This window comes from Oncorhynchus masou, chromosome 28 (genome assembly GCF_036934945.1).
Source record: "Oncorhynchus masou masou isolate Uvic2021 chromosome 28, UVic_Omas_1.1, whole genome shotgun sequence".
Lineage (NCBI taxonomy): Eukaryota > Metazoa > Chordata > Actinopteri > Salmoniformes > Salmonidae > Oncorhynchus > Oncorhynchus masou.
The window spans coordinates 80,067,966-80,140,054 of record NC_088239.1 but is presented as its reverse complement, the minus strand read 5'-3'; the positions used below and the strand labels follow the sequence as shown (position 1 = coordinate 80,140,054).

Sequence of the window (72,089 nt, the reverse complement as noted above, 5' to 3'; positions counted from 1 at the left end):
ATTGTTCCCCTTCCAGCATTGCTCCCCTTCCAGCATAGCTCCCCTTCCAGCATAGCTCCCCTTCCAGCATTGCTCCCCTTCCAGCAATGCTCCCCTTCCCAGCATTGCCCCCTTCCAGCATTGTTCCCCTTCCAGCATTGCCCCCTTCCAGCATAGCTCCCCTTCCAGCATTGCTCCCCTTCCAGCATTGCTCCCCTTCCAGCATTGTCTCCCTTCCAGCATTGTTCCCCTTCCAGCATTGCTCCCCTTCCAGCATTGCTCCCCTTCCAGCATTGTTCCCCTTCCAGCATTGCCCCCTTCTTCCAGCATTGCTCCCCTTCCAGCATTGCCCCCTTCCAGCATTGCTCCCCTTCCAGCATTGCCCCCCTTCCAGCATTGCTCCCCTTCCAGCATTGTTCCCCTTCCGGCATAGCTCCCCTTCCAGCATTGTTCCCCTTCCAGCATTGCTCCCCTTCCAGCATTGCTCCCCTTCCAGCATTGCTCCCCTTCCAGCATTGTTCCCCTTCCAGCATTGTCCCCCTACCAGCATTGCTCCCCTTCCAGCATAGCTCCCCTTCCAGCATTGTTCCCCTTCCAGCATTGCCCCCCTTCCAGCATTGCTCCCCTTCCAGCATTGTTCCCCTTCCAGCATTGTTCCCCTTCCAGCATTGCCCCCTTCCAGCATTGTGAAACATCCCGCGCTCCCCCTATGCGCCCCTGCACATGCCACATCTATTTCTATGGGCACAAGCATTGTTCATGACACAAACGGTTCACACCCCTCTTGTTGCAGGTTTCAAGCATATTTCCTTAAATTCTACACATTCTGTCATGGGGTGCAGAGAACATTTTGCACATTTAAAGCTCCAATTCTATACATTATGCCTAACGTGTGTAATGTGTATTCCCTACCGTTTGGGAATCACTGGACTAGTCCACTGTTCTGCAGCTGAACGATGATGATGATGATGATGATGATGATGATGATATTCAACTGGCAGATTTCGTTTGGCGGCAGATGGCAGTCCGCTAACACAATGTTAACTTTTAAGCCTTTCTCTAACCCTAACCTTACTGAAACTAAACCTAACCTTAATCTTAACCTAACTCTTGTCCCGAAACCTAATCTTAATCTTAACCTTAATTCATTTAGACCCCTATGCTTAAACTTCATTTTTTGTTTGTCCTGCCAGTGTAATATACTCTTTAAATGTTTCATAGCTAAGGGTTAATCAATTCTGTTGAGATTCAGAGTGACATTAAATAACACACAACCCATGATTTAGCATATATTTGACCTGTGAAGTCACAGCAGAATAAACCGATCGTATCGATGTAGATTATTGGACCAAAAACGCCTGTGTGCTAAAGGAACCTACAAGAACCTACAGGAGCCCACAGGAACCTAAAGGAACCTACAATAACCTACAGGAGTCCACAGGAACCTAAAGGAACCTACAATAACCTACAGGAGTCCACAGGAACCTAAAGGAACCTACAATAACCTACAGGAGTCCACAGGAACATAAAGGAACCTACATGAACCTACATGAACCTACAGGAACCTAAAGGAACCTACAATAACCCAGGAGTCCAGGAACCTGAAAGGAACCTAAAGGAACCTACAGGAGTCCACAGGAACCTAAAGGAACCTACAGGAGCCCACATGAACCTAAAGGAACCTACATGAACCTACAGGAGCCCACAGGAACCTAAAGGAACCTATATGATCCTAAAGGAACCTAAAGGAAGTAATAAGATATTGCTTTAGATATAAAACACAATTCTGGTCTTGGGGACAGACAGGGTGTGCAGGCATTTGTTCCAGCCCTGCCCTAACACACCTGATTCACCCCAGGCTTTATGATGATTTGATTCGTTTAGTTAGATTGTGGTTCCCCAGGATCAGGCTCAAAGATCCCTGCTTTACAGACCAGAAAGGACAACCAAATATGATTCAAAGTAAGTTCCATGTTCTCTATAGAAAGCACAAAATATTTTAACCTTTTCAAAGATATGTTTTTGATAGCAAAATACAAAAAAAATGTGAATTGGTTGATACATTTGGCAATTTCTGACTAAATATAACTTAATTTCAGATTTGTATACCTTTATACAATATGTTCCATCACACGTCAATGCTTTTCATCCACTTTCATGTGATTTTTATAGAATTTCACAGTTGTCTTAGCACAAAAGTTTCTAACCATTTATTTTACTAGGCAAGTCAGTTAAGAACAAATTCTTATATTCAATGACGGCCTAGGAACAGTGGGTTTAACTGCTTGTTTAGGGGCAGAACAACAGATTTGTACCTTGTCAGCTCGGGGGTTTGAACCTTCTGGTTACTAGTCCAACGCTCTAACCACTAGGCTACCCTGCCGCCCCATTGAAGCCCAACGTAGCATATTTCCCGATTTTAATTTGTTATTTTTTTATAAACAGAGGCCTATTACAAGTATTTCTGAGGAGTAGTGAGCATGTTTCCTCATTTGGATCTATTCTTGGGGTCTCACAGGGTTGTTAAGGATTCTACACATCTATCCAACTTTGGTCACAGGGTTAAGGATTCTACACATCTATCCAACTTTAGTCACAGGGTTGTTAAGGATTCTACACATCTATCCAACTTTAGTCACAGGGTTGTTAAGGATTCTACACATCTATCCAACTTTAGTCACAGGGTTGTTAAGGATTCTACACATCTATCCAACTTTAGTCACAGGGTTGTTAAGGATTCTACACATCTATCCAACTTTAGTCACAGGGTTGTTAAGGATTCTACACATCTATCCAACTTTAGTCACAGGGTTGTTAAGGATTCTACACATCTATCCAACTTTAGTCACAGGGTTGTTAAGGATTCTACACATCTATCCAACTTTAGTCACAGGGTTGTTAAGGATTCTACACATCTATCCAACTTTAGTCACAGGGTTGTTAAGGATTCTACACATCTATCCAACTTTAGTCACAGGGTTGTTAAGGATTCTACACATCTATCCAACTTTAGTCACAGGGTTGTTAAGGATTCTACACATCTATCCAACTTTAGTCACAGGGTTGTTAAGGATTCTACACATCTATCCAACTTTAGTCACAGGGTTGTTAAGGATTCTACACATCTATCCAACTTTGGTCACAGGGTTGTTAAGGATTCTACACATCTATCCAACTTTAGTCACAGGGTTGTTAAGGATTCTACACATCTATCCAACTTTAGTCACAGGGTTGTTAAGGATTCTACACACCTCTCCAGCTATAGCCAACCCAACCACCTATGGACAGTTGTTGAAAGAATCTGCTCGGTGTGTAGTCCGTTGATCTGCTAGTTTGCCGTAGTTAGATAGCCTCTGGGCATTAGCTTAGCATTAGCTCCCAGCTAGTGGCTCTGCAATTCAGTTACTGGCAAAGGTCTACCACAGGTCAACCACACAGGACCCAGGGAAGATTCAGTCTGACTGTATAGACTTCTAATGGATATCCGGTGGTTTGAAACTGGCAGCCGCTTCCACTGCACACAGTGTAATAAATTAAACTTCACACCACATAGGACCTTTATCACTGTCTCCTCATACGGGGGTTATTCAATACTGTAGTTGAGCACTTAGTAATTACACGTCAGTATGACATGCAAGTGACTGTTGGGATTAGAGATATTGTTGGTCGACTGTGATTATATTTGTTTAGTTCACTCTTCGTTGACTTTAGAGAGGGCACTGTTTTATTTACAAAATATGTACACTGAGCTCCAAAAGTATTGGGACAGTGACACATTCTTTGTTCTTTTGGCTCTGTAATCCAACACTTTGGATATGAAATTATACAATGACCATGAGGTTAAAGTGGAGACTGACAGCTTTAATTTGAGGGTACTTTCATCCATGTTGGGTGAACCGTTTAGAAATTACAGCACTTGTTGTACATAGTCCCCCCATTTTACTGTGTATTAAAGTAGTAAAACGTGTTTGGTCCCATATTCTTAGCACTCAATGACTACATCAAGCTCGTGACTCTACAAATTTGTTGGATGCATTTGCTGTTCGTTTTGGTTGTGTTTCAGATCATTTTATGGCCAATAGAAATAAATGGTCAAATCCAAAGTGCTGGAATACAGAGCCAAAACAGCAACATAAAATGTACTATATCCCAATGCTTTTGGAGGTCACTGGAGGTGTAATACGTATGTAGATGGAAGGGGTTAGGAGCACCGTCGCAGAAGTTCACAAATGCTGTGAAGGAATGGATGTAGTCCTTTGACAATATGCCAGCTATTTACTTTTTTACTACGCTAGTAGTTTGCGGATGCTTGACTTTCTAAGATATTTTTTGTTACTTGGTGTTAACCAGGACACAGACACTTGGCGATAATCAAAGCAGGCCTTTTTTTCAGTTGATGTAAACACTAATTTTCTTCCCTTGTGGCAAGGAAGAATTGATTTCAGTCCTGCTTTGCTCTTTGAATTTAACTAATTGCGCTGTTGTAGAATAATATAGAGTAGAAAATATATATATCTGCACACTGTTATGCTGCTCCCAAAGTGTTTAAGAAGTACAACTAGGTCTTTGTCAGGACCTGACGTGATATTATTGTAGAACAATAACAGGTGAAAATGAACAGGGAGCATAGAGGTGAATTTAGCGCAGAGTTCTGCAAGTCCGCTTGCGCTTAGAAGTGCAAACTGTGCCTTTAACTCAAATTGACAGTTGAACCGCTCCAAAGACCAAAATACCTCAGAACCAGGAGTAACAGGTGCCACTTTCCACTAGAACCCAGTCTACCACAAGCAGACACAATGCCCCTCAGAACTATTCTTAATTTTGTCAGAAATAATATCTGGTTTACCAGCCCAGTGTTTCTCATGTCAGTGTGTGTGTGTGTGTGTGTGTGTGTGTGTGTGTGTGTGTGTGTGTGTGTGTGTGTGTGTGTGTGTGTGTGTGTGTGTGTGTGTGTGTGTGTGTGTGTGTGTGTGTGTGTGTGTGTGTGTGTGTGTGTGTGTGTATAGAAGTCTTCAGGGGGCCTCTGGCTATCTATCACACCCTTGCAGACAGGCAGACAGACTGTTAGGGCCCTGACCAGAGCTGCTGTTTCAGGCCTGTGAAGCCTGAGACAAGGCTGCATGCACATCCCCACTGTGGCTGCCCTGTTTCCGGCAGATGCCCCAGCACTGAGCCGAGGGGGATCCCACCACAAAGTGAAGGTTGTGTAAAAAAAACTATAAAATCATTTTAAAAAAAGAAAAAGAGAGGCTCCCTCCTTCAACCTGAGGGCCGACTCTTTCCGCTGGCCGGGCTCGTGGGAGACATCCTAGGTGCACTGTGGTCGACATCCACTCCGAGCAGATGTTTGAGAAAGTCAACCTTTTTTTGTTGAGTTGTCACCGCAGCCCAACCAGCGTAACGGATTTGTCTTCCTCCTCATTTCGAGTAACCGTTTCTCTTCTACTGTACGTCTAAACAAAGCTGGAGAATGTGATTCATCTGGAGCATTCTTCATTAACACACCATTTCAATATATATATTGTACCATTAGCAAATTGTTTAGGAGATAAGTGTCTCAGTTGTTTATTCATAGTGTAAAACATGTACTCCACGTCACAGTCATGTCGGTATTATATCAATAGACTGAATTAACTTATATGTACTGTATGTGCATGTGGATGGCTGGTCGTGTGTCCTAGTTCTGTCTGACTCCTAGTTCTGTCTGACTCCTAGTTCTGTCAGACTCCTAGTTCTGTCTGACTCCTAGTTCTGTCAGACTCCTAGTTCTGTCTGACTCCTAGTTCTGTCTGACTCCTAGTTCTGTCAGACTCCTAGTTCTGTCTGACTCCTAGTTCTGTCTGACTCCTAGTTCTGTCTGACTCCTAGTTCTAGACTCCTAGTTCTGTCTGACTCCTAGTTCTGTCTGACTCCTAGTTCTGTCTGACTCCTAGTTCTGTCAGACTCCTAGTTCTGTCTGACTCCTAGTTCTGTCTGACTCCTAGTTCTGTCTGACTCCTAGTTCTGTCTGACTCCTAGTTCTGTCTGACTCCTAGTTCTGTCTGACTCCTCTGTCTGACTCCTAGTTCTGTCTGACTCTAGTTCTGACTCTAGTTCTGTCTGACTCCTAGTTCTGTCTGACTCCTAGTTCTGTCTGACTCCTAGTTCTGTCTGACTCCTAGTTCTGTCAGACTCCTAGTTCTGTTCCTAGTTCTGTCTGACTCCTAGTTCTGTCTGACTCCTAGTTCTGTCTGACTCCTAGTTCTGTCTGACTCCTAGTTCTGTCTGACTCCTAGTTCTGTCTGACTCCTAGTTCTGTCTGACTCCTAGTTCTGTCTGTTCTAGTTCTGTCTGACTCCTAGTTCTGTCTGATTCCTAGTTCTGTCTGACTCCTAGTTCTGTCTGACTCCTAGTTCTGTCTGACTCCTAGTTCTGTCTGACTCCTAGTTCTGTCTGACTCCTAGTTCTGTCAGACTCCTAGTTCTGTCTGACTCCTAGTTCTGTCTGATTCCTAGTTTCTAGTTCTGTCTGACTCCTAGTTCTGTCTGAGTTCTGTCCTAGTTCTGTCTGACTCCTAGTTCTGTCTGACTCCTAGTTCTGTCTGACTCCTAGTTCTGTCTGATTCCTAGTTCTGTCTGACTCCTAGTTCTGTCTGACTCCTAGTTCTGTTCTGTCTGACTCCTAGTTCTGTCTGACTCCTAGTTCTGTCTGACTCCTAGTTCTGTCTGACTCCTAGTTCTGTCTGAGTTCTGTCTGACTCTAGTTCTGACTCCTAGTTCTGTCAGACTCCTAGTTCTGTCTGACTCCTAGTTCTGTCTGATTCCTAGTTCTGTCAGACTCCTAGTTCTGTCTGACTCCTAGTTCTGTCTGACTCCTAGTTCTGTCTGACTCCTAGTTCTGTCTGACTCCTAGTTCTGTCAGACTCCTAGTTCTGTCTGACTCCTAGTTCTGTCTGATTCCTAGTTCTGTCTGACTCCTAGTTCTGTCTGACTCCTAGTTCTGTCTGACTCCTAGTTCTGTCTGACTCCTAGTTCTGTCTGACTCCTAGTTCTGTCTGACTCCTAGTTCTGTCTGACTCCTAGTTCTGTCTGACTCCTAGTTCTGTCTGACTCCTAGTTCTGTCTGACTGACTCCTAGTTCTGTCTGACTCCTGACTCCTAGTTCTGTCTGACTCCTAGTTCTGTCTGACTCCTAGTTCTGTCTGACTCCTAGTTCTGTCAGACTCCTAGTTCTGTCTGACTCTAGTTCTGTCTGACTCCTAGTTCTGTCTGACTCCTAGTTCTGTCAGACTCCTAGTTCTGTCTGTTCTGTCTGACTCCTAGTTCTGTCTGACTCCTAGTTCTGTCTGACTCCTAGTTCTGTCTGACTCCTAGTTAGTTCTAGTTCTGTCAGACTCCTAGTTCTGTCTAGACTCCTAGTTCTGTCTGACTCCTAGTTCTGTTCTAGTTCTGTCTGACTCCTAGTTCTGTCAGACTCCTAGTTCTGTCTGACTCCTCAGACTCCTAGTTCTGTCTGACTCCTAGTTCTGTCTGACTCCTAGTTCTGTCTGACTCCTAGTTCTGTCTGACTCCTAGTTCTTCTGACTCCTAGTTCTGTCTGACTCCTAGTTCTGTCTGACTCCTAGTTCTGTCTGACTCCTAGTTCTGTCTGACTCCTAGTTCTGTCTGACTCCTAGTTCTGTCTGACTCCTAGTTCTGTCTGACTCCTAGTTCTGTCTAGTTCTGTCTGACTCCTAGTTCTGTCTGACTCCTAGTTCTGTCTGAGTTCCTAGTTCTGTCTGACTCCTAGTTCTGTCTGACTCCTAGTTCTGTCTGACTCCTAGTTCTGTCTGACTCCTAGTTCTGTCTGACTCCTAGTTCTGTCTGACTCCTAGTTCTGTCTGACTCCTAGTTCTGTCAGACTCTCCTAGTTCTGATTCCTAGTTCTGTGACTCCTAGTTCTGTCTGAGTTCTGTCTCCTAGTTCTGTCTAGTTCTGTCTGACTCCTAGTTCTGTCTGACTCCTAGTTCTGTCTGACTCCTAGTTCTGTCTGACTCCTAGTTCTAGTTCTGTCTGACTCCTAGTTCTGTCTGACTCCTAGTTCTGTCTGACTCCTAGTTCTGTCTGACTCCTAGTTCTGTCTGAGTTCTGTCTGACTCCTAGTTCTGTCTCCTAGTTCTGTCTGACTCCTAGTTCTGTCTGACTCCTAGTTCTGTAGTTCTGTTCTGTGACTCCTAGTTCTGTCTGACTCCTAGTTCTGTCAGACTCCTAGTTCTGTCTGACTCCTAGTTCTGTTCTGTTCTGTGAGTTCTGTTCCTAGTTCTGTCAGACTCTGTTCTGTCTGACTCCTAGTTCTGTCTGACTCCTAGTTCTGTCTGACTCCTAGTTCTGTCTGACTCCTAGTTCTGTCCTAGTTCTGTGACTCCTAGTTCTGTCTGACTCCTAGTTCTGTCAGACTCCTAGTTCTGTCTCCTAGTTCTGTCTGACTCCTAGTTCTGTCTGACTCCTAGTTCTGTTCTGTCTGACTCCTAGTTCTGTCTGACTCCTAGTTCTGTCTGTCTGATTCCTAGTTCTGTCTGACTCCTAGTTCTGTCTGACTCCTAGTTCTGTCTGTCTAGTTCTGTCAGACTCTAGTTCTGTCTGACTCCTAGTTCTGTCAGACTCCTAGTCAGACTCCTTCTGTCCTAGTTCTGTCAGACTCCTAGTTCTGTCTGACTCCTAGTTCTGTCAGACTCCTAGTTCTGTCTGACTCCTAGTTCTGTCAGACTCCTAGTTCTGTCTGACTCCTAGTTCTGTCAGACTCCTAGTTCTGTCTGACTCCTAGTTCTGTCAGACTCCTAGTTCTGTCTGACTCCTAGTTCTGTCTGACTCCTAGTTCTGTCTGACTCCTAGTTCTGTCAGACTCCTAGTTCTGTAGTTCTGTCTGACTCCTAGTTCTGTCAGACTCCTAGTTCTGTCAGACTCCTAGTTCTGTCAGACTCCTAGTTCTGTCTGACTCCTAGTTCTGTCTGACTCCTAGTTCTGTCAGACTCCTAGTTTTGTCTGATTCCTAGTTCTGTCAGACTCCTAGTTCTGTCAGACTCCTAGTTCTGTCAGACTCCTAGTTCTGTCAGACTCCTAGTTCTGTCTGACTCCTAGTTCTGTCTGACTCCTAGTTTTGTTCCTAGTTCTGTCAGACTCCTAGTTCTGTCAGACTCCTAGTTCTAGTTCTGTCAGACTCTAGTTCTGTCAGACTCCTAGTTCTGTCAGACTCCTAGTTCTGTCTGACTCCTAGTTCTGTCTGACTCCTAGTTCTGTCAGACTCCTAGTTCTGTCTGACTCCTAGTTCTGTCTGACTCCTAGTTCTGTCTGACTCCTAGTTCTGTCAGACTCCTAGTTCTGTCTGACTCCTAGTTCTGTCTGATTCCTAGTTCTGTCAGACTCCTAGTTCTGTCTGCCTCCTAGTTCTGTCAGACTCCTAGTTCTGTCTGACTCCTAGTTCTGTCTGACTCCTAGTTCTGTCTGACTCCTAGTTTTGTCAGACTCCTAGTTTTGTCAACTCAAGGGCCTGTATCAACTAAGGGTCAAGAGTTTGTCATTCACCAGCTCAGATGCCTCTAGTGCACAGTACACCACTTCCACTGTATTAATAAAATACAACAATCTTATGTCATGTGAGGTTGACAGTTAATGCACGAGGTGAAACTGCGTCCACCACTGGTCTCCCCGGGCACATTTTGTTATTGTTTGGTTTATGACATGGAGCAGAGGATCATTCCGCACTGTGGTAAAACCTAAATATGTACTACTGCTGTTCTATCATACTGGCAATGATGTCAGAGGGTATAAAACTGTATTTGTTGTTTCAATTAACGTCTTTGTTGTTGTAGTATCGCAAACGGACGAGGCACTTTCACCTCTACGGATTACGGCTTTAAAAGGAAACTCAAATTTAACCGTTATGTTAGTTAGTAACTGATTCTCATCTCCATGATTTTAAACAGTTAAAGCAGTGGAATATTAACCTGAAATTTAAAATGTATTAAAGACTACGCCTATTCTTAAAGGGCATGTAGTGTGGCAATACCAAATGTACAAATTACTGGAGTAGTTTGAGGTAGATGTGTACATGTAGGCAGGGATTAGGGATTAGGAGAAAGTGACTGGTAGCAGGAAATTATAGTTATTATATGAGGAGTAATATATAATTTAATAAAACAAATAAAACTAAACCTTATGGAACAGCAGAGACTGTGAAGAGACACACAGGCACAGACACATGTATACACACACACACACACACATGATAATACGGGGGGGCAGGGTAGCCAAGTGGTTGGAGCGTTGGACTAGTAACCGAAAGGTTGCAAGTTTAAATCCCCGAGCTGACAAGGTAAAAACCTGTCGTTCTGCCCTCTGAACAGGCAGTTAACCCACTGTTCCTAGGCTGTCATTGAAAATAAGAATTTGTTCTTAACTGACTTGCCTAGTTAAATAAAGATAGAAAAATACACACTGTACACATTCATTTTGTGTTGTAGAGTAGTGGCATGAGGGAACACAATGAGTTTTGAAATCTGTTGTGAAATGTATTGTAATGTTTAAAAAAAGATAATTTTTGCTGGACCCCAGGAAGAGGAGCTGCTGCCTTGGCAGGAACTAATGGGAATCCTTAAGGCCAGGCACCACAGGCTAATGTGGATTTATTTTTTCTTCTTTACTCTCATCAGACTGAAACTTTACCAGTTGAAAGTATACATAAATTCAATATATTATTGTATTACAAGTTTTATTTATTTGTAAATTAAAATATGCAAATTAGGCAACCTAACCTTAAATATGCGCTAATTTGCATATTACAATAATCTGTTTTTCAACACATTGCTTCAATACAGAATGTTACATTTTTTTGTTTGGTTACAGATCAGTTCATCAAAATATTGTAATTTCATGGAATTATTTAAAAAACACTAATCACATGTATGACGGATGCATATTTAGCATATATTTACACATAAAATGACACTTAAAATCAAAATGACACAAGATATTTAAAAAAAGCCTCTGTAAAAGTCTGACTATAAGACCTAAGAACCTGTGTGTGGAATAAAGGGAATGTGTGTCGTTTGAAGACTGAGAAACATGAATTGGCCACCAGGAACATGTCATTTTCAGAAAATGGCCGATAAAGATAGGCTAATGCAATTAAATTGTACTTTCCATTAATATGACCATTTATGTCACATTAATTAAACTCTTATTCATATATCACTTCTAAACTGACAAATTAACATCAAATATACATTTTACACATACATTAGCGCATTGAATATGTTTGTTTCAAGCAGTAGAGCATATGCTTTTGAATACTGGTCTGTTGGGCAAATATGCAGTTTTGGGCAAATTCTCATATCACTTTGCTCAATTTGTCACATATAAGGATTTTGTATGGCTGTTGAAATGTGCAGAACATTAATCAGCTATGCCTGCCCCATATGTAAGGCCCTGTTTGAGTTGTTGCTGTTGACGATTTACTTTCTTGACTGTACCTATGCTTGGCACACTCCATTGAAGAAGCATCAACTCTCACAACTCCTCTCTGATTGCTCCAGTGTCACCAAAGTGCTGTCAAGCCATCATTTGTTCATCACATTTGCTATAGCAGTGGCTCCCTCATTGAACGTGGCTACTGCCATACTGGATGCTCCGTCAATGTGGCTTTTTCCCACGAAGACAGTTTTGTGGCATCGCGACTATATTACAGAGTTCAGACAGTCATTTGCATTCTGGGTACCTACGTGATACATTCTTCGGAGGACGTTGTCATTTGACATCCTATGCTATACAGCTACCATTTTCTGTGCAACCTCTCTATTAAAAATGTATGGCCTCTTAAGGATTTTGTGACAGGTTGAATCTTCCCCATTTTCTATGGCTCGCTGGTACCAGAAGCAATGCACACACCTATCCCGTAGTTGGAAGTGAATCCTCTCTTGTGCCATTGAAGGATACATTCATGTCTAACAGGGCTCCGGGCAGCCGAGCGGAAATGGAGGAAAACTCACCTCCCTGCGGACCTGGCATCCTTTCACTCCCTCCTCTCTACATTTTCCTCCTCTGTCTCTGCTGCTAAAGCCACTTTCTACCACTCTAAATTCCAAGCATCTGCCTCTAACACTAGGAAGCTCTTTGCCACCTTCTCCTCCCTCCTGAATCCTCCTCCCCCTCCCCCCCCCTCCTCCCTCTCTGCAGATGACTTCGTCAACCATTTTGAAAAGAAGGTCGACGACATCCGATCCTCGTTTGCTAAGTCAAACGACACCGCTGGTTCTGCTCACACTGCCCTACCCTGTGCTCTGACCTCTTTCTCCCTCTCTCTCCAGATGAAATCTCGCTTCTTGTGACGGCCGGCCGCCCAACAACCTGCCCGCTTGACCCTATCCCCTCCTCTCTTCTCCAGACCATTTCCGGAGACCTTCTCCCTTACCTCACCTCGCTCATCAACTCATCCCTGACCGCTGGCTACGTCCCTTCCGTCTTCAAGAGAGCGAGAGTTGCATCCCTTCTGAAAAAACCTACACTCGATCCCTCCGATGTCAACAACTACAGACCAGTATCCCTTCTTTCTTTTCTCTCCAAAACTCTTGAACGTGCCGTCCTTGGCCAGCTCTCCCGCTATCTCTCTCAGAATGACCTTCTTGATCCAAATCAGTCAGGTTTCAAGACTAGTCATTCAACTGAGACTGCTCTTCTCTGTATCACGGAGGCGCTCCGCACTGCTAAAGCTAACTCTCTCTCCTCTGCTCTCATCCTTCTAGACCTATCGGCTGCCTTCGATACTGTGAACCATCAGATCCTCCTCTCCACCCTCTCCGAGTTGGGCATCTCCGGCGCGGCCCACGCTTGGATTGCGTCCTACCTGACAGGTCGCTCCTACCAGGTGGCGTGGCGAGAATCTGTCTCCTCACCACGCGCTCTCACCACTGGTGTCCCCCAGGGCTCTGTTCTAGGCCCTCTCCTATTCTCGCTATACACCAAGTCACTTGGCTCTGTCATAACCTCACATGGTCTCTCCTATCATTGCTATGCAGACGACACACAATTAATCTTCTCCTTTCCCCCTTCTGATGACCAGGTGGCGAATCGCATCTCTGCATGTCTGGCAGACATATCAGTGTGGATGACGGATCACCACCTCAAGCTGAACCTCGGCAAGACGGAGCTGCTCTTCCTCCCGGGGAAGGACTGCCCGTTCCATGATCTCGCCATCACGGTTGACAACTCCATTGTGTCCTCCTCCCAGAGCGCTAAGAACCTTGGCGTGATCCTGGACAACACCCTGTCGTTCTCAACTAACATCAAGGCGGGGGCCCGTTCCTGTAGGTTCATGCTCTACAACATCCGCAGAGTACGACCCTGCCTCACACAGGAATCCAGGCACTTGTCATCTCCCGTCTGGATTACTGCAACTCGCTGTTGGCTGGGCTCCCTGCCTGTGCCATTAAACCCCTACAACTCATCCAGAACGCCGCAGCCCGTCTGGTGTTCAACCTTCCCAAGTTCTCTCACGTCACCCCGCTCCTCTGCTCTCTCCACTGGCTTCCAGTTGAAGCTCACATCCGCTACAAGACCATGGTGCTTGCCTACGGAGCTGTGAGGGGAACGGCACCGCAGTACCTCCAGGCTCTGATCAGGCCCTACACCCAAACAAGGGCACTGCATTCATCCACCTCTGGCCTGCTCGCCTCCCTACCACTGAGGAAGTACAGTTCCCGCTCAGCCCAGTCAAAACTGTTCGCTGCTCTGGCCCCCCAATGGTGGAACAAACTCCCTCACGACGCCAGGACAGCGGAGTCAATCACCACCTTCCGGAGACACCTGAAACCCCACCTCTTTAAGGAATACCTAGGATAGGATAAAGTAATCCTTCTCACCCCCCCCTTAAATGATTTAGATGCACTATTGTAAAGTGGCTGTTCCACTGGATGTCATAAGGTGAATTCACCAATTTGTAAGTCGCTCTGGATAAGAGCGTCTGCCAAATGACTTAAATGTAATGTAAATGTAATGATGTCATCCTCATCCTCCTTCAGCATCTCTGCTATGTCTGGGTCTATATCTGCTCTTCTAATTGTCTTTGCAGTGCTCTACACTGACTGTAGCCCTCTCTGAATCTCTGTGGGGGGAAAAAGTACTTATTACAGCGCCTTGAAAAAGTATTCATCCCCCTTGGCGTTTTTCCTATTTTGTTGCGTTTCAACCTGTAATTCAAATCGATTTTTCTTTGGATTTCATGTAATGGACATACACAAAATAGTCCAAATTGGTGAATGGAATTTTTTTTAAATGACTTGTTTCAAAAAATTCAAAAATATTAATAATGGAAAAGTGGTGCGTGCATATGTATTCACCCCCTTTGCTATGAAGCGCCCAAATAAGATCTGGTGCAACCAATTACCTTCAGAAGTGACATAGTTAGTTAAATAAAGTTCACTGTGTGCAATCTAAGTGTCACATGATCTGTCACATGAACAGGTGTATATCTACACCTGTTCTGAAAGGCCTCAGAGTCTGCAACACCACCAAGCAAGCGGCACCACCAAGCAAGCGGCACCATGAAGACCAAAGAGCTCGCAAAACAGGTCAGGGACCTTAAAAAATATCCTAAACTTTGAACATCCCATTATTAAAGAATGGAAAGAATATGGCACCACAACAAACCTGCCAAGAGAGGGCCGCCCACCAAAAGTCACGGACCAGGCAAGGAGGGCATTAATCAGAGAGGCAACAAAGAGACCAAAGATAACCCTGAAGGTGCTGCAAAGCTCCACAGCGGAGATTAGAGTATCTGTCCATAGGACCACTTTAAGCAGTACACTCCACAGAGCTGGGCTTTACGGAAGAGTGTCCAGAAAAAAAGCCATTGCTTAAAGAAATGAATAAGCAAACATGTTTGGTGTTCGCCAAAAGGCATGAGGGAGACACCCCAAACATATGGAAGGTACTCTGGTCAGATGAGACTAAAACTGAGCTTTTTGGCCATCAGGAAAACGCTATGTCTGGCACAAACCCAACACCTCTCATCACCCTGAGAACAACATCATGCTGTGTTTTTCATTGGCAGGGACTGGGAAACTGGTCAGAATTGAAGGAATGATGGATGGGGCTAAATACAGGGAAATTCTTGAGGGAAACCTGTTTCAGTCTTCCAGACATTTGAGACTGGGAAGGAGGTTCACCTTCCAGCAGGACAATGAACCTAAGGATACTGCTAAAGCAACATTCAAGTTGTTTAAGGGGAAACATTTAAATGTCTTGGAATGGCCTAGTCAAAGCCCAGACCTCATTCCAATTGAGAATCTGTGGTATGACTTGAAGAATGGGCAAAAATCCCAGTGGCAAGATGTGCCAAGTTTATAGAGACATACCCCAAGGGACTTGCAGCTGTAATTACTGCAAAAGGTGGCTCTACAAAGTATTGTCTTAAGGGGGGTGAATAGTTATGCACGTGTAACAGTATAGACCTGGGCTCGTACCAGCGACGCTCTGCACACGTCAACAGTCACCCTCGAAGCATCGTTACCCATCGCTCCACAAAAGCCGCGGCCCTTGCTGAGCTAGGGGAACCACTACTTCAAGGTCTCAGAGCGAGTGACGTCACCGATTGAAACACTACCAGCACGCAACACGCTAACTAGCTAGCCATTTCGCATTGGCGACACAACGCTCAAGTTTTCTGTTTTTTTTGTGTGTCTTATTTCTTGTTTGTTTCACAATAAAAATGATTTAGCATCTTCAAAGTGGTAGGAATGTTGTGTAAATCAAATGATCCAAACCCCCAAAATATCAATTTTAATTCCAGGTTGTAAAGGCAACAAAATAGGAAAAATGCCAAGGGGTGTGAATACTTTTGCAAGCCACTGTATGTCTGTCGACATTACAGCCATAACTGCAGGACGAAATAGCATCAGCATGTTACCCTATGTAAATATTAGCATATCAGCATGTTACCCTATGTAAATATTAGCATATCAGCATGTTACCCTATGTACATATTAGCATATCAGCATGTTACCCTATGTACATATTAGCATATCAGCATGTTACCCTATGTACATATTAGCATATCAGCATGTTACCCTATGTACATATTAGCATATCAGCATGTTACCCTATGTAAATATTAGCATATCAGCATGTTACCCTATGTAAATATTAGCATATCAGCATGTTACCCTATGTAAATATTAGCATATCAGCATGTTACCCTATGTAAATATTAGCATATCAGCATGTTACCCTATGTACATATTAGCATATCAGCATGTTACCCTATGTACATATTAGCATATCAGCATGCATTTCCGTTATGTAAAGCTAATTTCTCACTAATCACATGAGGCTACAGCTCTATGACACTGTAGGCCTATGTGACAGTCTCATTGTATACTTGTGTTCGTGTCACTCTGTTAACGTTGACATTGAATGCATTTGCTGGAGCAAGGAAATAAATATTATTTATCCACAGCAAGTCACCTGACAATAATGGGCTACTCTCCCTTTTCATTTACCTGTCATGTCTCTGATATGAGCTGAGAAGCAAGGAAGGAATCCCTAAGACTGACTGCATAAACAAGTCCAAGTTCATGGGCTAGAAGAATAATCAAATGCCACATCTCCCCTGGAGTTGTCCTGCAGCATGGCGGTAGTGTAAACACTCATCTTCAATGCATCATGATCACCTTCACAGTCTGCGCATTCTATCATGACAGAATTACGGAATCATTGGTTGGTGAAGTCTATGGTGATTTTCAGTCCAGTGTTTAGACAATTAGGGCAAATCAAATCATGTACCGTTTGGTTTATTTGAGACATGTGGAATAAAAGCCACTGTTGGCTGGCTACTGTCTGCTTGATCGCTGCTTGTTGTCATCTTCATTTCAACTAATTTGTGTCTCAACGCGCTGCAGCGGGCTCCCTCCTTTTCCTCTACCTGTGGTGCCACTGCCTCGATCGGCGGATCAGGAAAATGTTTTCTTTCATTCACTGCTTTTCTCGCATTGGCTAACTGAGATCGCCTATTTTTATTCACATACCGTAGGTATATTCTTTGACATTTTCTCATTTGGTCTCTCTTTACATTTGATTTTTCGCGGGAGATATTTTCAAACAAGGAAGCGCTTTGCCGGAAAGGGCCTTTAAATGCCAGTAACCAATCGGATGTCAGGAAATGACTAATCTTTCAGCACGAGGCAGTACGTCTACAAAGGATATAGCCATGTATGGACAAGCTAACGATATGCTCCGGAAAACAAGCTTTTGAATGATATATGATTCAACATATGATTCTATATATGATTCTATTGTAAAATAGTGGTTGAAGTTCTACATGAAACATGCTATCAAGAACGGCATTTATGTTAGGTGTAGTTGACGGAGTTGGGATAGAATCATACAAATAAAGTATTTATATACGTTATTGCCGATATATTTTTGTACATTTTATAAAAGTGTTAGTTGCAAAATATCCCAAAATCTGAAAATGGACAGATGGAAGCAAAATCGCAATTTTTGCCTGTGGTGCCTGGCCTTAATACATACAAATGTCTCTGTTTTACTCGTGTCAATATAGTGGACTGCATGCTTAACACTATCCGGTTCGATCTAAAAATACATTTTTGTGAAATTAGCAAGCCTAGTGGTGGTCTTTAATTCAATTCAATTCAAGGGGCTTTATTGGCATGGGAAACGTGTGTTAACATTGCCAAAGCAAGTGAGGTAGATAATATACAAAAGTGAAATAAACCATAAAAATTAACAGGAAACATTACACATACAGAAGTTTCAAAACAATAAAGACATTACAAATGTCAAATGTCATATTATGTATATATACAGTGTTGTATATATAAATAATTAAGCATAAATACGGGTTGTATTTACAATGGTGTTTGTTCGTCACTGGTTGCCCTTTTCTTGTGGCAACAGGTCACAAATCTTGCTGCTGTGATGGCACACTGTGGTATTTCACCCAGTAGATATGAGAGTTTATCAAAATTGGATTTGTTTTCGAATTCTTTGTGGATCTGTGTAATCTGAGGGAAATATGTCTCTCTAATATGGTCATACATCTTTATCAGAAGTGGGTCACTTGAGAAATGCCGGTCTGTCTGTCTTGAGCCGACATCGAAATGAATCAATACTGCCATCTAGTGTTAATGGGTAATATAATCACACATATTTTTAAAATATTTTTTAAATTAGTGGATGGATGGACAGGTTTGAAGTCTATTCTAGTTGGTTTAGGACTATAATGGAGTTCAATGTCTAGACGGTCTAGGTCTCGATTACAGATCGAGTTGTAATCGAGTTGGATGTCAAGTCTATGAAATTAGTTCTATAGTGGAGTACAATATCTAGTCTGTCTAGTCTGTCTAGGTCTATAGTGGAGTTGGAGGTGTTGGATGTCTAATCTAGTTCTGGTCCATCTATATTTATAGAGTTGAATATCTAGGCTGAGTAAACGCTGCAGTTGTAGGCTCAAGCTGAAATTACATTTAAATGTAAAGCACTGTGCTTTTGTAGACAACAAGCCTTTGATTGAATCCTGGCCCTATACTCTAGATAAGGGGCGTCACACTCAATCAGTACAAAAAGCCATATTGAAACAACACAAGGGATTCCCGGGCCATATTGAAAAAAACACAAGGGATTTGCGGGCCTTATTGAAAGAACACAAAGGATTGGCATGTCATATTAAAAAAAAGCACAAGGGATTCGTTGGCCATATTGAAAAAACACAAGGGATTCGTTGGCCATATTGAAAAGACACAAGGGATTCGCAGGCCATATTGAAAAAACAAGGAATTCACGGGCCATATTGAAAAGACACAAGGGATTCGCAGGCCATATTGAAAAAAACAAGGGATTTGCGGGCCTTATTGAAAAGACACAAGGGATTACCGGGCCATACACAGACTGTTATGGTATAATTGTTTTACATATGATAAAATATGTCCCTTTATAATGCATATAAAGCCGTATTAACATATTGAAACAAAAGAAGATATCAATATTTGTCCTGCCTTTGCTGCTATTCTGGCAGATGTGCATAATATGCTGCGATACTAATCAAAAGGTATTTCACTCCAAATACCAAAAATGAACCAGCCCTGTCTCCCCATACTCCTGAACCAGCCCTGTCTCCCCATCCCCATACTCCTGAACCAGCCCTGTCTCCCCATCCCCCTGAACCAGCCCTGTCTCCCCATCCCCCTGAACCAGCCCTGTCTCCCCATACTCCTGAACCAGCCCTGTCTCCCCATCCCCATACTCCTGAACCAGCCCTGTCTCCCCATCCCCATACTCCTGAACCAGCCCTGTCTCCCCATCCCCATCCCCCTGAACCAGCCCTGTCTCCCCATCCCCATCCCCCTGAACCAGCCCTGTCTCCCCATCCCCATACTCCTGAACCAGCCCTGTCTCCCCATCCCCCTGAACCAGCCCTGTCTCCCCATCCCCATACTCCTGAACCAGCCCTGTCTCCCCATCCCCATCCCCCTGAACCAGCCCTGTCTCCCCATCCCCATCCCCCTGAACCAGCCCTGTCTCCCCATCCCCCTGAACCAGCCCTGTCTCCCCATCTCCCTGAACCAGCCCTGTCTCCCCATCCCCATACCCCTGAACCAGCCCTGTCTCCCCATCCCCATACTCCTGAACCAGCCCTGTCTCCCCATCCCCATACTCCTGAACCAGCCCTGTCTCCCCATCCCCATACTCCTGAACCAGCCCTGTCTCCCCATCCCCATACTCCTGAACCAGCCCTGTCTCCCCATCCCCATACTCCTGAACCAGCCCTGTCTCCCCATCCCCCTGAACCAGCCCTGTCTCCCCATCCCCACACCCCTGAACCAGCCGTGTCTCCCCATCCCCCTGAACCAGCCCTGTCTCCCCATCCCCATCCCCCTGAACCAGCCCTGTCTCCCCATCCCCCTGAACCAGCCCTGTCTCCCCATCCCCATACCCCTGAACCAGCCCTGTCTCCCCATCCCCATACCCCTGAACCAGCCCTACTTCCACCTGAAGGAGGTGAGCAGCATTGTGTCGAATGACATGTCTGTTGGCATAATTGCAGGTACAGTAATGCATTGACGACAGGAATGTGATTCTCCAGTCAGGAAAAATCTCACTTGACACAGAGGCAGCCAATATCAGAGCCTTAAAGGAAGAGATGCAGGCTCTTAGAGATGGATGAGAGTCTCTCCTGTCTGAGGCAACACTGATTGCTACACAAATGGATGTTGCACCTCAATTTAGTGAGGAACACAGCCGCCAGAGGAAGAGGAAGAGATTCCATGATGAGACCTCTCAAGAGGAGACGGCTCAGGACAGTGCAGCAACGGTGTTTTGGAACACAGTGTTTTTACTGCTATGGACGACATCATAAGTGACTTGGACACACGGTTCCACAACACTGCAAAAATTGTTGAAGACTTTTCTGCTGTTTTGGCAGATTAGTGCGGATGAAGTCCCTTCTGTGTACCAACCACTGATCATGAAGTATTCCAGAGATCTGACACCTGAGTTTCAACATGAAGTATTCCAGAGATCTGACACCTGAGTTTCAACATGAAGTAAGACACCTGAACACTGTATATGCTACCACTTTCCCCCCTAACTTGTCCCCTCTTGGTCTCCTGAATGCAATTTGTAAGAAGCAGCTGCAAAGCATTTTTTGTAGAAGTGTGCAATGCTTTACGTATATTTTGCACACTGCCTGTAAACTGTTGCTGGTGGCGAGAGAGCTTTCAGTAAGCTAAAACTATTTGAGGTCCACTATGTCCCAGGACTTGCAGTCTTGCCATGCTGTCCATTGAAAGTCAGTTAGCTAGAAAGCAGGACTTCAAAGATTGGATCAGTGACTTTGTGTAACCGATGTGAAATGGCTTGTAACCGATGTGAGTTGGCGGTGGCTAATACTGTTTCAATCGGTGACGTCACTCGCTCTGAGACCTTGAAGTAGTGGTTCCCCTTGCTCTGCAAGGGCTGTGGCTTTTGTGGAGCGATGGGTAACAGTGCTTCGTGGGTGGCTGTTGTTGATGTGTGCAGAGTGTCCCTGGTTCGAGCCCAGGTAGGGGCGAGGAGAGGGACGGAAACTATACTGTTGCATTTGCTAGCTGGGCTCTTGGTGAGTAAGGCTGAGCAAGAGCCAGTGATAACTGCTAAATGGCATGGCTGTGGATATAGGATCACTACTCACAGGCTGAGAACAAGATATATCTCAAAGTAATGGCTGGATTGCCATAACATTTGTTGTGCACAATCAAGACCCCAAGTGGAAGAAACCTATTGATTTGGTGACCCCTTGACCTTTCCTCTAGCGCCACCATCAAGCCTTTTCATTTCCATTTTGTTTTCCATTTTCCATTTCAACTTTTACAGCTGCTTATTGTCTAGTTGGTATGTAAACTTAGTTCAAAAATCTGCTGCTGATTTTATTATTTTGTTATATTATTCTATAGATGATAATGTTAATTGATTTTAATTGAAGAGGTTAATGTATATTTAAGTTATATTTATTTTAACTTTAATGTTAAGAGAATTTTCCCATTAAAATTACATTTAGACTGTAAAAGATAGCCTTTAGCACATTTCTTATAGAGGGTATCAGTCTTGCATCAAATAGTGAATTCCACTGTTTGCAGAATGTTGCATGTATGTCTGCACAGTGTTATATTATCACAGCTCACTGTCAGTAAATATCATACGTTAAATATTGGACTACAAGAGAGTTACAAGCCTGCAAAGGTAGAGTTATTTAAAGCTTCGAATGGGTCGATTGGGTTCTGGAGGTGTGGGGTTACAGCAATTGCGCAGGGTTGGTGTGGCCCGAGGTGCTGGGGCCCAATGTGATATCTTTTCATGGGGCCCAAAATCCCTAGCGGTGCCACTGGCCCTACCAAGAACACTTTTAAACTTTCGGTCCAGTAGAATGACTCAGTCATTGCTATTAGTTACAGTGCCTTGCGAAAGTATTCGCCCCCCTTGAACTTTGCGACCTTTTGCTACATTTCAGGCTTCAAACATAAAGATATAAAACTGTATTTTTTGTGAAGAATCAACAACAAGTGGGACACAATCATGAAGTGGAACGACATTTATTGGATATTTCAAACTTTTTTTAACAAATCAAAAACTGAAAAATTGGGCGTGCAAAATTATTCAGCCCCTTTACTTTCAGTGCAGCAAACTCTCTCCAGAAGTTCAGTGAGGATCTCTGAATGATCCAATGTTGACCTAAATTACTAATGATGATAAATACAATCCACCTGTCTGTAATCAAGTCTCCGTATAAATGCACCTGCACTGTGATAGTCTCAGAGGTCCATTAAATGTGCAGAGAGCATCATGAAGAACAAGGAACACACCAGGCAGGTCCGAGATACTGTTGTGAAGAAGTTTAAAGCCGGATTTGGATACAAAAAGATTTCCCAAGCTTTAAACATCCCAAGGAGCACTATGCAAGCGATAATATTTAAATGGAAGGAGTATCAGACCACTGCAAATCTACCAAGACCTGGCCGTCCCTCTAAACTTTCAGCTCATACAAGGAGAAGACTGATCAGAGATGCAGCCAAGAGGCCCATGATCACTCTGGATGAACTGCAGATATCTACAGCTGAGGTGGGAGACTCTGTCCATAGGACAACAATCAGTCGTATATTGCACAAATCTGGCCTTTATGGAAGAGTGGCAAGAAGAAAGCCATTTCTTAAAGATATCCATAAAAGTGTTGTTTAAAGTTTGCCACAAGCCACCTGGGAGACACACCAAACATGTGGAAGAAGGTGCTCTGGTCAGATGAAACCAAAATTGAACTTTTTGGCAACAATGCAAAATGTTATGTTTGGCGTAAAAGCAACACAGCTCATCACCCTGAACACACCATCCCCACTGTCAAACATGGTGGTGGCAGCATCATGGTTTGGGCCTGCTTTCCTTCAGCAGGGACAGGGAAGATGGTTAAAATTGATGGGAAGATGGATGGAGCCAAATACAGGACCATTCTGGAAGAAAACCTGATGGAGTCTGCAAAAGACCTGAGACTGGGACGGAGATTTGTCTTCCAACAAGACAATGATCCAAAACATAAAGCAAAATCTATCTACAATGGAATGGTTCAAAAATAAACATATCCAGGTGTTAGAATGGCCTAGTCAAAGTCCAGACCTGAATCCAATCGAGAATCTGTGGAAAGAACTGAAAACTGCTGTTCACAAATGCTCTCCATCCAACCTCACTGAGCTCGAGCTGTTTTGCAAGGAGGAATGGGAAAAAATTTCAGTCTGTCGATGTGCAAAACTGATAGAGACATACCCCAAGCAACTTACAGCTGTAATCGCAGCAAAAGGTGGCGCTACAAAGTATTAACTTAAGGGGGCTGAATAATTTTGCACGCCCAATTTTTCAGTTTTTGATTTGTTAAAAAAATGTGAAATATCCAATAAATGTCGTTCCACTTCATGATTGTGTCCCACTTGTTGTTGATTCTTCACAAAAAAATACAGTTTTATATCTTTATGTTTGAAGCCTGAAATGTGGCAAAAGGTCGCAAAGTTCAAGGGGGCCGAATACTTTCGCAAGGCACTGTATGATATGATACTAGCTGGCTGGCTCATGTGTGGGTCTGGGATGAGACGTGTGTGTGTGTGGCAATGCACTGTTGGCAGTGCATTGCTGTGACTTATAGTGCAATGCATTGGGGGCTGTATTGAAGCAGGTCAAAATGAATTGACAACCCAAATCATTGCGCAGGCCGGAAATGTGTCACAGCCCTCGGGCCTTGTTTATTTAATTAACCTTTGTTTAACTAGGCAAGTCAGTTAAGAACAAATTCTTATTTACAATGACAGCCTAGGAACAGTGGGTTAACTGCCTGTTCAGGGGCAGAACGACAGATTTTTACCTTGTCAGCTCAGAGATTCTATCTAGCAACCTTTCGGTTACTGGCCCAACGCTCTAACCACTAGGCTATCTGCCACCCTAGGTCGTGTTTTTGACACATCAAATCAAATGTTATTTGTCACATGCACTGAATACAACAGGTGTAGGCCTTACAGTGAAATATTTAGACATGCTCTAGATCTACGGTTGTCCAGGTCAGCTTTGCCTTAGGGCTAGATTAAATCCGTATCACACAAGTTCAGCGCTATAGCGCAATTGAGATTTAAAAGTAAATCCCTATGGAGCTGACATACAGGGCCTTTGGAAAGTATTCAGACCCCTTGACTTTTCCCACATGTTATGTTACAGCCTTATTCTAAAATGGATTACATTGTTTTTTCCCCTCACCGATCTACACACAATACAATGACAAAACAAAAACAGTTTTTTTGAAAATGTTACAAATTTATTACAAATACAAAACAGAAATATCACATTTACATATTCACACCCTTTACTCAGTACTTTGTTGAAGAAACCTTTGGAAGCGATGACAGCATCAAGTCTTCTTGGGTATGACGCTACAAGCTTGGCACACCTGTATTTGGGGAGTTTCTCCCATTCGTCTCTGCAGATCCTCTCAAGATCTGTCAGGTTGAATGGTGAGCGTTGCTGCACAGCTATTTTCAGGTGTCTCTAGAGATGATCGATCGGGTTCAAGTCCGGGCTCTGGCTGGGCCACTCAAGTATATTTAGAGACTTGTCCCAAAGCCACTCCTCCGTTGTCTTAGCTGTGTGCTTAGGGTCGTTGTCTTGTTGGAAGGTGAACCTTCGTCCAAGTCTGAGGTCCTGAACTCTCTAGAGCAGATTTTCAACAAGGATCTCTTTGTACTTTGCTCTGTTCATCTTTCCCTCGATCCTGACTAGTCTCCCAGTCCCTGCCACTGAAAAACATCCCCACAGCATGATGCTGCCACCACCATGCTTTACCGTAAGCATGCCAGGTTTCCTCCAGATGTGATGCTTGGTATTTACGCCAAATAAATCTTGGTTTCATCAGACCAGAGGTGCTTTAGGTGCCTTTTGGCAAACTCGAAGCGGGCTGTCCTGTGCCTTTTACTGAGGAGTGGCTGCCGTCTGACCACTCCACCATCATGGCCTGATTGGTGGAGTGTTGCAGAGATGGATGTCCTTCTGGAAAGTTCCTTCATCTCCACAGAGGAACTCTAGACCTCTGTCTGAGTGAGCATCGGGTTCTTGGTCACCTACCTGACCAAGGCCCTTCTCCCCAGATAGCTCAGTCTGGCTGGCAACTGTGTTCTTGGGACCTTCAATGCTGCAGAAATGTTTGGTACACTTCCCTAGATCTGCGGCTTGACACAATCCTGTCTCAGAGCTCTACGGACAATTCCTTCAACCTCATGGCTTGGGTTTTGCTCTGACATGCACTTTCAACTGTGGGACCTTATATAGACAGGTGTGTTCCTTTCTATATCATGTCCAATCAATTGAATTTACCACAGGTGGACTCCAAGTTGTAGAAAAATCTCAAGGATGATGTCACGCCCTGGTCGAAATATATTATGTTTATTCTTCATTTATTCGGTCAGGCCAGGGTGTGACATGGGTTATTGTGGTGTGTTTTTGTCTTGGGGTTTTGTGGGATGTCTAGCGTTAGTCTATGGTGCCTGAGGTGGTTCTCAATCAGAGTCAGGTGATTATCGTTGTCTCTGATTGGGAAACATATTTCGGCAGCCATATTCTTTGTGTGTTTCGTGGGTGATTGTCCTTAGTGTCCTTGTTCCTGTCTCTTGTTAGTTTACACTAGTATAGGCTGTTTCGGTTTTCGTTACGTTCTTTTTGTTTTGTAGTATTTGTATTGATTCGTGTTTTACGTTTTTTCATTAAACATGGATCGCAATCTACATGCTGCATTTTGGTCCGACTCTCCTTCACCGCATGAAAACCGCTACAGATGATCAATGGAAACAGGATGGACCTGATCTCAATTTCAAGTCTCATATCAAAGGGTCTGAATACCTATGTAAATAATGTATTTCTGTTTATTATTATTTTTTATCAGCAAACATTTTGCTTTGTCATTATTAGAGGTCGGCCGATTATGATTTTTTAACTCTGATACCGATACCGATTATTGGAGGACCAATTAAAGCCAATACCAATTAATAGGCCGATTTTTAAAATGTATTTGTAATAATGACAATTACAACAATACTGAATGAACACTTATTTTAATTTAATATAACTTAATATAATACATCAATAAAATCAATTTAGCCTCAAATAAATAATGAAACATGTTCAATTTGGTTTAAATAATGCAAAAACAAAGTGTTGGAGAAGAAAGTAAAAGTGCAATATGTGCCATGTAAGAAAGCTAACGTTTCCGTTTCTTGCTCAGAACATGAGAACATATGAAAGCTGGTGGTTCCTTTTAACATGAGTCTTCAATATTCACAGGTAAGAAATTTTAGGTTGTAGTTATTATAGGAACTATAGGACTAATTTCTCTCTATACAATTTGTATTTCATATACCTTTGACCATTGGATGTTCTTATAGGCACTTTAGTATTGCCAGTGTAACAGTATAGCTTCCGTCCCTCTCCTCGCACCTGGGCTCGAACCAGGAACACATCGGCAAGGGGAACAACTACTCCAAGTCTCAGCACGAGTGACTTTTGAAACGCTATTAGCGCGCACCCCGCTAACTAGCTAGCCATTTCACATTGGTTACACCAGCCTAATCTCAGGAGTTGATAGGCTTGAAGTCATAAACAAGCACAATGCTAGAAGCATTGCGAAGAGCTGCTTGCAAAGCGCACAAAAGTGCTGTTTTAATGAATGTTTACGAGTCTGCTGGCGCCTACCATCGCTCAGTCAGACTGCTCTATCAAATCATAGACTTAATTATAACATAATAACACACAGAAATATGAGCCTTAGGTCATTAATATGGTAGAATCCGGAAACTATCATCTCGAAAACAAAACGTTATTCTTTCAGTGAAATACGGAACCGTTCCGTATTTTATCTAACGGGTGGCATCCATAAGTCTAAAGATTCCTGTTACATTGCTCAACCTTCAATGTTATGTCATAATTACGTAAAATCATGGCAAATTAGTTCGCAACGAGCCAGGCGGCCCAAACTGTTGCATATACACTGACTCTGCTTGCAAAGAACGCAAGAGAAGTGACACAATTTCACCTGGTTAATATTGCCCACTAACCTGGATTTCTTTTAGCTAAATATGCAGGTTAAAAAATATATACTTCTGTGTATGGATGGAGGCATTGATGCTTATGGTTAGGTACAGTCGGGCAACGATTGTGCTTTTTTTGCAAATGCGCTTTTGTTAAATCATCCCTGTTTGGTGAAGTTGACTGTCTTTGTTAGGAAGAAATAGTCTTCACACATTTCACAACGAGCCAGGCGGCCCAAAATGCTGCATATACCCTGACTCTGTTGCAAGAGAAGTGACACAGTTTCCCAAGTTAAAAGAAATTCATGTTAGCAGGCAATATTAACTAAATATACAGGTTTAAAAATATATACTTGTGTATTGATTTTAAGAAAGGCATTGATGTTTATGGTTAGGTACACGTTGGAGCAACGGCAGTCCTTTTTCGCGAATGCACACCGCATCGATTATATGCAACGCAGGACAAGCTAGATAAACTAGTAATATCATCAACCATGTGTAGTTAACTAGTGATTATGAGTGATTGATTGATTGTTTTTTATAAGATAGGTTTAATGCTAGCTAGCAACTTACCTTGGCTTCTTACTGCATTCGTGTAACAGGCAGGCTCCTTGTGGAGTGCAATGTAAAGCAGGTGGTTAGAGCGTTGGACTAGTTAACCGTAAGGTTGCAAGATTGAATCCCTGATCTGACAAGGTAAAAATCTGTCATTCTGCCCCTGAACAAGACAGTTAACCCACTATTCCTAGGCCATCATTGACAATAAGAATGTGTTCTTAACTGACTTGCCTAGTTTAAATAAAGGTGTTAATAAATTATATATATATAAAAAAAAAATCTGCCAAATCGGTGTCCAAAAATATAGATTTCCGATTGTTATGAAAACTTGAAATCGGCCCTAATTATGGGGTATTGTGTGTAGATTTCTGAGATTTGTTAGAATTTTTTATCCATTCTATAATAAGGCTGTAACATAACAAAATGCGGAAAAAGTCAAGGGGTTTGAATACTTCCCGAAGGCAGTGTTGTGCATAGTGCTGAACATAGCGCCATAGTGCTGAGCATCGTGCTGAACATCCTGCAACTAATGATGTCCAGCCGCTCGACATCCTGCCCACTCAACCCCATCATCACTTCCCTTCTCTAGACTATCACGTCCCTCATCAACTCATCCCTGACCACTGGCTGCATACTTCAAAAAGTCGCTCCCCTCCTCAACAAACTAACACTCGACCCCTCTGATTTCAACTACAGACCAGTATCCCTTCTTTCTTTTCTTTCCAAAACACTTAAATGCTGTCTCTCGCTATCTCTCTCTTGACACTAACCAGTCATGCTTCAAGACGGGTCACTCAACTGAGACTGCTCTTCTCTGTGTCACAGATGATCCCCGTACTGCCAATGCTGACTCTCTCTCCTCTTCTCATCCTCCTAGATCTATCCATTGCCTTTGACACCGTGAACCATCAGATCCTCCTCTTCACCCTCTCAGGGCTGAGCGTCTAAGGATCTGCACATTCTTGGATTGCATCCTACCTGGCAGGCCGCTCCTACCAGGTGACTTGGAGAGGATCTGTGTCTGCACCACGTGCTCTCACTACTGGTGTCCCCCAGGGCTCGGTTCTAGGCCCTCTTCCCCTTTTCTCCATCATTTCCTCACACGGTCTCTCCTATCGTTGCTATGCAGTTGACACTCAACTAATTTTGTCATTCCCCCCTTCTGACACCCAGGTGGCGACACGCATCTCTGCGTGCCTGCCAGATATCTCAGATTGGATGTCGGCCCACCACCAATCTCAATCTCAATCTCAACAACATGCAGCTGCTCTGACTCCCGGGGAAGGCCTGCCCGCTCCAACAGCTCTCCATCACGGTTGACAACTCCACTGTGTCCCCTTCACAGAGTGCAAAGGACCTTGGCGTGACCCTGGACAAATACCCTATTGTTCTCTGCAAAACAGTGACTCGCTTCTGCAGGTTCATTCTGTGCAACATTTGTAGAGTACAACCTTTCCTCACACAGGGAGAGGCGCAGGTCTTAATCCAGGCACTTGTCATATCCCGTCTGGACTACTGCCGCTAGAGGGAGCTGTGACGTCAATGGTGGGCGTTAGTGGGATCGTGAGATTTTGGATGTTTCTTCCTCGATCTTGGAGAATGCCGTGTACTGAACACTACTGACTTTTCTCAGTCTCATCATGTTCCATGTTAATTCAGGTATGTAAATGCGCAAAAAGTGCAATATGACTCACAAAGTATTGACATAACATGGTTAACTACATAGTCCATGAATTTGGTGATGTTTGAAGGCAATTAAAATGAGTTTTAACTGGGCGAAAAACTGTTTTTAACAGAGTGAAAAACCCCTGCAACTTATCCAGAACACCGAGGCCCGTCTGGCATTCAACCTTCCCAAGTTCTCTCATGTCATCCTGCTCCTCCGTACACTCCATTGCCTGCCAGTCGAAGCTCGCATCCACTACAAGACCATGGCGCTTGCCTATGGAGCAACAAGAGCAGCTTAAATAAGATATCTGTTGTACTCCCCCTCCAAAAAATACAAATAAAATGCATTTGTCTTTTCCTACTAGCACTGACTTCTTTATTGAGGAAAAATGTACTTACTTCGACTGTGATATGTAGTTGTCTCACCTCGCTATCTTAAGATGAATACACTAACTGTAAATCGCTCTGGATAAGAGCATCTGCTAAATGACTTACATGTAAATGTAATGTGTTGTTAGCATAGCTATGCTTTAGCCATCAAAAGGGGTTTAAACCCATTCAGCTGAACTCACTACTGTGTGGACTGAGCAGTCAGGTTTAACCTAGCACATGTAAAGCCAACACTAAAACCGTAGCTAAGGTAAGTGACAAACGTGCAATAGAGCCTCTATTTCTATGATGGCTGATGTACAGTAAAACTCCAGCCCACATGTTGCAGGTGGTCCCATAACACCATTCTACAGTGCATGACAATATATTTTAGAATTCAATTGCCATGTATCAAACAAAAAAGTACAGCAATGCATATTAATTGATATTAATAGAGCAGTGCTTTTTTTATCTTGTTCAGTCGGTGATGTTTAATGTTCTCCCTCGGTTCTATTTCTTGTCAAATCAATTCAAAGACAGTGAGACAGTCTAAAATAATTGTATTGATTCATTTTTTTTTAGCACTAATTACAATTCTCATCAGTGAATGTATTTAACCAGAATGTAATAATTTACATCAGCTATATCTTCGCCCGTTGGATTATACAATATGTGCAGAAATGACCGTAACCAAACAAACATGGTAGATTAGAAAATATAGGAAAACAGAACATCCTGAGGAAAATGTGGAAGCATTTTGATACATAACTCCAGAAGAATCATGAAATAAAAAATATTTAAAAAATGTCAAAAAAAGAGAAGTATAAAAGTAATGATAAAATAAATAAAATCACCTGGCCCCTTGTTTTATTGTAAATTTAATATTGCTTGAGAAGAAAAAAAAATTGAGTAAATTAAACAGAACAAAAACATCTTCAAAGCTCTTTTATGTCCTGCACCGCAATTGTGGAACCAGCTTCCCCTGAAGCTAGGACAGCAAGAGTCCCTGCCCAACTTCCCAAAAACCCTACCTCTTCAAAGAGTACCTTAAATAATCCCACAACATCCATCCTCCCACTCCCCACAATAGCTTATTCCCCCTTACAAGCTCTGACTTTGCTGATAGCTACTTTATTGAGGAAAAAATTAACTTACTATGGCTTCGATGTGTGGTTGTCCACCTAGCTATCTCAAGATGAATGCACCAACAGTAAGTCACTCTGGATAACAACGTCTGCTAAATGACTCAAATATTAATGTGTGTTTCAATCAAGGTGGTTTTAAATATATTTTTCTATATTTTCCAACATTGTTCAAAACTGATATTTGTAATCAATTTACAATATGTTCAATCTTTAAATCTATACTAATCAGGTTTCTCGGTTTTAATAACACTTTTTTTATGTGAGGAATTCCCAAGAAGCCACCAGTGCCAAGAGCGAAACACTAGCACCTCACAGCAGCAGTATCTCCAGAGGTCCAGAGTCAAATGCTCTTTACACTCCAGTGGTTGCTGATTGAGGTGACCGATCATTGTGACGATATGTCATAGTAGTAATCCCTCAGTCTGGGCTCAACAACCGCAAATCCAGGCCTTTCATCCGCCCTGTAGGAGATAAACAAACGATAAGTACACAGTATAGTGTACTATACCAGAGCCATAGCATCAACAAGATGCCAGATAAGCAACAATAATATCCAGATAGTAATTTCCACTTTTGCCTCAGAACAGTTGTGTAAATTACTTAAATATAAATACTTTAAAATACTACTTAAGTAGTTTTTTTTTGGTATCTGTACTTTACTATTTATATTTTTGACAACTTTTACTTTTACTCCACTACATTCTTAAATAAAATAATGTACTTTTTACTCCATACATTTTCCCTGACACCTAAAAGTACTCGTTACATTTAGAATGCTAAAGCAGGACAGAATTATGGCACCTGTCAATATAACACTGTGTCATCCCTACTGCCTCTGATCTGGCAGACTCACTAAACACAAATACTGTCTCTGATCTGGCAGACTCACTAAACACAAATACTGTCTCTGATCTGGCAGACTCACTAAACACAAATACTGCCTCTGATCTGGCAGACTCACTAAACACAAATACTGCCTCTGATCTGGCAGACTCACTAAACACAAATACTGTCTCTGATCTGGCAGACTCACTAAACACAAATACTGTCTCTGATCTGGCAGACTCACTAAACACAAATACTGCCTCTGATCTGGCAGACTCACTAAACACAAATACTGTCTCTGATCTGGCAGACTCACTAAACACAAATACTGCCTCTGATCTGGCAGACTCACTAAACACATATACTGCCTCTGATCTGGCAGACTCACTAAACACAAATACTGTGCCTGTAAATGATGTCTGAGTGTTGGACTGTGCCTCTGTCTGTCAGTAGTTAAAAATAATACACAAATTGTGCGGTCTGATTTGCTTAATATACGGAATTTGATGTATAGCCTTTACTTTTACTTTGTATAAAAAAAATTATGTACTTTTTCTACCACCGTAATTACGTACAATTAAAACCAGATACTTTTAGACTTTTACTCAAGTAGTATTTTACTGGGTAACTTTTACTTGAGTCATTTTCTGTTAAGGTATCTTTACTTTTACTCAAGTATGACAATTGAGTAGTTTTTCCCACTACTGCCTCAGAATACAATATTGCTTGTAAATTATGGGATAGTTCTGCTATCTCCCTTTCTCCATTGTCATACTGTATGGACATTGTAACAAGGTTTAGGATTATATTTTCTTTCCACAGATAGGCTACAGTTTCTTCTAAAACCCTGTTCCAAGGTCAGTGTTAGATTTGACCTCCTAACCACTGAACCAGGGTTAGATATTATTCATACTCCTCATAGTTATAATTCCCTTCTGATTCCCGGGCAATCTGATTCCAGATCTGTAATTTGGGCTCCCATCCTCACTCACTTGTATGTCCAGCACTTCTTCATGAGGTCATACATCTCCGGGGGACAGTTGGGGGGGATGTCCATACGCTCACCATTCTCGATCATCTGGATCACCTCGTTTCCTTTCATGCCCTGGGGGAAACAGAGGGTGACATAATGACAACATTCACACACTGATGGCATACCAGACAGTGGCAGTCCCAAATGGCACTCTATTCCCTACGTAGTGCACTACTTTTGACCAGGGCGATAGTTTAAAAGTAGTGCACTACGTAGTGAATAGGGTGCCATTTTGGAACAAGTACATACACGTTGCAAAAGTGCTTTGACTGACAGCTACGACACGACAGGGGACTCAGACTATGAGATAAGCTTTCACTTAAGGTGTCATTATGTCAAATAAAGGCCAAGTTGTTAAGAGCACCTTCCTGATATTGAGTTGTAATGTACTTTTTAATTTGACCTTTATTTAACTAGGCAAGTCAGTTAAGAACAAATTATTATTTTCAATGATGGCCTAGGAACAGTGGGTTAATTGCCTGTTCAGGAAGAACGACAGATTTGTACAACTCGGGGATTTGAACTTGCAACCTTTCAGTTACTAGTCCAACGCTCTAACCACTAGGCTACCCTGCCGCCCATACTTTGTATGGTGACGTAATGTGTCTGTATGGTGACGTAATGTGTCTTGTATGGTGACGTAATGTGTCTTGTATGGTGACGTAATGTGTCTTGTATGGTGACGTAATGTGTCTTGTATGGTGACGTAATGTGTCTTATGGTGACGTAATGTGTCTTATGGTGACGTAATGTGTCTTGTATGGTGACGTAATGTGTCTTGTATGGTGACGTAATGTGTCTTGTATGGTTACATACTGTACCTTGTATGGTTTCATCCCTAGCGTGTACGCCTCCCACATCAGGACCCCAAAGCTCCACACGTCACTCTTACAGGAGAACTTGAAATAGTTCATACACTCTGGGGCGTACCATTTCACTGGCCACTTCCCATGGCCTTTTGCCTAGAGAACAGGGTCGAATCAAACATCAGGAAATTGATTAATCCTAACCCTCGAGAGCAGGGTCCAATCAAACATCAGGGAATGGATTAATCCTAACCCTAGAGAGCAGGGTCCAATCAAACATCAGGGAATGGATTAATCCTAACCCTCGAGAGCAGGGTCCAATCAAACATCAGGGAATGGATTAATCCTAACCCTCGAGAGCAGGGTCCAATCAAACATCAGGGAATGGATTAATCCTAACCCTCGAGAGCAGGGTCCAATCAAACATCAGGGAATGGATTAATCCTAACCCTCGAGAGCAGGGTCCAATCAAACATCAGGGAATGGATTAATCCTAACCCTCGAGAGCAGGGTCCAATCAAACATCAGGGAATGGATTAATCCTAACCCTCGAGAGCAGGGTCCAAGCAGGGAATGGTCCAATCAAACTTCAGGGAATGGATTAATCCTAACGAGAGCAGGGTCCAATATCAGGGAATGGATCCTAACCCTAGAGAGCAGGGTCCAATCAAACATCAGGGAATGGATTAATCCTAACCCTAGAGAGCAGGGTCCAATCAAACATCAGGGAATGGATTAATCCTAACCCTCGAGAGCAGGGTCCAATCAAACATCAGGGAATGGATTAATCCTAACCCTAGAAAGCAGGGTCCAATCAAACATCAGGGAATGGATTAATCCTAACCCTCGAGAGCAGGGTCCAATCAAACATCAGGGAATGGTCCAATCAAACATCAGGGAATGGAATGGATTAATCCTAATTAATCAGGGAATGGATTAATCCTAACCCTCGAGAGCAGGGTCCAATCAAACATCAGGGAATGGATTAATCCTAACCCTAGAGAGCAGGGTCCAATCAAACTTCAGGGAATGGATTAATCCTAACCCTCGAGAGCAGGGTCCAATCAAACTTCAGGGAATGGATTAATCCTAACCCTAGAGAGCAGGGTCCAATCAAACATCAGGGAATGGATTAATCCTAACCCTAGAGAGCAGGGAAACTTCAGGGAATGGATTAATCCAATCAGGGTCCAACATCAGGGAATGGATTAATCCTAACCCTAGAGAGCAGGGTCCAATCAAACTTCAGAGAATGGATTAATCCTAACCCTAGAGAGCAGGGTCCAATCAAACTTCAGGGAATGGATTAATCCTAACCCTCGAGAGCAGGGTCCAATCAAACTTCAGGGAATGGATTAATCCTAACCCTAGAAAGCAGGGTCCAATCAAACTTCAGGGAATGGATTAATCCTAACCCTAGAGAGCAGGGTCCAATCAAACATCAGGGAATGGATTAATCCTAACCCTCGAGAGCAGGGTCCAATCAAACATCAGGGAATGGATTAATCCTATCCCTAGAGAGCAGGGTCCAATCAAACTTCAGGGAATGGATTAATCCCAACCCTCGAGAGCAGGGTCCAATCAAACTTCAGGGAATGGATTAATCCTAACCCTAGAGAGCAGGGTCCAATCAAACATCAGGGAATGGATTAATCCTAACCCTAGAGAGCAGGGTCCAATCAAACATCAGGGAATGGATTAATCCTAACCCTAGAGAGCAGGGTCCAATCAAACTTCAGAGAAAGGATTTCAGTTTTCCCTTCCCCAACTCAGACAACTGACTGGCAGTCCTAGCTAAATACTTGAGAAATTGCTCTTTGCTAAGAAGCTATTTTTGTTTGTTCTTATTCAAAATTGTCAAAAATAATCACAGTAAGGTAACTACTTGTTACTCAGAAATAATTTTATATTGAAATTACTGTAGAACTGTTCACCCTACTGTCATTGTGGACAGAGTCTCTCTTGAAAAATGCTTTAATCTGGATCAATAAAGGTTCAATAGAGTTTTCCTAGAGTTCACTAAGGTCAAAATTCAGTTGATGTGCTACTAATTTCCTCTTTTAGGATAACTTTTTAGGAGTTGCAAACTCCTTTCATACTGTATTTGATCGAACTGACAGGACAATTAGAAGTAAAACAGCAGGGATAGACTTTAGAAGATGAGGCACAGACAGTCTGAACTTCGCCAGGGGGTAAGGGCACGACAATAATTATATCCGAATTGAATACCTTATAGTAGTTCTCCTCCTCTGTGAGAGCCTTGGACAGACCAAAGTCGCTGATCTTGGCATAGTGCTGGGTGACCAGGAGCACGTTCCTGGCCGCAAGGTCCCTGTGCACAAAGTTGTGTTCCTCCAGGTACTTCATGCCTATAGAAACCTGGTGCACCAGCTCTGTGATGTTCTTAATGGAGATCTGTCTGTGGACAGGATCAATGGCTGTAAGTGACACTGAACACTGAATTATACCGTATCTCAGGTGTAAAACTCCAGTTATCGAGGACCGAGTGTCTGCAGGTTTTCGCTCCTCCCTTCTACTTGATTGATTAATTAAGGTCCCTGATGAGTTAGGAACTCCCCTCACCTGGTTGTCTAGGTCTTAAATGATGAGTTAGGAACTCCCCTCACCTGGTTGTCTAGGTCTTAAATGATGAGTTAGGAACTCCCCTCACCTGGTTGTCTAGGTCTTAAATGATGAGTTAGGAACTCCCCTCACCTGGTTGTCTAGGTCTTAAATGATGAGTTAGGAACTCCCAGCACCTGGTTGTCTAGGTCTTAATTGATGAGTTAGGAACTCCCCTCACCTGGTTGTCTAGGTCTTAATTGATGAGTTAGGAACTCCCCTCACCTGTTTGTCTAGGTCTTAAATGATGAGTTAGGAACTCCCTTCACCTGGTTGTCTAGGTCTTAAATGATGAGTTAGGAACTCCCCTCACCTGGTTGTCTAGGTCTTAAATGATGAGTTAGGAACTCCCCTCACCTGGTTGTCTAGGTCTTAATTGATGAGTTAGGAACTCCCCTCACCTGGTTGTCTAGGTCTTAATTGATGAGTTAGGAACTCCCCTCACCTGGTTGTCTAGGTCTTAAATGATGAGTTAGGAACTCCCCTCACCTGGTTGTCTAGGTCTTAAATGATGAGTTAGGAACTCCCCTCACCTGGTTGTCTAGGTCTTAAATGATGAGTTAGGAACTCCCCTCACCTGGTTGTCTAGGTCTTAAATGATGAGTTAGGAACTCCCCTCACCTGGTTGTCTACGTCTTAATTGATGAGTTAGGAACTCCCCTCACCTGGTTGTCTAGGTCTTAAATGATGAGTTAGGAACTCCCCTCACCTGGTTGTCTAGGTCTTAAATGATGAGTTAGGAACTCCCCTCACCTGGTTGTCTAGGTCTTAAATGATGAGTTAGGAACTCCCCTCACCTGGTTGTCTAGGTCTTAATTGATGAGTTAGGAACTCCCTTCACCTGGTTGTCTACGTCTTAATTGATGAGTTAGGAACTCCCCTCAGCTGGTTGTCTAGGTCTTAATTGATGAGTTAGGAACTCCCTTCACCTGGTTGTCTACGTCTTAATTGATGAGTTAGGAACTCCCCTCAGCTGGTTGTCTAGGTCTTAAATGATGAGTTAGGAACTCCCCTCACCTGGTTGTCTAGGTCTTAATTCATGAGTACGGAACTCCCCTCAGCTGGTTGTCTAGGTCTTAATTCATGAGTACGAAACTCCCTTCACCTGGTTGTCTAGGTCTTAAATGATGAGTTAGGAACTCCCCTCACCTGGTTGTCTAGGTCTTAATTGATGAGTTAGGAACTCCCCTCACCTGGTTGTCTAGGTCTTAAATGATGAGTTAGGAACTCCCCTCACCTGGTTGTCTAGGTCTTAAATGATGAGTTAGGAACTCCCCTCACCTGGTTGTCTACGTCTTAATTGATGAGTTAGGAGCTCCCCTCACCTGGTTGTCTAGGTCTTAAATGATGAGTTAGGAACTCCCCTCGCCTGGTTGTCTAGGTCTTAAATGATGAGTTAGGAACTCCCCTCACCTGGTTGTCTAGGTCTTAAATGATGAGTTAGGAACTCCCCTCACCTGGTTGTCTAGGTCTTAAATGATGAGTTAGGAACTCCCCTCACCTGGTTGTCTAGGTCTTAAATGATGAGTTAGGAACTCCCCTCGCCTGGTTGTCTAGGTCTTAATTGATGAGTTAGGAACTCCCCTCACCTGGTTGTCTAGGTCTTAAATGATGAGTTAGGAACTCCCCTCACCTGGTTGTCTTGGTCTTAATTCATGAGTACGAAAGTCCCTTCACTTGGTTGTCTAGGTCTTAATTGATGAGTACGAAACTCCCTGCACCTGGTTGTCTAGGTCTTAATTGATGAATTAGGAACTCCCTAAGATTATGATTTTGGGTTTTGGGTTCTAAGGGATAGAGTCCTGTTGCCCATTGTGACATAGCTATGTGGCTCTGCAACCCCCGTCTGCAGGGGCTGAACAGCCTGACCGCGCAACTCCCAAAAATTCTGCGTAGGCGGCTGCCATTCAACTACTTAAATGTGATGACGGATAAATAGCTTGAACCGCGGTGAGAACTCGAAAAGTATGAATGCCAACAGACAAATATTCTAGAAAAATTTGGTTTGGATGTTTTAAAACGTAGGTTTGGAATTTGGCCATAATTGTCAGACTGATGGAAGTGCAGTACTACCGAAGAGTGAGACTGACTGGGGAACTTACTTGTGCCTCTGGAGGTACTTGTGGAGCGGCCCCAGTTCGGCCAGCTCCATGACCAGCATGAGGCTCTCGGCCTCGCAGATGCCGATCATGCGGACGATGTAGGGGTTGTCCAGCTGCTGCATGACGTTGGCTTCCCGCAGCATCTCCTCCTTCACTGCTGGGTTGTTGTCGTCATTCTTCAGGATCTTCACTGCCACCGGCTTCTCTGTCCTGGGAAGATGGAGAGATGACGTCACCGCTTAGTGGAAAGCTAATGGCCAGCATATTTTTTGATGATGTTGACGTGATGTTTTTCAGACTGTGCATTGTGCACTTTACTTACCTTCTATGTACTATTGTTGCTGCTAATGTTGATAATTAGTATTGGTATATTTAAACTATTTTGATGGCTGCCATGCCTGGAGCACTAGCATTGTATGTAGTAACTTTGTGTGTAGTATGTCAGTATCTTTGTGATTCATGTGTATTTTAAAATATGTTTTTTTACATCTCATGTGCTCGTTGATGCAAAACCAATTTCCCTCTGGGATAAATAAAGTTGAAACTTGAATTTGAAGCTAGCTACTTTATAGCTAACTGAAATGCTAGCTGTTACATACAAGTTTAGCAGTTATAGTTTTTTTTCTTTAACTTTATTTTGACAGGGAGGGATGCTATTAGTGACATCAATAATTTCAGGTTATTTCCCCAATGTGTGAGGCTAGCTAGTTGTCTGACCTCTGCTGCAGCATCCTAGCTAGCAGTGTTGTAGGCCAGTCTACAGTCGTTCTCAAGACCAAAAATTTAGTGTCTCGGTCTTGTCTTGGTGTCAGATACATTTTTACCTGGTCTTAACTCAGCCTCAGACAATGAGGACTCATTACTTTCCGAGACCAGCCAAAACCAGCGGAGTCAGTCAGAGCATAAAATCGCTTCGCCTGGCCAAATACCCACATTCCTTTGATGACAAATTAATATCTTATTGCCTATGAAACGTTGGCTTCCTCTTTTACTGGTAACATTACTTTCCTTTTCTTTCATTGAAAGCATGGAGGAGGAAGTGTGATGGTGTGGGGGTGCTTTGCTGGTGACACTGTCTGTGATTTATTTAGAATTCAAGGCACACTTAACCAGCATGGATACCACAGCACCATCCCATCTGATTTGGGCTTAGTGGGACTATCATTTGTTTTTCGACAGGACAATGACCCAACACACCTCCAGGCTGTGTAAGAGCTATTTGACCAATAAGGAGAGTGATGGAGAGCTGCATCAGATGATCTGGCCTCCACAATCACCCGAACTCAACCCAATTGAGATGGTTTGGGATGAGTTGGACCGCAAAGTGAAGGAAAAGCAACCAACAAGTGCTCAGCATATGTGGGAACTCCTTCAAATCTATTGGAAAAGCATTCCAGGTAAAGCTGGTTGAGAGAATGCCAAGTGTGTGAAAAGCTGTCATCAAGGCAAAGGGTGGCTACTTGAAGAAGAATCTCAAATATAAAATATATTTTGATTGGTTACTACATGATTCCATATATGTTATTTCATAGTTTTGATGTCTTCCCTATTTTTCTACAATGTAGAAAAATAAAGAAAAACCCTTGAATGAGAAGAGCGTCCAAACTTTTGACTGGTACTGTGTATACTATATATATATATATATATTTTAATCTATTACGCCTGTTTGTGTTAGTGATCACTATTTCTGTAATTGCCCTCATCATACATGTATTTCACCATTCTTAATGTCAAAAGAATACATATGTTGTTCTGAAATATGAACACAGAAAACGGGTCATTTTAAACTCTTTATTAATGTTAAATTAGCTACCAGATCCTACTGCAGCGGAGGTCAGCTAACAGTATCTAGCTTAGCCTTATGCAGTTACATCACCTGCATGAAGACATGATATAATTGTTGCCACTGAACTATGACATCTGGTTTAATGGTATCGGCGGGTTGACAGTGGTGTCTATTCTAGGTATGGGGAATATTATGAATCATAATCATATTAGATTGTATTTTTATTGGTCTATCCCTTACATTTTTTTTTTAAATATGAAATTGGAAACAGCAATTCATATTTTCCTTTTAAGCTGTGAAGGTTACGTACTTCCTCATTTTGTAGATGCCCTTCATGACAGTCCCAAAGTTCCCAGAGCCCAACTCTCCATCTTCCAGGAAGAGCTGTTTGCGGTCCACAGTGGAGGTCCTCAGCTCGTCTGGGTCAGCGTAAGGACTCTCGTACACCTCTGTGTCCATTGGCATGGACTCTGAGACAAGACACACACCCCATACAGTGTCATAACATCAATTTCTATTCAATTCAATGCAGCAGTACATCAAAATATATATCTCACGAATACAAGAGTGGGCCACTCCAAACAGGATTTGTCTCAAAAGTCATGACCCCTCCCATCACTCACCTTTGCTGACCACATTATTTGGAGCCCTGGTGTCATAAGGGTTGAGATTATCTGTGGTTTTGCTGTGAGAGGCACCCCTGCCCTATTACAGGATACAATAAGAGAGGGGTCAAGGTACAAACAATATTGATTGTACATAAATAATTTGGAGAGAGCACTGCCGGAATGTAACCTGAAATGGTTTGATTGGTTGGTTGATTGATTGACACACAGAAGCATAAACGCCCTTTGACCTTCTCAAGCAGAACACCAATCTCTCTCCTTCACGGAACACTTATTACAGTGATGAAAATACACCACAGTTGATATGGTTGACATTGGTGTGGTTTTTAAATGGGAGCTTCACATAGTATGGTATGTTGTTTGTCACCTTCAGAATACTTTGAATACCTTTTTTTGGTTGTGCATGAAAGACATGTTTTTTCTCTCCAAATTCACACATCTCACTGTAAATGATGCCATCAGGTGATTGATTAAAGGTGAAAGGTGAAAGGTGGGGTGGGTCACTGGAGATTATTATCGAGTAAAAATACAAACAATTTTCTCTCATTTCAATGTGGTTTTCCAAATGGACATCCTTGACTCAAGTACTATGTTGTGAATGTGGAGAACAGCTTACTACTGTCACAAAGTATTCTTAAGGTACATCGTATCACACGTTGCCTGACGACTCAAACGGAATCCTTTTCGTTGCTCTATGTCGGCTAAATACCCGGGGCCATCGTCAAAGTCGTTTGTGGTGACGTCAAAACGAGGGCTGTTGTACAAAACATAGTGTGACTGGATCACCTCTAACCAATCAGAGTATCAAAGCCAATGACGAAATTTCAAACAGCTGTCTTATTCACATGTGTCATGGCTCTGGCCCAACCCCATCGGTTTCTGGGACCAATCAGATTGGTTAGAACGTGTTTGCGTTCTAGAAATCGTTGGGGAGGTACTCGGGTCCAGACTAATTGCGGAGAAGAAACTAACGTCTGAGGGCGTGGCACAGTGTTTGGCCGGAGCAAAGGAGTTTGGGTAGCCAGGCTTGTTTATATCAACGTAGGTCTACAATGTAGATATACAACTGAATGCTTTTTGTTTTTACATTGATTTGGGTCTTAGTGTCACTGCAATTACAAGGGAATCCATGAAGGAGAAGAGACTCTGCATCAACAACAACAAAGTAAATGGAATGAATGATTCACGCAGAAGGGAAAAGGGAAAACCAAGGGCAGATGTCCGGAACTTTAAACACATGCATTTGAAGGAGGGCTAGGGAACAAATGTAACCACGAGCCAGCTCACTGACCATTTTGTCCCTTACCCCTGCTTTAAGGCATGGCATGCCTAAATTAGGAAGCGTTCATTAGCTTAACTACCACTTGAGAAATGTAATCCCATGGGACTGAACACCAAGAACTGAACTGGTTCACTTCCTCACAACTTCATCTCTATGGAAACAACATCATTTTTTTTGCAATGATAAACAACTGTCTACACTACTGAGTACTATGAGACTTTAATGTTTCCATAAGGGTTTTGTAATTACCCAAAGTGACCTCTAGGTGGTGTAAAAGTTCTAATCGACTGTAATGATGTCTGTTTGAGTCAGGTCAGTACTCAATTATTAAATGCTAAAACAAAATTTAAAAGGAGTGAAGATCCTTGGATAAAGGAAGATTGTATCACTTTATAAACTATGAATTTCCAAGAAACTATATGAAGTTCTTGTCAAGAAAGACAATTAATTCTCACAGTTGGAGATCATGATGAATAAACATGAACATCAACCAGAAGTAATTCTACGAGTCAATTGAAATATTTAATTCACTTTGTGAAATTCCAAATGTTGTCTGAACATATTGCGTTGATGAGTAATTAGTTGATTTATTATAATGGGCCTTTCTCAAAATCATGTAGCACAGTGATACTATATTAAAGGTACACTCACCAAGATGACATCAGTCACACCAAGGTGACTTCCTACTTACAGACAACAACATAATCACAATTCAAATCGGACTAGACTGCCATTAATGGGCCTTCACAAATTGCGCTCTCCCATTTCCACATTGGCAAGATGTTAGTTTGTAAGTAGGAAGACCTGTCATGTGTGATCACGTCAGTCATGCAGACTGTCTCTTTAAGGGCTCGATTAACTCCGTATCGCGGAAGTTCAGCGTTATAACGTTCACGGTAAACGTTGCATATGCCGGACTCAATAGGAAATCACCTCCTTTAGATTTAAATAGCTCCATAGCACAGAACTTCCACGATACGGATTTAATCAAGCCTGAGTCAGTCGGCTACGTTCAATTGATTACATTTCTAAGGTCATCTCTTCACACTTTTAATTTCTTGGGGGAATGTGAGGGGGATATGAATGGAGGAAAGGGTGCAGGTAAGTTTCAGAGAGGGGTGTTAGTATGTAGCAATCCACACTTTAGCAAAAATCACACTTTTGAGTGTTAAGGGTTGGGGGATGCACGAGGCCTACTGTACCACTGTAGGGGTTAAGAGGGGGGAGGAGGTGTGTTAGGGCACCTTTTTTCGACCAGGTATGGGTATGGAGTAGGATTTGATTCTGGTGAGCATTCCACCTGCCGCTTCCAATAGCTAGAAACCACAGTTTCAGAGAGGGTCATGTTATTAAGGGAAATGGTTATTTGAAGTCTGTTTAGTTGAGGGGGAAAATGTTAGTTCACATATTCTGAACAAAAGGTGCAACTCTGAAACACTTTTTCCCTCATCGGAATGCATTCTTTTTTTCTCTATTTTCCACGTATTCCTGTAACATTTGTCCATTCAACGGCTGGGTTGGAATTCAATCAAATCTGCAAAGTTTGCACTGTGTGGGGGAAAAGCATTATTACTGTTTCACATTCAAGCTCATTTTTAAGGAACGTTATCATTTATACAGTGTTTACTGGGTGAAACCAAACGAAACTCATTAAGATTTTTTTTACATGAAAATGTTCTCATGTAAGGAAAAAGACATGGATGATTATTTACCCAGATAAAACTTCCTTCTGGGGATTATGGGCTGTTTAAAGATAAACCGAACCAGGGATTACAGTTTCTCATGGCCCGTAGACTACTTTCAGGGTGAGGAAAACATCTAACATCAAGTTGTAAAACACTGAACTTCCCCTTTTAATAAAGTATTTCACAAAGATGAGGGAAGGTAAGCATTTGGGGAATTCCTTCTCAGTATTTAATCATGAAGTACAGTACAGTGCAAACATGATCATGTGTAAACATAATCGATAGGATGTGTGCTTGTTTGATAAAGTAAAGGGCAATACAGTTTGTAAAAAAATCAACACATTCTGTATTATTGAAGACTAGACCAAACACCAGATTGATGCATGAAAAAAGCTCATAGGCTTGCCTTCAGAAACTATTCTCACCCCTTGACTTTTTCCACATTGTGTTGTGTTACAGCCTGAATTTTCAATTGATTGAACTGAGTGGCCGAGTTAAGGTTTTGGCTTAAATCGGCTTGAAAATCTAGTCTTGCATATGGCTGTCTAGCAATGATCAACCAACTCTTCAAACAGGGCTTGAGGAATGTTTTCAAGAATAATGGGCAAATATTGCACAATCCAGGTGTGCAAAGCTCTTAAAGACTTACCCAGAAAGACACACAGCTGTAATTGCTGCCAAAGGTGATGCTAACATGTATTGACTCAAAAGGGTGTCTAATTTTCCATGAATAAAAAATAACAAAGTATAGAATTTTTCTTCCACTTTGACATTAGAGTATTTTTTGTAGATTGTTGACAAAAAAATGTATACAAAATATGGAAAAAGTCAAGGGGTGTGAATACTTTCTGATGGCACTGCAATAAGGAAGTGCTGTAAGTGATGTATAATATATCAGTATTATATAGTGAAGTAGAGGGTATTTATTGTATAGTGAAGTAGAGGGAATTTATTGTATAGTGAAGTAGAGGGTATTTATTGTATAGTGAAGTAGAGGGTATTTATTTTATAGTGAAGTAGAGGGAATTTATTGTATAGTGAAGTAGAGGGAATTTATTGTATAGTGAAGTAGAGGGTATTTATTGTATAGTGAAGAAGAGGGAATTGTATAATGTAGTGTTATTCATGTTATTTTTCATGTTATTTGTGTCAACATGCCAGTGCTATGAACAAGTACACACCGTATAAACTGTGTGTTTTGCAGGCATCTTTTAAATGACATTGCTTATTGAAAAATACTGTTTCTGTGTTTGCTCTTCATAGGGGTATTTTCTCATAAGACTGGATGTCAACCTGGTTGGTGTAGTTTATGACAATGTGTAAAGAGCCTACTGATATTTGTTTCTCTTAATTTGTCAATGATTATATATGCACGCACGCACGCACGCGCGCGCACACACACACACACACACACACACACACACACACACACACACACACACACACACACACACACACACACACACACACACACACACACACACACACACACACACACACACACACACACACACACACACACACACACACACACACAGCAAGAGAGAGCAGTACAGTAAACACAAGTAAAGTGGAGGAACACTTACATTATTATAGCCTGCTCGTCCAATACCACCTGCACAATGAAAACAGTCAGACACGTTCACTCCCATAGTCACGTAAACATATACACAGTATAATGATTGCTCAAAATGCTGTCTATTAATCTGTCTAGTATACATCAACCTATTAATCTATATAGTATACATCTGTTTATGCATCTAATTATGTATCAATTATTAAACATGTGTCTGTCTGCTTGTCTGTCTGTCTGTCTGTCTGTCTGTCTGTCTGTCTGTCTGTCTGTCTGTCTGTCTGTCTGTCTGTCTGTCTGTCTGTCTGTCTGTCTGTCTGTCTGTCTGTCTGCCCGTATGTCTTGTCAATGTTTCTGTATTGGACTCTGTCTACAGTATTTGTCTATCCGTCCATATTTCCACATAAGATCTCTGTCTGTTTTTATGACTGGTGAAGGAGTGTGTACCAAAGTGATCTCCCTCAGGTCGCGGACAGGCGTCAGTCAGTACGCGGAGCAGCCCGTCTGGCTTGTAGGAGTAATGCTCCACCAGCTACAAGAGAAAGCAGGTGTCAGGGTAGGTCTCCTGCGTGTCATCAAAAACAGGTGAAGCTTGTGCCTATGTGTTAACGTGCTGTCTTTTCTCCTAAGTGTTTAATTAAGCAACAAGGCCTGAGGGGGTGTGGTATATGGTCAATATACCACGGCTAAGGGCTGTTCTTAGTCACGACGCAAACCCCCGAAGGTGCCTAATTGCTAATATAAACTGGTTACCAACATAATTAGAGAGGTAAAAATAACATTTATTTTTCATACCCGTGGTATACGGTCTCATATACCATGGCTGTCAGCCAATCAGCATTCAGGGCTCGAACCACACAATTTTTAATAGGTACTTTGGGCAAAATAGGAATATGTAAATGCTGTTTATTGATAGATCATTCATTGTCTGGTTTTGCTTAGTTCAACATAGTACAGTAGGGTCAGAAATTATTGTCTACCTTGATAAAGATAAGCAAAAATGACTGTATAAAATAATTTAAATACTGAGCTATATTGTATGCTCCATTTTTTTTGTTTATTATTTTATTCTAATACAATTGCTTAGAGAAAGAGATTTTATTATTCACACCCCTGTTTAAAATACTTCACCTTGCGAAGATAACGACACATCAAAAATATTCACCCCCATATTTCGCAGTAGGTATGGGGCTCTTTTTTGCTCATGCACTGGTGTGTGTGGCCCAAAGAGCTCCATTTTCATGTCATCCAATCAATGTAAACGCCTGGAGTTTGCTAAACGGCATTGGCATTTGGATTAGAACCAGATTAGAACCAGAAACAGATGACATGAAAATGGAGCTCTTTGGCCATGCACACCAGTGATGGGTTTGGCGTTGATATGTGACTGCATGAACAGAAAAGAACCCCATACCTACTGTAAAATATGGTGGTGGATCTTTGATCTATTGAGGCCCTTTGCTTACACTTGTCCTGGGGTTCTTGTTTAGGTCAATGGCATCATGAACTTTAGCCAGTACCAGGAAATTTTGGCCAGATACCACACCTCCTCAGGACTTAATGGCTTAAATATAATATGTGCACAAACTGTTTCAACTGGGAAGCATGCGATACGCTTTACGCAGTTCTACCTCCAACAAAACAACGCTGTGCTCGCTGTCAATCTGATTGAATATAGCCCTACAAGGCATAAATCCATCTATCAGGTCTGTATTATAGGGAGGTTTCCTGGAGACAGATCAAGCCTAATCCTGGACTAAGCATTTTCAATAGAGAGTAAAACTTTTGAATCCAGGACTAGGCCTAATCTGTGTCCAGGAAACTGGCCCTATAAATTGAAGTTTGTTTGAAGTGGGACCTTAAATAATTCTACAGTCTGCGATATTACCTGCCACAGTGTGTCAAACTTCTTCCCATCAGGAATGGAGAGCTTGCCAGCCTTGTCCTTATCGATGCGGTAATGCATGACTTGTGACCCATGTAGGAGACACAGGGCGTAGGAACCATTCAGGTCCCGCTGTCTGATCCTGGAGGGAGACATATGGAAGAGACACAGATGAACATAAGAAGGTGGAAACAAACTTCCCCCTAACGTCAGGGCAGCTACGACTGTGATATGTTGCTTTCACACCGAGCTATCTTCTAAGATGAAAGCACTAAAATTGGATAAGAACGTCTGCTAAATGACTAAAATGTAAAAATGAACACAGGAAACTGAGCTATGGCACTGAATATAGGTGCTGTGTGGCTCAGCTGGTAGAATTGGTAGAGCATGGTTGTGGACCTATTTCCCACGGAGGACCAGTACGAAAAAGTATAAAAATGCATGCACTCACTAACTGTAAGTCTCTCTGGATAAGAGCATCTGCTAAATGACTAACATATGTACTTGAAAGAGTGCTAGAGTTACAATAAACTAACTTTCATCAAGGTTAGTACAGTGCTTTGATGGGCTTATATTCTTCAGTAGATATGCCTTCGGTAGTAGCTCATGGTGCATGAGTACTGTAAACTCCGAAACAATCATTCCTATTGGTACGTGACTGTGTTGTCGATGATTTGATGAAAAGTGACCCCACAACACAGGCAACGGTATTGAATGATGAGTCCTGCGTAGCTCAGTTGGTAGACCACAGTGCTTGCAAAACCAGAGTTGTGGGTTTGATTCCCACAGAGGGGCAGTATGAAAATATATGCTTTCACTGCTGTAAGTTGCTCTGGATAAGAATGTCTGATAAATTACTATGAAATACATTACTACTCTAGATGACAACATTGATGAATTGACATTCACAAATAAAAGCTGTTGTTTCATGGAACTCCTTTTTGAAATATAATTGCAGAATTCCTTATGATTGCTATGCATTTGAGAATCCTAACAGTAAATGGTTTACGAAAATACATATTTAAATATGAAAATACATATTTAAATATGAAAATGCATATTTAAATATGAAAATGCACATGTAAGTACAAAAAATAATAATATTTAAATATGAAAATGCAAATTTAATTAAAAATAAATCCAAATTTGTTGAAACACACTGAAGTAATGGAAATTGTGGAGGGAAAGGCTCTTGTTGTATACAACAAGGTTGAGGTCATTCAAATGTTAGCAATTCAATTCAGGATATGAATAAAAAATGTATAAATGAATCCAAAATAATAAAATAGGACACAATTTTCAATATGTTGAACGCTGAGAAGTAGTTTTGAGGAAAATACTGCAAAGAGCCCCTTCCAGAATGTTCTCATGAGATAAAGTAGAGCAGTCAAACCCCTCCCCCTCCTCTCACTCCCCCCCCCCCCTGCTCTTTGGTCACTCCAGGAAGTCCTCTGCAAACTGTCACAACGGAAACCACAGCCTGCTTCTCTCTCTACAGCCTAGGCCACTGCTGGCACCTCGCAGCACAACCTTATCTTACTATAAATAGTGTAGACTACAGACCTCTCCTGTATGTCTTCTATCTTCTTTTCAGCGTAGCAAATCTACACCACTTTGCTTTTAACTTTTTTTTAAATATATATTTTACAAGTTACAAGAGCTGACATGAACATGTCAGAATTGGCTTGGAAAAAGTACCTACAAAGGTTTTTATCATATAGAATTTTCGGCTATGTCATATCCTCACATGATTTTTGTAAGGATCTCAAATAGAATTACAAAGTTTAAGTTAAGAGTAGATCATAGCTACTAACAGGACTTCACACAACCATGACACATAGTTTTTTAAGTAACCTTGTTGACTGGTGTTACCTTATGGCAGGTTCATACAGTTTTACCCCTTACAGTTTTAGCCGTGGCCATTCAAAAGCAAACCATAAGATGTTACAATAGACAGCCATAGTCATTTTAAGTGGTCCCTTACAGAAATTTGCCATTGGTGCGAGAGCCCATCTGGAGTCGTGATTCAGAGTCCTCACGTGTGATGGTGTGATGGAACCAGGGCATCTTCTCATGGGCGGTGGTGGCGACCAGCTTCTCCAGCTGAGGTCTCTGGCTAATGATGGCCTGCTCCAGGGCCGCACCCTGAGGACATAACACAATGACATCTGACCCGTCCCCGACCACTTTATGAACTTTATCAGTTCATATTTATGATAATGGTAAGATTAGACAGTTCTAAAATTGGGCAATGATAAGTTATTTGTATTGCTATCAATTGGTTATGGCCATTGAATATCAGGTAATCTTACAGTTTGTGCTTTTAAAGTAATAAGATACTATAACTTTAACAGTCTCCCTCTCATCTTCAAGGAAAACTTGAAAAGCCTTCTGACTTATTGGACTATTGGGAAGCAAAATAGATTCCTATCTCTGACAAGGTTTTCAATGGTCCAGCTGAGGTCTCTGGCTAATGATGGCCTGCACCCTGAGGACATAATACAATGACATCTGACCTGTCCCCGACCACTTTATGGCTGCTTCAAGCAATAGGGAAGGTATACCATGATGATAGAAATAGCCTGCAGTTTTACAACTCATTTCCTGCTATTCTGTACATTTTGGCTTAGGGTGGAGAGAATTTTTTGCAGTTTTAAAGCAAGTTTGCTGCAATTCTACACATTTTGCCATTGGGCAGAGAGAAGATTGTTAAATTTTACACCTCATTTCCTGCTATACTACACATTTTGGCATAGGGTGGAGAGATTTTTGGTAACTTACCAAAATATTATTATTTTTTGCTGACATGGGCTTATTGAGAAAGAATATAAAAACTGCTGATGCACAACTACATTCTGAAATGGCACTTTATGTACTCTACTATTGTTACTCAAATTAAAATGAATCCTAATCAAATGAAATAAACAGTAAGTTGAGACCCAGTCTAAGTTTTCAGTCTGATAACTCTAGGCCTACTCTATAGTAGTAACACATTTGAGACAGCATTGGGTCATTTCCCTTTCAATCAATCACTATTTCATTTACCTTTATTTTGGTCACTAAAGTTGGTATAGAGTAACAACATGGCATTAAGGTTCACTTCAGGTAAAGTCAGGTGTATGATGAATGAATGAATGAAGGAATGAATCAATGAACCAATGAATAAATGAAGGAATGAATCAATGAACCAATGAATAAATGAATGAACCAACCAACCAACTAACCGATGAATAAATGAATGAAGGAATGAACCAATGAACCAATGAATAAATTAAGGAATGAATCAATGAATAAATGAAGGAATGAATCAATGAACCAATGAATAAATGAATGAACCAACCAACCAGCTAACCAGTGAATCAGTCAACCCAAGTATTTCTACTAACCTGCAGGTTCCAGGTCTTTTTCACATACTCTCTGATCAGCTTCTCCTTGAGGTCCTCAAAAGGCCCCACCTTGGGCTGCATGCCCTTGGGCCTGTTGTAGGGCATCTTCAGCAGACACACCAGCCCTTCGCATTTCTGGGAGTGGTAGTCAATCACATCCACGGGGGTTCGATGGCTCTTCCCCCCAACGATGGCGTACGTCTCGTTGAGCTCCCTCTCTATGGTATAGTGGTAACACTCCCGTCTGTAGGCCACTGACAGGGCGTAGCCCCCTAAGTAGCTCCGGCTCTGCCGTAGCAGGTACATGCCGTCGCCCATGCCCCCCTGTCGCAGGTAGTCCTCCGCGTCCTCCCGGGTGATGTTGCCGTAAAAGAAGGGCAAGGCATTTACATTGTCGGCCATTTTGTCTCCTGGTTCTTGGCTGCACTGGAAATACCCGAAAGAAGCTTTGCTATGACTTTCTCAATGGAGACCTACAAGAGGGAACGGATTCAAAAGATCACGATACAGTGAAATGTGCATGACACCTGTTGGTATCCGACCTGTGAGAATGTAGTACCTAACCATCGTTTGACTGCACACATATCTAACCCCACTCAAAGCTTCTGTAAAACCAATTTTACTAATACTTGCATTTACTGATGATGACAGATATTGTGTAGTAGTTAGTACTACATAACAAATTGTACCTACACAGTTATTACACTGTACCTGACAAGTGCCAGCCATGTAACTACTGTTCAATGAGGGGCGGCAATATGGGACAGTGAATTCCATAGACAGAACTTACATCAACATATTGACTATGGCTAATTCGACATGTTGAATAAAAGGTTAATATATTTCAAACCCAACATTAATATTGCTACTGTGCTATATGACTGATGCAAGGATGTTCCAAAAGACAGGACAGCCTCATCACACAGTAACTCTACAGTAAAGGCCTGTGTGGCAGACGTAGTGTGAAACACACCCGCAACACTTCACTGCATCTCTGAGCAGAATTCAGTGAGCCGTGTTCGCACACAGCATGACAACCAGATAGCACAACCCTAGAGTCTCTACTGCAGCATGTTCATTTGACATTTCTAGTTATTTGGCAGACGCTCTTGTCCAGAGCGACTTACAATTAGTACATTCATCTTAAAATGAGGTGAGACACCAACATATCACAATCATATCAAGTACATTTTCTTCTCAAAGTATTTATCAGCAAAGTCATGCTAGGGTGAAAAGACACGTTTCTTAAATAAGTGCGTTTTTAAGATACTCTTCAAAGAGGTAGGTGTTTCAGACATTTTCAGAAGATGAGCAGGGACTCTGTTGTCCTGACTTTAGGGAGAATCTTGTTCCACGATTGGGGTTCCATGACAGAAGACCCGAGGTGGCAGAATGGAGTTCTTGGGTAGGGATGTAGGGTTTGAGTATAACCTGAAGTTAAGGAGGGGTGGGGCAGTTCCCCTTGCTGCTCTGTAGGCACTAAAGGTCTTGTAGATGTATTTATTTTTTCAAGTCAGTTAAGAACAAATTCTTATTTTCAATGATGGCCTAGGAACAGGGGCAGGAACTGTCTGTACAGGGGCAGAATGACAGATGTGTACCTTGTCAGCTCGGGGTTTGAACTTGCAACCTTCTGGTTACTAGTCCAACACTCTAACCACTGGGCTACCCTGCCGCCCCAGATGATGTGCTCTTTGACTGGAAGTTAGTGGAGGAGCGGCGTGACAAGGGAGAACTCAGGAAGGTTGAACAACAGGCGGGCTACGGCATTCTGAATAAGTTTCAGGGGTTTGATGGTACATGCAGGTAAGCCCAGCCAACAGAGAGTTGCAGTAGTCTAGACGGAAGATGACAAGTGCCTGGATTAGGACCGGCGCCGCTTCCTCTGTGAGGAAAGGTCGTACTCTATGGATGTGGTAGAGCATGAAACTTCGGAAGCGCATCACTGCTTTGATGTTTGCAGGGAATGACAGGGTGTTGTCAAGGGTCACAACTATTTTTAGAGGTTGGAATTTAGCACGTATAGCTCATTAACACGTAGGGCGCAACGATTGGTGTCACCTCGTTAAGTCAGTATGTTTCACCTATGCTGGTTGCCATCTCGTTAGAGGGAAGGTGTTTCACCTATGCTGGTTGCCATCTCATTAGCGGGAAGGTGTTTCACCTATGCTGGTTGCCATCTCGTTAGAGGGAAGGTGTTTCACCTATGCTGGTTGCCATCTCGTTAGAGGGAAGGTGTTTCACCTATGCTGGTTGCCATCTCGTTAGAGGGAAGGTGTTTCACCTATGCTGGTTGCCATCTCGTTAGAGGGAAGGTGTTTCACCTATGCTGGTTGCCATCTCATTAGTGGGAAGGTGTATCACCTATGCTGGTTGCCATCTCGTTAGTTGGAAGGTGTTTCACCTATGCTGGTTGCCATCTCATTAGTGGGAAGGTGTATCACCTATGCTGGTTGCCATCTCGTTAGTGGGAAGGTGTTTCACCTATGCTGGTTGTCATCTCGTTAGTGGGAAGGTGTTTCACCTATGCTGGTTGCCATCTCATTAGTGGTAAGGTGTTTCACCTATGCTGGTTGTCATCTCGTTAGTGGGAAGGTGTTTCACCTATGCTGGTTGTCATCTCGTTAGTGGGAAGGTGTTTCACCTATGCTGGTTGTCATCTCGTTAGTGGGAAGGTGTTTCACCTATGCTGGTTGTCATCTCGTTAGTGGGAAGGTGTTTCACCTATGCTGGTTGTCATCTCGTTAGTGGGAAGGTGTTTCACCTATGCTGGTTGTCATCTCGTTAGTGGGAAGGTGTTTCACCTATGCTGGTTGTCATCTCGTTAGTGGGAAGGTGTTTCACCTATGCTGGTTGCCATCTCGTTAGTGGGAAGGTGTTTCACCTATGCTGGTTGTCATCTCGTTAGTGGGAAGGTGTTTCACCTATGCTGGTTGCCATCTCGTTAGTGGGAAGGTGTTTCACCTATGCTGGTTGTCATCTCGTTAGTGGGAAGGTGTTTCACCTATGCTGGTTGCCATCTCATTAGTGGGAAGGTGTTTCACCTATGCTGGTTGTCATCTCGTTAGTGGGAAGGTGTTTCACCTATGCTTGTTGCCATCTCATTAGTGGGAAGGTGTTTCACCTATGCTGGTTGTCATCTCATTAGTGGGAAGGTGTTTCACCTATGCTGGTTGTCATCTCGTTAGTGGGAAGGTGTTTCACCTATGCTGGTTGCCATCTCGTTAGTGGGAAGGTGTTTCACCTATGCTGGTTGTCATTTCGTTAGTGGGAAGGTGTTTCACCTATGCTGGGTGTCATCTCGTTAGTGGGAAGGTGTTTCACCTATGCTGGTTGTCATCTCGTTAGTGGGAAGGTGTTTCACCTATGCTGGTTGCCATCTCATTAGTGGGAAGGTGTTTCACCTATGCTGGTTGCCATCTCATTAGTGGGAAGGTGTTTCACCTATGCTGGTTGTCATCTCGTTAGTGGGAAGGTGTTTCACCTATGCTGGTTGTCATCTCGTTAGTGGGAAGGTGTTTCACCTATGCTGGTTGTCATCTCGTTAGTGGGAAGGTGTTTCACCTATGCTGGTTGCCATCTCGTTAGTGGGAAGGTGTTTCACCTATGCTGGTTGCCATCTCGTTAGTGGGAAGGTGTTTCACCTATGGATGCAAAGACTGATAGTCCATGAGATGAACATGATCAGTTCATATTTATGATAATGGGAAGATTAGACAGTTCTAAAATTGGGCAATGATAAGTTATTTGTATTGCTATCAATTGGTTATGGCCATTGAATACCAGGTAATCTTACAGTTTGTGCTTTTAAAGTAATAAGATACTATAACTTTAACAGTCTCCCTCTCATCTTCAAGGAAAACTTGAAAAGCCTTCTGACTTATTGGACTATTGGGAAGCAAAATAGATTCCTATCTCTGACAACGTTTTCAATGGTAACATAGCAATTGGTGAAGGAATGAAACTGAGTCATGAGTCATGCTAATTCTTTGGAGGAAAGTGTATGAGGTAGTAACCCTGGCCTGAGGACAGACAGGTATTAGCCCTGGCCTGAGGACAGACAGGTAGTAGCCCTGGCCTGAGGACAGACAGGTAGTTACCCTGGCCTGAGGACAGACTGGTATTAGCCCTGGCCTGAGGACAGACAGGTAGTAACCCTGGCCTGAGGACAGACAGGGTACCCTGGCCTAACCCTGGCCTGAGGACAGACAGGTAGTTACCCTGGCCTGAGGACAGACAGGTAGTTACCCTGGCCTGAGGACAGACAGGTAGTAACCCTGGCCTGAGGACAGACAGGTAGTAACCCTGGCCTGAGGACAGACAGGTAGTAACCCTGGCCTGAGGACAGACAGGTAGTTACCCTGGCCTGAGGACAGACAGGTAGTAACCCTGGCCTGAGGACAGACAGGTATTACTTATATTAATTATATTTCCTACTGACTGTGAAGTGTACTTTCAATACTACTGTATTGTGGGTGTTTCATTGGAACTTAAGGAGAGAGTCCTATTTACAGTAAGTAGGTGGTAAGTCATGACACTCATCCATCCAATAAACTATTTCTTTCCTCTCCCAAGTTCCTTGTTATTGTGGTCACTCACTGCAGACACAATAACACATTTGCTTCATGTACAGAGCCTTCAGAAAGTATACACAACCCTTCACTTTTTCCACATTTGTTGTGTTACAGACTGAACTTAAAATGGATTAAAACTGGCCTACACTTAATACCCCATAATGTCAAAGTGGAATTATGTTATTTGAAATGCTTACAAATTAATAAAAAATGGAAACTTGAAATGTCTTTAGTCAATAAGTATTCAAGTCCTAAGCCTAAATAAGTTCAGGAATAAAGAAGTGCTTAACAAGTCACATAATAAGTTGCATGGACTCACTCTGTGTGCAATAATAATGCTAAACATGATTTGTTTTATGACTACCTCATCTCTGTACCCCACACATACAATTCATTATCTGTAAGGTTCCTCAGTCGAGCAGCAAATTTCAAACACAGATTCAATCACAAAGACCAGGGTTTTCCAATCTACCAATAGAAGGGCACCTATTGGTAGATGGGTAAAATAAAAAGCAGACATTACATTTCCCTTTGAGCCTGGTGAAGCTGTGTATTACACTTATGATAGTGTATCAATCCAACCAGTCACTACAAAGATACAGACGTCCTTCCTAACTCAGTTGCTGGAGAGGAAGGAAACCTCTCAGGGATTTCACCATGAAGCCAATGGTGACTTTAAAACAGTTACAGAGTTTAATGGCTGTAATAGGAGAAAACGGAGGATGGATCAACAACATTGTAGTTCCTCCACAATACTAACCTAATTGTGAAAATAAGGACGCCTATATAGATTTTAAAAAATGTTTCAAAACATGCATTCTGTTTGCAACAAGGCATAATAGTAGTAATAGTAATACTGCAAAAAATGTGGCAAAGCAATTCACTTTTAGTCCTGAATACAAAGTGTTATGTTTGGGGCAAATACAATACAACATATTACTAAGTACCACTCTCCGTATTTTCAAGCATAGTGGTGGCTATATCATGTTATGGGTATGCTTGTCATCGGCAAGGACTGGGGAGTTTTTCAGGATACAAAATAAATGGAATGGCGCTAAGCACAGGCAAAATTCTAGAGGAAAACCAGGTTCAGTCTGCTTTCCACCAGACACTGGGAGATGAAGGCCAAATCTACACTGGAGTTGCTTGCCAAGAAGACGAGAATGTTCCTGAGTGGTTTTGACTTAAATCTACTTGAACAAATATGGCAAGACCTGAAAATGGTTGTCTAGCAATGATCAACAACCATTTTGACAGAGCTTGAAGATTTTTTTTTATAATAATGGGCAAATGTTGCACACTCCAAGTGTGGAAAGCTCTTAGAGACTTACCCAGAAAGATGCACAGCTGTAATCACTGCCAAAGGTCCTTCCACAAAGTATTGACTCAGGGATGTGAATACTTATGCAAATTAGATATGTCTGTAAATCATTTTCAATACATTTGCAAAAATGTCTAAAACATTTTTTCACTTTGTTATCATCGGGTATTGTGTGTAGATGGGTGAGGGGAAAAATCTCTTTAATCCATTTTGAATTCAGGCTGTAACAAAACAAAATGTGGAACACGATCAGGGGGTATGAATAATTTCTTAAGGCACTGTAAGTGACCAAGAAAAATGCTGACAAACGATCTCAATTATAACTAAACTAACTTAACCATAGACACATTGAATTAACGGAGGTTACAAATCATTAACAGAATTTAGTTCTAATTGGTAATGCATACATTTTAGACTAAACATTGCTGGGTTTCTACAAACATTCTACAATGAACTGAAGACAATGGAAGATAGACATCCTGTTGTAGCCTCAAACTAGCAACCCATCAAAGACAGATAGACGGACGCAGAGGAGTGAACTAGATGCTAAAAAAGAAGAATGAAGAGGATGAATATATAAGAGCTCTGTGTTCATATAGGACAAGGAGTCAATACCACAAAAGATTCAAATAGAAAGCAGTGCAACTGTTTGGTACAAAAAAGGTCATTGCTATGGTAACCATGCCCCCCAAAGCAGCACAAGAAGACAAAAAGAATGAGTTGCACATTTTTTTTAATGTACATTTTACAGTTTAATTATTAAAGCTATTTTCCTTGTATTTACTTAGAAATGGTAAAAGGCCATTACACAATAATCTCACGATAAGAAAGTTCTCTTTCTTGTTTCCAATGAGTACAATTTTTTAAGAAGTTAAGAAATGTCTTGTATTCTGTGAATTAAGAACCAGAACGTACCAACTGTTATAATGTGAAACTGGAACTACCTGTTTTGTATTCTAAATACGGACTGTTAAAATAACACTCTTCCTGCAACAAGTTATGTTTTATTAAACTCAAAAATATTTATTCTTTCTATATTTCTTTAAAAAAACGAAGTTGTACCACATGAAAGTACATGGGTATTGATTGTCAATGGAAACCTAAGAAGTCAATCAATTCAATTCCTGTCTAGCTTTTATCTATAAACCTTTGACATTTAATTTATCTCTCTTTGGTTGTTCCTTGTATGTATTAATAGGTAACTGAAATGAAGAAATGTTTTAGAGGTTCCAGCACAGCTTACACGCACTACAGTATATTTCAAATGAATTCAATTCAAATACTCCATTCATCACACAAGGGACAATTTTGAAAGCAGGAGTGCTTTATTTAACTGTGAATTGGTGGACTCAAAATTTGTTTTAGCATCAACTAAAAATTATATTTGAGTGGATTTCAGGGTATCTTGTACTGCGTAATACCTCCATCTATTACTACTGTATTTATTTGATTTATTTTATCTTTATTTAACTAGCCAAGTCAGTTAAGAACAAATTCTTATTTACAACGACAAACTCCCAAAAGGTAAAAGGCCTGCTGTGGGGGACGGGGGCCTGGAATAAAAAAATAAATGAAAAAATACTATATAAATATAGAACAATTATCACTAGAAATGAATTATAAACCAATATGAATTAGAAGAGGGTGGATTTGTTTTTTCATTGTAGGCCTCCTTTATAACCTGAATTCAACAAGAAGTCGATCAGATCTCATACCAAAAATGTTATCAAAAGGTATCCAAACATGGAAATGAAGAGATGAAAGATTAGACAGTGGCATCACATGTTCAAAACGAAAATGGTTTTGAGGCTGATTAGTCTTTGAAAGTTCAATCGTCTGCCAATGTACATCAAAAAGTAGAAATTATTTTGAAAAATGTATCTTTCTAATGCAACAAAGGCTAGCAAACCAAAGATCTTATCAATTGTCTTTTATGAGTAAAACATAAAAACAAAACCCAGGAACCAACAAGATGCATCTACAAGCTGCGGTGGATCAAGAAATATATGGAAATATCAATTCAATTGTTAAAAGTCTAAGTCTAAGCGGCTGGGGGTGGGGGGATTTTGTGTATTGTAGTGAATTGTTAGATACTACTGCACTGTTGGAACTAGGAACACAAATATTTCACTACACCAGCAATAACATCTGCTAAATATGTGTATGTGACCAATACAATTCAATGCCAAAGTCCTCTCGGGTGATACCTACTCAGTGAGATCTGCCACAAAGATCATTCTCAATTCAGAGATTAATCTTAGGTCAGCACAAACACATCATCACACCACACATACAAATTATGTGCTGGAAAAAGTGATAAAAATTATATATAATGTTTTTCACCAGCGTACAATTCAATATATTACTAATCATATGATTTTTATCCATTGTTGTTGTTGTTATCATTCTTTAAAAAAAAAAGACTGACATTTAATTTACTCAAGAAATGTTAACACAAGACTTTTTCACTGTGACCGAGCTCATCGAAATGTTTGGCTTGAAATGTGTTTAAGTTCTCCCTCAAAATGTGTTGAAAGGAACGCAGCAACAAAGCAAGACAACACTGACAACAACAAAAAAACACACATAGTTACTTAAAAGTTTAACAAAAAGTGAAGGAGATGAATAAATCTTTGGTAAGACTGCTACTGCGCTGTACATCGTCAGACTACTCCAATGCCCAGTCTGTTTGATCCATCCAGTCTCTGCACCCTGTTGCCTGACCCTAAACAATTGACCTTCCTAACAACGACAACAGTACTACCATCTCTGACCTCAAGCACAATATGAATCGAAACTTATCCAAACCATTGTGTAAGTTATTAGGTGAATGGGACTTTACCTTGGAAGACACCACTACTCCTCTGTTCCACTGCTTCTATCTGTGACCCTGCGCTGTGGCGACCATTGTTCAACTGCTAAGTGGGCTGAGCAGGATGTGAGTAGGTCACTTCAAATGTTGCAACACCAGGAACCGTTTCGTCTGAGGGCCTACACATTTCAAAACACCACAATACAAAAAGATATCAACTACAACAACACAGTTTACTACTTTAATACATATGTATGATATCCTCTCACACTGCAGTGAAGCACATAATATGCAGTATATTGTGAATTGGGAGTGTTTTTTAGGCTTCCTCATTTTTTAAAAGTCGCTAGCTGCTACTTCCTGTCTTAATGACTTTACTTCCCTTTTTTAATCTGAAACACTGACCAGAGTGAATTTGATTATTTACGTAGTGACTTAACGTGATCAATAATGAGAGCAGTTGAAAAGTAAAGTGTGAAGAATTGATGCTGAAACCAAGTGAAATTAAATGCTTTGAATTTAGATAAAAGCTTTTTACAATATGTTGCTTCATTTTCTTTTCAATTTGTAAATCTATTTTTTTTTTTTTAATTTTTACAAATGAATCAGATTCAAGACAGTCTTGATATTGGTCACACCCTACCTATGCATTAATGTACAGCACTTTATACTCCATACTTATGTAGTTCTAGACTTATTCACAGTGACAGACAGTCGAATGCTGAAGGTACTTGATTGTTGTTAACAAAAAAACGAATTCATAAAAAAAATGTAATTGAAAGGAATTGAATGTAAAAACCGTAATCTTCGATAGTCGGACAGCTGCAAAAGTTATAGTAGACGTCTTTAATACTTCCACCAAAAATACCCTGTTACTGGTTGTCACAAAATAACTTCAACTGTTGTGTGTGTGTGTGTGTGTGTGTGTGTGTGTGTGTGTGTGTGTGTGTGTGTGTGTGTGTGTGTGTGTGTGTGTGTGTGTGTGTGTGTGTGTGTGTGTGTGTGTGTGTGTGTGTGTGTGTGTGTGTGTGTGTGTGTGTGTGTGTGGGTGTGTGTGTGTGTAACCAGTCATGTATCCCAATCAGGCCACATTGACTGCACAACTCAGGAAGTCACAGCTGGGGTGCTACTCATACACAGTTAGCTTGGAACATGTAATGCCCACTGAACACCCTCAAAATATGTTAATGCCAGATACATTTGTAAAAAACTGTCAACAATTACAAACATCCTCACTTGCTTATCAAACATATGGGGAATATATATATTGAGTATGTACTGTAACTCATTGACAAGTAAAGCATTACCCACTCATTACCCACTCATTACCCACTCATTACGCACTCGAAGCACTGCACTTTGTCATTCATAACAGTTTGCACGAGCATATGACAGCAACTGCACGTTAACACAGATATAGCCTATTATGGACTCTACTGCACGTTAACACAGATATAGCTTATTATGGACTCAACTGCACGTTAACACAGATAAAGCCTATTATGGACTCTACTACACGTTAACAGAGATACTATGGAATCTACTGCACGTTAACAGAGATACTATGGACTCTACTGCACGTTAACAGAGATACTATGGACTCTACTGCACGTTAACACAGATATAGCTTATTATGGACTCAACTGCACGTTAACACAGATAAAGCCTATTATGGACTCTACTACACGTTAACAGAGATACTATGGAATCTACTGCACGTTAACACAGAGATACTATGGAATCTACTGCACGTTAACACAGAGATACTATGGAATCTATTGCACGTTAACGCAGAGATACTATAGAATCTACTACACATTAACACAGAGATACTATGGAATCTACTGCACATTAACACAGAGATACCATGGAATCTATTGCACATTAACATAGAGATACTATGGAATCTACTGCATTTTAGCCTTTAAGGATCGGACCCTTTTTTTCAATTTTCGCATAAAATGAAATACCCAAATCTAACTGCCTGTCGCTCAGAGCCTGAAGCAAGGATATGCATTTTCTTGGTACAATTTGAAAGGAAACACTTTGAAGTTTGTGGAAATGTGAAAGGAATGTAGGAGAATATACCACATTAGATCTGGTAGAAGTTAATCAAAGAAAAACATTTTTTTTTTTTTTTGGGGGGGGGGGGGGGTTGTACCATCATCTTTGAAATGCAAGAGAAGGCCATAATGCATTATTCCATCCCAAGTGCGATATAGATATTTGCCACTAGATGGCAGCAGTGTATGTGCAAAGTTTAAGTCTGATCCAATGAACCATTGCATTTCTGTTAAATATGTTGTATCAAGAATGTCAAATGTGCCTAATTTGTTTATTAATATCTTTCCATGTTCAAAACTGTGCACTCTCCTCCAACAATAGCATGGTATTATTTCACTGTAACAGCTACTGTAAATTGGACAGTGCAGTTAGATTAACAAGAATTTAAGCTTTCTGACAATATCAGATATGTCTATGTCCTGGGTAATGTTCCTGTTACGCACAACCTCATGCTAATTGCATTAGCCTACGTTAGCTTAACCATCCCGTAGGGGATCCACCAATCCTGAAGAAGTTTTAACACAGAGATACTCTACAATCTACTGCACGTTAACACAGAGATACTATGGAATCTACTGCACATTAACACAGAGATACTATGGAATCTACTGCACGTTAACACAGAGGTACTATGGAATCTACTGCACGTTAACACAGAGGTACTATGGAATCTACTGCACGTTAACACAGAGATACTATAGAATCTATTGCACGTTCACGCAGAGATACTATAGAGTCTACTGCACGTTAACACAGAGATACTATAGAATCTATTGCACGTTAACGCAGAGATACTATAGAATCTACTGCACATTAGCACAGAGATACTATGGAATCTATTGCACGTTAACGCAGAGATACTATAGAATCTACTGCACATTAGCACAGAGATACTATGGAATCTACTGCACATTAACACAGAGATACTATGGAATCTATTGCACATTAACATAGAGATACTATGGAATCTACTGCACGTGAACACAGAGATACTATAGAATCTATTGCACATTAACACAGAGATACTATGGAATCTACTGCACATTAACACAGATATACTATAGAATCTACTGCACGTGAACACAGAGATGCTATGGAATCTACTGCAAGTTAACACAGATATAAGAGGAGAAAGTGTGTGTGTGTGTGTGTGTGTGTGTGTGTGTGTGTGCGTGTGTCTGTTGTGTGTGTGTGCTGTGTGTGTGTGTGTGTGTGTGTGTGTGTGTGTGTGTGTGTGTGTGTGTGTGTGTGTGTGTGTGTGTGTGTGTGTGTGTGTGTGTGTGTGTGTGTGTGTGTGTGTGTGTGTGTGTGTGTGTGTCTGTGTGTGTGTGTGTGTGTGTGTGTGTGTGTGTGTGTGTGTGTGTGTGTAAAACCAGTCATGTATGCCAATCAGAGATACTATGGAATCTTATGAGGGGAAGAAAATGAATAAGTGCATGTAAATATCTGCTCACTAAGTCATTTTGATTTCTAACAGGAACAGTTTGTGACAATGGGCCCAAAGGTCTCTGGTCAAAAGTAGTGTACAATATAAGGAATAGGGTGCCATTTTAGACCCAACCAATATGTAGTGTTGAAATATTTGTTGCACAGTGATCACAAGTGAAAACTGAACCAGTGCATACAATACTATTAAAAACTTAAAATGACGTTTTAAGTGATAAGTATATAAGGTATTGGTCTGGAGCTGAAAAAGAAAGGAAATTCACGAGCACCAACATGACTACTCCACAGTAGCTATGTTGGTCTATTGTACTTCAAACAATTTGTTGCTTAGGATTCAAACCTTCTCACACAGCCTAATTCATACTCTCAGAGGTTGTTCTCCCACAATGTGATTTACTTGAGTTAAACCTTAATAGAACATTTCTCAAGTAAAATTGAAAGTCACCCAGTAAAAAACTACTTGAGTAAAAGTCCAAAAGTATTTTGTTTTAAATATACTTAAGTTTCAAAAGTAAATGGAATTGCTAAATTGTACTTAAGTATCAAACGTAAAGGTAAAAGTATAAACCATTTCAAATTCCTTATATTAAGCAAACCAGACTGCACGATTTTCCTTGTTTTTATTGACGGATAGCCAGGGGCACACTCCAACACTCAGACATCATTTACAGATAGCCAGGGGAACACTCCAACACTCAGACATCATTTACAGATAGCCAGGGGAACACTCCAACACTCAGACATCATTTACAGATAGCCAGGGGAACACTCCAACACTCAGACATCATTTACAGATAGCCAGGGGAACACTCCAACACTCAGACATCATTTACAGATAGCAAGGTGAACACTCCAACACTCAGACATCATTTACAGATAGCCAGGGGAACACTCCAACACTCAAACATCATTTACAGATAGCCAGGGGCACACTCCAACACTCAGACATCATTTACAGATAGCCAGGGACACACTCCAACACTCAGACTTCATTTACAGATAGCCAGGGGACCACTCCAACACTCAGACATCATTTACAGATAGCCAGGGGAACACTCCAACACTCAAACATAATTTACAGATAGCCAGGGGCACACTCCAACACTCAGACATCATTTACAGATAGCCAGGGGAACACTCCAACACTCAGACATCATTTACAGATAGCCAGGGGAACACTCCAACACTCAGACATCATTTACAGATAGCCAGGGGAACACTCCAACACTCAGACATCATTTACAGATAGCCAGGGAACACTCCAACACTCAGACATCATTTACAGATAGCCAGGGGCACACTCCAACACTCAGACATCATTTACAGATAGCCAGGGGCACACTCCAACACTCAGACATCATTTACAGATAGCCAGGGGCACACTCCAACACTCAGACATCATTTACAGATAGCCAGGGGCACACTCCAACACTCAGACATCATTTACAGATAGCCAGGGGCACACTCCAACACTCAGACATCATTTACAGATAGCCAGGGGCACACTCCAACACTCAGACATCATTTACAGATAGCCAGGGGCACACTCCAACACTCAGACATCATTTACAGATAGCCAAGGGCACACTCCAACACTCAGACATCATTTACAGATAGCCAGGGGCACACTCCAACACTCAGACATCATTTACAGATAGCCAGGGGCACACTCCAACACTCAGACATAATTTACAAATTAAGCATTTGTGTTCAGTGAGTCCGCCAGATCAGAGGCAGTAGAGATGACCAGGGATGTTCTCTTGATAAGTGTGCAAATTGGACCATTTTCCTGTCAAAATGTAATGAGTAATTTTGGGTGTCATGGAAAATGTACGGAGTAAAAAGTATATGATTTTCTTTTGGAATGTAGTGAAGTAAAAGCAAAAGTTATCAACAAAAAAAAGGTCAAGTAGAAATTCCCCCAAAATACCCACTTAAGCAGTACTTTAAAGTATTTTTACTGAAGTACTTTACACCACTGCCAATGATATATAGTACCAGTCAAAAGTTTGGACACACCTACTCATTCAAGGGTCTTTCTTTATTTTTTACTTTTTTCTACATAGTAGAATAATAGTGAAGACATCAAAACTATTAAATTACACATATGGAATCATGTAGTAACCAGAAAACTGTTAAACATATCAAAATATATTTTAGATTCTTCAAAGTAGCTAGCCTTTGCCTTGATGACAGCTTTGCACACTTTCGGGCATTCTCTCTACCAGCTTCATGAGGAATACTTATATGCTGTGGTATATTGCTTAACCTATAATAATGTCTATCACGAGTGTTGTTTGGCACGATGGTAATGCATTCATCTTTTGATTAGACAACCAGAGTTCAAATCAAGACATTTTTTTCTTTAATTAGGCAAGTCAGTTAAGAACAAATTCTTATTTACAATGATGGCCTAGGAACAGTGGGTTACCTGCCTTGTTCAGGGGCAGAAAGGCAGATCTTTACCTTGGCAGCTCAGGGATTCGATCTGGCAAACCTTTCGGTTATTGGCCCAACGCTCTATCCACCAGGCTACCTGCCACCCCGAATGATTAATGAAATCTCATTCTAACCAATAATGGGGCATGCTCATTATAAATACATTGTGATTTAGTTTCGGTATCAGACTAACTTTTTTTACTGATTTTGTTTGCAGAGTATACAGGCTGGTAGCTTATCGCCAGTTCACCCTATGGGCACAAGAGGGAATTGGACAAGGTGTATGGACAAGGTGTATGGCATCCCTGCGTGTGTCGTCTCTTCCTTAAGGCAGCATACCCAGAAGCAAGTGGCATTTACATTGGGTTTGAGTTAGAATAAAACCAGTTGATTTAGTGAATCAAGCCTCCTGTAACTTTTTGTTCAAGACAAACGCCTAACGACTGCGCCTTACGTAAAAATAGTATTAGTTAGCTTGTCCTCCTATAACAACAGGTTCAAGCGCAATCCAGATAAACTTGCTTTGAAGATAAAACTCATTTCAGTGCGCACTAACCCCCTGTCCCTGTCGCTAGAGTCGTGACGTCAACGAGCGTTGGCTGCTATCTATTGGAAAGGAATAGTAAATACACTGGGCAACTAGTTGGCAGAGTCAAAGGAGACTTTAATAATATATACCATTTAGCAGACGCCTTTATCCAAAGCGACCCGGCTACATGGTAGTGGAAACAGATCATAGAAACAGGATTACAAAAAATACACAGTCAATTACAGGGTTATTAAGGTGTTTTTACAAGTTTCAATGAAACAAAAAAGAGGAAACACATGAAAGGCTTGTGATTGCAAGTCTTTGCCTCATGCACAAGATCAATAGACAAACAACTGTGGCCTTAAAGGGGCAATCAGCAGTTACTACATCCATTTTGTTGCACTTATAAAAGTACGGTATGTTACCACGGATTCTTGAAGAATCTAACTTAGAAATTCCTCGTGAGCTTTGATCAACTGTCAAACCCCAAATAAAAGTTCCAAACGTTTGTAACCAAAGAAAATATCAACAAACACAATGCAGCCTCAAAACATGGTTAAAACTCACTAATGGATGGATGGTCAGTCTTTGCATCTATAGTTCTATGAATTTGAGAGTGGTTACATTTCTCCAGCCCCGATCCCTAAGCATTTTCCCTGAAAGAGGAGCAGTGAGGACACTTTGTTATTGTTTCTACTGCTGATTGCCACTTTATGACGTTAAATTGCAGTATAAATACACACCAACATATGTTACAGATACGATAAAAATGTCACATCACTCAGACAGTTAGTGAATACACCGCATCCAGCACAGCACGGCTCAGCAATCAATCAATTCATACAGTGAGTTCTGGTCTTCACTCATCTCATTCTCACTCTCCGTCAGATCCATCTGCGGCAGATAGGGGCAGGACACGGTTGTATACTGATGGCCGTGAGCGCAGTCTAGCTGGGTCTTGAGCTCTTTAGTGCTGGTCCCGGTGGACCTCTTCTCCGCCACAGCACAGGAGCACTCGGGTCAATTTGGCATAACTGTTCTTTCCCATTGGTAGAAAACAATTAAGGCATCTATTTGGCTATAGTTATAATCAAGAATCACTGCAAATATTGTATTTTGTCCATTTTATATCCAAAATGTCCTCAGGGATGACAGACTGTGTCTTATAAAATAAACAATAGCCTTAGAAATAACATGGATTTGCATGTACCTCCTTTACCTCTTCCTACACAGTCTCCTCCAGGATGAAAACCCTTTCAGGGATGATTTTATTCATTTTGTTGAACCTTTATTTAACTAGGCAAGTCAGTTAAGAACAAATTCTTATTTACAATGACGAAGCTGGGCCAATTGTGCACCGCCCTGTGGGACTTCCAATCATGGCCGGATGTGATCCTGAAAACAAACAAATGCTTTGTTAAGACAACTGAACACAAATATATCAGTTGGTGTTAACAAGTTACCTGTCTTGTATGCTATATCCACACGCACACGCACACACACACACACACACACACACACACACACACACACACACACACACACACACACACACACACACACACACACACACACACACACACACACACACACACACACACACACACACACACACACACAAACACACACAGCAAATACAGGGAGATTTGTTTTTGAGCAAACATTAGCTATGCCAACCTCAGTCTAGCTAAATGAGGTGGAGCTAACAAAACATTACAAAAACAAATCTGTCAACAACATGTATTACAGTACTTGACTATCTGAGGTGGAAGCTAGCTACACTAACTATTACAGTACTTGACTATCTGAGGTGGAAGCTAGCTACACTAACTATTACAGTACTTGACTATCTGAGGTGGAAGCTAGCTACAGTAACTATTACAGTACTTGACTATCTGAGGTGGAAGCTAGCTACAGTAACTTCTACAGTACTTGACTATCTGAGGTGGAAGCTAGTTTCAGATACTACCTAATAATAGGGCTACACAGAGAAACTGTGTTGAAATTTTAGTTGCTGTTGAGTTGCTTGCTAACGTTAGTTGCTATTGAGTTGCTTGATAACATTACTTGCTGTTGAGTTGCTTTCTAACGTTAGTTGCTATTGAGTTGCTTGCTAACTTAGTTGCTGTTGAGTTGCTTGCTAACGTAGTTGATGGGAGGTTGTTACACAAAACCCTTCAGACGCAATTAGCTAGTTACCTTCAACTAGAGTTGAAACAAAGTTGTCCAGTGTCTAATCCTAGCCTAGTCCAACAACAGTCATGACTCATGACCGGTTAACGTTACCTCAGGCTCCATTGACTCCCGTCGCCACCTTCGTTCAGTCCGGCTTTTGCTAGACTCTGAAGTCAGCGATGTTGATGATGGTCGGTCAGTAACCCCTACACCATAACCCTTAAACATGGAGGGGCAAGCAAAGCGCTTCAACATAGTCATATGACTCTTCCATTTGGAAACTCTTGGTTTCCGCATCGGAAGTGCCCTTCACTGCGAAGGAAGATGGGCTGCTCATCCTCCGCAAAGTGCTGGCTGCTGATCCCGCTAGCTCGAGCTGGCACGTCCTTCCTCTTCAGGACATGGAGCCACTTCTTCAAAAGTTGTGGGTCCTTGGGCAGCCGATGGTAGCTTACCAAGGGATTTTTTGGGAGCCACTTTCTACAGCCTGGCATAATACAGTTCATGTTTGAATTACAACTTGTTGTTGCCATCTTCCTTGTACGCACCTAACCTCACTCTCTTCGATACCACAGACAATTTGCTGATTCCTGCCAGTGACGCTGTCACAACTTCTGCCGAAGTTGGTCCCTCTCCTTGTTCGGGCGGCGTTCGGCGGTCGACATCACCGGCATTCTAGCTACTCCCGATCCACTTTTCATTTTCCATTTGTTTTGTCTTTGTTTCACACACCTGTTGTCAAACCCACAAACACTTGTTCATTATTTAACCCTCTGTTCCCCACATGGTTTTTGTGAGTGATTGTTTATTGTATATTTCGGTTCGTCTGTGTGTGCTAAGATGTTTCTTTCTATATTTGCTCAAAATATATATATATATATAGCTCAAAAAAACCTTGTCAATAATCAAAATACTAAATATAGATATGTTTTTAGGTTAAATGCAGATGTTTAGTATTAGTGGATTGAATACATCTCTTTGCATAGATTTAATTCCTAGTGTTTCCATTCCCCTTAAAAGTAATGATGGACTGTCATTTCTCTTTGCTTATTTGAGCTGTTCTTGCCATAATATGGACTTGGTCTTTTACTTACCTTGTCACAACGCAACTGATTGGCTCAAACACATTAAGAATGAAAGAAATGCTACAAAGTAACTTTTAACAATGCACACCTGTTAATTGAAATGCATTCCAGGTGACTACCTCATGAAGCTGGTTGAGAGAATGCCAAGAGTGTGCAAAGCTGTCATCAAGGCAAAGGGTGGCTACTTTTTGAAGAATCACAGATATAAAATATACTTTGATTTGTTTAACACTTTTTTGTTACTACATGATTTCATCTGTGTTATTTCATAGTTTTGATGTCTTCACTATTATTCTACAATGTAGAAAATAGTCAAAATAAATAAAAACCTTTGAATGAGTAGGTGGGTCCAAACGTTTGACTGGTAGTGTATATACTGTGTATACATTATGTTAATAGCCGGACACTGTCGGACACAAGTCCATTATTCTACTGAAGAGTATGTATTAGGCTGCTTGAGAGGGCTTGAATCCTAAACATGTCACACCCTGATCTGTTTCACCTGTCTTGTGCTTGTCTCCACCACCCACCAGGCGTCTCCCATTTTCCTCCATTATCCCTGTGTACTTAAACCTGCATTTTCTGTTGGTCTGTTACCAGTTTGTCTTGTTCTGACAGGTCATCCCAGCGTGTTGCCTGTTTTCCCCATGCTCTCGAGTTTTTGTTTCTAGCCTTTCCGGTTCTGACCTTTCTGCCTGCCCTGACTCTGAACCTGCCTGCCGTTCTGTACCTGCCTGATTCTGACCTGGTTTGTGAACTTCTGCCTGCCCTGACTCTAAGTCTGTCTGCCGTCCTGTACCTGCCTGATTCTGACCTGGTTTGTGAACTTCTGCCTGCCCTGACTCTGAACCTGCCTGCCGTTCTGTACCTGCCTGATTCTGACCTGGTTTGTGAACTCCTGCCTGCCCTGACTCTAAGTCTGTCTGCCGTCCTGTACCTGTCGGACTCTGGAGTGGTTACGAACCTCTGCCTGTCCTCGACCTGCCCTTTGCCTTTAATAAATTATCTGAGAACAGAACCATCTCGATCCTGTGTCTGCATCTGGGTCATATCCTGAGTCGTGATAGTACGAGCTGGCCATGACTGACCCAGCAGACTCAGACCAGCTTCTCCGTCCAAGGAGTCGCCATTGGTAGACACGAGGAAATACTTCAAGATCGTATGGAAAGACTCCAAACCTTGGCGGAATGCCATGACCGCGCTTTCACTGCAGGTCTGATCCGGTCCCACTCGCTCGTCCACGTCGCACATCTCGCCTCCGAGGAATCCCGGATATCTCCCGGAGAAGCCGATGTCGCCCGAGTCCCCTCGGAGGGCTGTCTACTTGCTTCCTCCGGAGCCCATGCAACTGGGCAGGGCCAGATTGTCTCCTGTTGAACGCTTACACAGACTGAGCACAAAGAGGTGTCTGTATTGTGGAACATCAGGACATTACATATCTACCTGTCCATTAAAAGACCTAGCTCATCAAGTAGGTACTAGTACGCTGAGCCATATGGGGAGTTTCCCATCTTCCAAAACTCGTACTCCTCTCCATGCCATCCTGTTATGGGGTGACCAGTCCAAATCTCTCTGGGTGATCATTAACTCTGGGGCCGACGAGAGCTTTATGGACGCCACCCTGGTGCCGGAGCTGGGAATCCCCACACAACGCCTCTCCATTCCCATGAACGTCAGAGCGCTGGATGGGCGCTCTATTGACACAATACGTTTCCCATTAACCTGAGAGTGTCAGGTAATCACAGTGAGTCTATGCAGTTCCTGCTCATTGATTGGGCGTTCTTGGACCTCAAGCATTGGTTCACTATGTCTCCCATCTTAATCCATCCGGACCCGTCCCGTCAGTTCGTGGTGGAGGTTGACGCCTCAGACGTCGGAGTGGGGGCCGTCCTGTCCCAGCGTTTTGCCCAGGACCAAAAGCTGCATCCCTGCACTTTCCTTTCCCATCGTCTTAACCCCGCTGAGAGGAACTACGAGAACGGTGAAGATGGCGTTGGATGAGTGGAGGTACTGGTTAGAGGGGGCGGAACTTCCATTCATAGTGTGGACTGATCACAACCCTGAGCCTCTCTGCCATGACCCTGAGCCTCTCTGCCCTGACCCTGAGCCTCTCTGCCATCCTGTACCTGTCAGACTGTGACCTGGTTAATGACAAATGGCAACAGAAATAATGTAGTTATTTGTATATATTTTTCCAACAATTGTTTACAGACAGATTATTTCACTTATCATTCACAATTCCAGTGGTTCAGAAGTTACATACACTAAGTTGACTGTGCCTTTAAATTCCAGAAAATGATGTCATCGCTTTAGAAGCTTTTGATATGCTAATTGACATCATGTGAGTCAATTGGAGGTGTACCTGTGGATGTATTTCAAGGCCTACCTTCAAACTCAGTGCCTCTTTGCTTGACATCATGGGAAAATCAAAAGAAAAGAAAAACAATTGTAGACCTACACAAGTCTGGTTCATCCTTGGGAGCAATTTCCAAACGCCTTGAAGGTACCACGTTCATCTGCACAAACAATAGTACGCAAGTATAAACACCATGGGACCACACAGCCATCACACCGCTCAGAAAGGAGACACGTTCTGTCACCTAGAGAGGAGCGTACTTTGATGAGAAAAGTAGAAAATCAATCCCAGAACAACAGCATAGGACCCTGTGAAGATGCTGGAGGAAACAGCTACAAAAGTATCTATATACACAGTAAAACGAGTCCCATATCGACATAACCTGAAAGGCCGCTCAGCAAGGAAGAAGCCACTGCTCCAAAACCGCCATAAAAAAGCCAGACTACGGTTTGCAACTGCACATGGGGAAAAGATCGTACTTTTTGGAGAAATGTCTTCTGGTCTGATGAAACAAAAATAGAACTGTTTTGCCATAATGACCATCGTTATGTTTGGAGGAAATAGGGGGAGGCTTGCAAGCCGAAGAACACCATCCAATACGTGAAGCACGGGGGTGGCATCCTCCTGTTGTGGGGGTGCTTTGCTGCAGGAGGGACTAGTGCACTTCACAAAATAGATGGCATCATGAGGGAGGGAAATTATGTGGATATATTGAAGCAACATCTCAAGACATCAGTCAGAAAGTTAAACCTTGGTTGCAAATGGGTCTTCCAAATGGACAATGACCCCAAGCATACTTCCAAAGTCAAGGTATTGGAGTGGTCATTACAAAGCCCTGACCTCAATCCTATAGAA

The 72,089-nt window shown here is 42.0% G+C and overlaps 1 protein-coding gene across 2 annotated transcripts; it reads right to left on the bottom strand.

The window, feature by feature from the left end:
- Positions 1-30,220: 30,220 nt before the first annotated feature.
- syk (spleen tyrosine kinase) lies at positions 30,221-59,408 on the bottom strand. Of its 2 annotated transcripts, XM_064943548.1 has the most exons (14): positions 59,171-59,408; positions 50,434-50,906; positions 49,032-49,192; positions 47,051-47,189; positions 45,610-45,694; positions 45,176-45,204; positions 43,149-43,220; positions 40,620-40,701; positions 40,307-40,466; positions 38,211-38,420; positions 35,716-35,905; positions 33,502-33,642; positions 32,640-32,752; positions 30,221-31,283 (listed from the first exon to the last, which is right to left on the bottom strand). In XM_064943548.1, the coding sequence occupies exons 2-14, from the start codon at positions 50,833-50,835 to the stop codon at positions 31,208-31,210; spliced, it is 1,860 nt and encodes a 619-aa protein (XP_064799620.1). In that variant the 5' UTR covers positions 50,836-50,906; positions 59,171-59,408; the 3' UTR covers positions 30,221-31,207. The 2 variants fall into 2 exon arrangements, with proteins under 2 accessions (XP_064799620.1, XP_064799621.1); XM_064943549.1 differs by lacking the exon at positions 43,149-43,220.
- Between the last annotated feature and the right edge of the window lie 12,681 nt (positions 59,409-72,089).

Bases quoted from the DNA above. Each gene is read 5' to 3' on its own strand.
- syk (XM_064943548.1), bottom strand. From the start codon at position 50,835: ATGGCCGACAATGTAAATGCCTTGCCCTTCTTTTACGGCAACATCACC. The intron at 33,643-35,715 runs GTATTCAATTCG...CCTGTTCTCTAG, and splicing joins AGGAGGAGAACTACTATAAG to GCAAAAGGCCATGGGAAGTG. The intron at 32,753-33,501 runs GTACAGTATGTA...TGTTTCCCCCAG, and splicing joins TAGGGATGAAACCATACAAG to GGCATGAAAGGAAACGAGGT.